The sequence below is a fragment of the Lineus longissimus genome, chromosome 14, assembly GCF_910592395.1.
Source record: "Lineus longissimus chromosome 14, tnLinLong1.2, whole genome shotgun sequence".
NCBI classification, from domain to species: domain Eukaryota; kingdom Metazoa; phylum Nemertea; class Pilidiophora; order Heteronemertea; family Lineidae; genus Lineus; species Lineus longissimus.
Genome location: NC_088321.1, coordinates 10,082,818 through 10,138,433, shown reverse-complemented (window position 1 = coordinate 10,138,433; position 55,616 = coordinate 10,082,818). Strand labels below are relative to the sequence as shown.

At 40.2% G+C, this 55,616-nt stretch overlaps 1 protein-coding gene across 1 annotated transcript; it reads left to right on the top strand.

The window, feature by feature from the left end:
* The first annotated feature begins 11,031 nt into the window (after positions 1 to 11,031).
* LOC135498942 (uncharacterized) lies at positions 11,032 to 30,751 on the top strand. The gene is made up of 3 exons (XM_064789475.1): positions 11,032 to 11,206; positions 21,407 to 21,782; positions 23,574 to 30,751. The coding sequence occupies exons 1-3, from the start codon at positions 11,033 to 11,035 to the stop codon at positions 24,254 to 24,256; spliced, it is 1,233 nt and encodes a 410-aa protein (XP_064645545.1). The 5' UTR covers position 11,032; the 3' UTR covers positions 24,257 to 30,751.
* The last annotated feature ends 24,865 nt before the right edge of the window (positions 30,752 to 55,616 follow it).

The following is a 55,616-nucleotide window of genomic DNA, read 5'->3' as shown; positions in this document are numbered from 1 at the left end:
AACTCTCTGATTTTACTCCCAAACAAAAAAAAAATCAAATGAAACAAATAATTACACCTTCTAGTAAAGGTCAACTTGCAATTCCTTTAACCTATGATGGAAAGTGCTATTCTAAAAGTAAGCTTACATTAAAACAACATATGGTTAGTAAATTTTCTAACCTATATTCTAAAATACCTTGGTACCGTAAAGTCAACTTTTAAATGGAAAATGCATAAGCCTCGTTCTGAGAGCGGAGTGTTTTGGACACGCAACCAAGATGCTCTACCAAAGTTCCCTCGGGTTGCACTAAAATGTGGAAACCATGCACACGTCACGTCAATGGAATTTCAGCTCACTTCAGAAGTTTGAGGCTCTCAAAACACTGCTTCAAACACAAATCAGTCAAGGAAGCATCAACCACCCTAAGTTTTTTAATGAGCACTACACATATTTGCCGAGAAAAACGCTCCAAATAGCCCATTTGCGCGGATTTTAGCATCACTTGAGCGAGCCGATGCGGACTTCCTAGGCGCGCTGTACAAAATGTACATGTCATTTTCTGTAACGTTGCCGTAACATAATGTAAACAACGGCGCTACCGGCGCTCCGGCCGGGCCGGCGATGGATGGAATTTGCCAAATTCGCACAAATTCTATCTTTTTAAGTTTGAGGTATTTTAGAATAGAAATTGAACCCTCAGCTTCGGACCTTGGTTGAGTTCCAAAACCCGAGGCGCTTCGCCGAGGGTTTTGGACGTAATTTGAGGTCTACCCGAGCGGTCTTGATTATACAACCAATGACCGACAGCGAGGTATTAATTATTATTCTAAAAGGTTTCAAAATTAAACAAATTAAATACGATTTGAAAGGTATATATGTTCCGTTTTCGTCAAAGAATGATCCAGCCTGGTGTCCGGAACTCTGCCATATTGCATGTATTGTTGCTTGTGAAGATGACGTCACGCAGCAAGGGAATTCCCAGTCAAGTGTCGTGATACTTCACAAATCCCAATATCGGGGAATACTTCAAAATCTCGTGTTCTTTGACATTGTTTTGTGGGGCTGAGTCGTTGCTTCTTGGTGAAAATAATTCGTCTGCTAAAATTCAGAATTTTATACCTACCCAGGCGGTCATTGGTTACGATACCAAGACCGCTCCGATCAAAACGAGGCGTAATGTATTTTGTATTAGAAACAATGATATACTGTGACTAAGGCCTTTTAGAATCCTTAATTCAAGATACCATTAGATTTTGAGATGTTATACAACCATGCTCCATTGTACAAGTTTCCAATTTCCGAGGATGTGATTATTGAGATTACATTAGCACCCAAGGAGTAAATAATAGTAACAGACATAACTGTAGCTATGAACTACAAACTACAAACATTACAGGGTCCTAATGTAATGAGGGTAGTTGAAGCAAGGGCAGTTAGTGCCCCCAACCTCAGACTTACCCATCCTAACCATTTGTCCAACTCATTAGTTACTAAGTAATCGTTTCTAAGATCATTGTAAAGTTCTTCCTCATCATCAACAGGTAAGAATAACTTTGTTAATTTAGTGTAAGCCTTAAGTACTGTCTTACCTAAAGAATCGTTAAGTCTAGCAGACATCTTTATCTTTGTCTGGTAGAGTCTATGATATTTAATGATTTCCTTCTCTAGCATAACATCTAATTCATTAGATGTTAGTTGTTTGTTAAGGAAATCCTTACTTTTCCCTGTTGCAACTAAAACCTCTCGGTCTTGTTTGGCTTTAAGGCTATTATCAGTCAAGTAGATGGAACTCAGTTGAGGGCTAATCGGCTAGTCCTGAGAGCGTAGCTTGAGTTGAGGTTTGTTGAGGTTAGTTGAGAGTTAGTTGAGGTTAGTTGAGAGTTAGTTGAGGTTAGTTGAGAGTGAGCTGAACCTAATTGGCAACTAGAATTAACTAGACCGTGACTACCAGTGTAAACTACCGAGTACCAGTGTTAACTAGCCCTTGTGTCGTTAAATTCTTGTTAGAATTTAGTTGAAAGTTAGTTGTTTTTTGTTGCCCTAGTTGAGCACTGGTTTGACCTAGTTGGTAACTAGGAGGTTGACTAAGAACACCGATCTGTTTCATCTGTTGCTCAATAACACTAGATTTCATTTATTTGTAGAGAAAATTAATGTTACTTTAATATTCTTTTAGTATTCTTTTAAATTTTTAGTATTATGTTAACAATAAAGTTCTAAGATGTTTCTGGCATTCTATGTTGCATGGATACATGGAATAGTATTAGTTCTACCTATGAATGGTAACTCTTTGTCTTTTTCTGCCATAGCAGCAAGTATGGGTTCACTAGCTAGAGTTAAGTTATCGTCATCTTCCTAATATCTGACCTGTAATTCTAGCCTCATACTCCCTGAAGACATTATCATGCCTCTCATGCAAGACCGGATCCTTATCAAGACGACGTACCAGGCTACTCAAACGCTTCCTTGCTAGACTCTCATTATCTAACAGTTTCTTCTTCGCAACCTCTGATTTTCCATGGCAACGCCACCTCATATCAACCTTCGGACCTCGCGACCTTTTCTGAAAGACTGGGTCAAATTTTGGGTTAGAAACATCAGAATCAGGGGGGAAGGGTGCGATACCAATCGACTCCAAATCCCAAAAGTTTCGAAGCGCAGAGTCTGGCACGTTCTCTAAACACAAGAGCTGAGGGGACACTGTTACTAAACTAGGTGACTGGCATGACGGCTCAGTCCAAGAACCAGACAAAATCCAACCAAAACAAGACTCCTGTGCTACTAAACTACCCACCTGACGGACACTTTGAGCTTTGATAAACTTCCAGTAGAAATCAAGCCCAATCAAAATATCAATCGAAACCTGCCTATCCTCACACACCGTGTCAGCCAAGACTACATCAGGGCCAAAACTTCTCAGAATATCCTGTGGTAGAGAGGGTCTAAGAAGGGAACAGCAGATGACTGGAACTTCAGCAGCACACAAGGACACACTCGTCTTTCCAAAGTAATCCTGTAATGACACATTATACAAGTTACTCATGTTACCAGTATTTTTGCTACCTCCAAAGGCATCATATGATATAGGCTCCGAAGAGACCCACTTTGGTTTAACCTTTTTTACTAGACTTGAGGAAATGTGTGACCTATCGGCCCCACGATCAAAAAGCACGGTTGCTTCCGTAAACCCATGTTCACCTTGTTCCCTAACTCTTGCTGTTTGCAGCATTGTACTAGTTGTATTCATCTTAGATGAAGTTACTGTATGCAAAACGCCTGACTGAGATGAAGAAACTTCTCCTTCGTTACAATAGTTACCAACTTTGGGTTTACCGCTACTTTTGCCACTTATGGCACGACCACTACCAGTACCACTACCAGGCTTGTTCTCACACAAAATCAGGTGATGGCGACCATTACACTTGGAGCACTTGGCGCCACATTGCTTAGCTACATATACACGTTTATGGCGGCCTTCCGGAGAAAGTTTCATAACCTCCCAGCATTTCCCTGAAGCATGTTCACAGTTCTTGGTATCACTAGAACTAGTCTGCAATGCTGACGCAGTAGCAACAGACTTTTCTTCAGGAAAAGTTTGCCGTAGAATGGCTCACTCCAATCCTGCCAACCATCATTTACATTGAATACCGAGAAGTCATACTGGTCCTTTAAATCAAACTCACTCAATAGCTCTCCAAGTTTCTTACGATTAATGTTGTTATTACCTTCATTGAAAATACCTTCACCTGGTGTTGGTATCTCTAGATTTTTAAGTATCTTTAACATTTGATAGTAAGCATGAAACATGTAAATTGATCTAATCAAATGATCACTGTGATTCAAATGGTCGTCTATTGAAATCCCACAACCAGAGGTAGCAAACCATACAGCTATGTTAAACTGATTCTGGTAATTCAATAGCGGTTGCTTCTGCATCCTTAAACAGTCTCCCCTGTTTTTCAATCTTAAAAGTCCTGGAACTATGTCGTTTCCTTAAGTTTAAAGAAGTTATTAGTATTTACACTTTTTTGTAAGTTAAAGAAATCATGTGAAGTTAGTGTCTTGCTTCTTAGGAACAGGATAGTACTTAATATCTTGTTTTATCACTGAAGGTGTCGGTTCTTGTGTTCTTTTATTTTCACCACCTTCGGTGCTAAGCCATTCTCCAGGACTAGATACGTAACTTAAAGTCTTATGCCTCTTCCTCCTTGTATTTCTTCAATTTGAAAACCAGTAAATTAGTTATGTCACATCATCACTCGACACTTACTAGAAAGTGTAGGGTAAAAGGATAGTGCATACTAGATTATTCGGTTTTGTATTGGAATTAAGGCAACTTTAATGGGAAAACACTTGTGTTTTCCTCCATTGATTTTGGCCCTTTTTTCTACAACAATCGTAGATAATCGTAGATCGCACTATCTTTTTACTAGGTATCACTTTATGAGTTTCCAAAGGATGAGTTAATTGTACGTCCTCCAACTAGTCGTATTGTGAATTAGTAAGGGGGTAGTTGAGGCAATAATAATGCGCTAATTAGGGTCGGCCTCACGATTAATCTCAATAAAATCAGCTTTATCCAATCAGTATCATGTTTCTATACATTTTCGTGTTTGCATGAATATCCTAAATATACTGATGCAAAATGAAGTACTTGAGTTGTGGTTTCGATGAATTATTCACTTTAAACAAATGGTAAACAAGAGCAACGCAGGCGTGGCATATGCCCCGTGAGCACATTGTGAGCACATCGTGAAAGAGTTATTGGTCTGTAATGCTCGCTGTACACGTTATCTTTTTCTACCCACATAAAAAGTTACATTGTTATTACGCAAAGCGTTCTCGTTAAAATGAGCGGAAACGAAAAGTTTACAGACGGCTAATGGATGCACAGACGCACGGACGCACGGACGGGACGAACGGACATCGGTAAAACATAATGCCTCCGCAATGCATTACGAATTGGCGGGGGGATAAAAATGAATTTGATCAGAAAAATGGTTCTCGCAATTGACGGAAACCGATTTCAAGCACGCCGCCCTGGTGGCCATATTGACAATCGGAACGAGTCTGTTTTCGAAAGGAACCTTCCTCTAGTCACCCCCAACGTACATACCAAAAATTAATTTGATCTGACGAACGGTTCTCCTCGAAATGGACGGAAACTGATTTCAAGCACGCGGCCCTGGTGGCCATATTGACAATCGGGGCGAGCCTGTTTTCGAAAGGAACCTTCCTCTAGTCACCCCCAATGTACATACCAAACATGAATTTGATTGGACAAACAGTTCTCCTTGAAATTGAAATTGACGGAAACCAATTTCAAGCATGCCGCCCTGGAGGCCATAATAGGAATCAGAACGAGCCCGTTTTCGAAAGGAACCTTCCTTCAGTAAAGGTCAACCCACAAAAAAAGTTTCGTGGTTATCGCTGAAAGCGCTCTCCTTAAAATGAGCGGAAACGAAAAGTTTACAGACGCCTGACGCCCGACGCCTGACGCCTGACGGACATCGGTAAAACATAATGCCTCCGCAATACTTTACGCATTGGCGGGGGCATAAAAATTACACATTTTTGAATTTTAAAACTTGTTGTCGGAGCGCTCATAATCAATACAGCGTATCAGTCTTGAGATCAGGCACCAGCCTACATTTAAGTGGGTCGGACCCTTAGACGCATCCTGATAGGCTTATGAAGTGAAGATGTGCCCCCCCCCCCCCTGTATTACCCTTGAGGACAACCTGGCTCTACTAGCCAATGTAGTAGAAACATAGTTCGTGCCGTAATGGCACTGGCCCAGTTCTCGTTCTGTACATTTTTTAAGTCTTCTTTTGTACCTATTGTAATTCTGTAGTTTGTATTTGGAAAAGAGGATCTTCTTTGTAAAGGAGGAAATAAACATATATGTAACATACTCTGGTGCAGTGATGGTAGTGTGGTAAGGCGCAAATCCTACTGTCACTGCTTGAATTGGCCGCCATTGCAATCTGAATGTGGTGAAATACCTCATCCACGAAACTACAAGACTTTTTATGTTCTTTTTATTTCGAAAATTCAGAAAAGGTTGTCATAATGTTTTTCAAGTCTTTGTTAGAAAAAAATTCTCCTAAAACAAATGATTTTTAGGGGGTTTATGCGCACTATTTTGGTATCGTGTGGAACGTTTGTGTGTGATCAGGTATGTCCGTGCAGACAATTATTTTAAGCGAGGTGAGTTTTGGCCCTTGAACACTTTTAATCGGCTTAAACTGGGAATACATTATTCACTTTAATCAATATTAAACAGGGTTTCATTAGAGCAGACTCGAAGATCTTTAGTAAATCGCCACATATACGACATTTCGTTCATATTAAACAGGGTTTCATTAGAGCAGACTCGAAGATCTTTAGTAAATCGCCACATATACGACATTTCGTTCGAGCATTCTTGCCGCGTACATTTGTGTACATTATACAATCATGCAATACACGTGTAACGGAAGCAAATACTGGCAGAGATAATGGGTGATATGAATAAAGACTGGCAAATGCTTTTACTCCGGTTTTGTACAGGAAGGCCTAGTGTAAATGTACATGGAGATTTAGATAAAAGCATTTGCTAGTCTTCATATCATATCACCCAATCTTCATTCATATCACCCAATATGCCTGAATATTATGTCTGTTTTGAAGAATATAAGTCGAAGTGAAGATTCGACAATAGTCACCGTCATTTTGGCCAGGATTTGAACTCAAAATAAGAAAATAGAACTCGTTCAAAACGAAGGAAATGCCATTTTTAAGGTTGGAAGTCTATTCTTTGTTTTCCAGAGGCATTCACTTCATTTTGAGGAGTTCTAATTACTTTAGGATTTCAATTTCAATTTAAGCCAAATTGATGGTACCTGTGGTCAACACTTATTTCAAAACTTTTGTTAATGGCCAAGACCGCAGGATTCAGCTCACTGAAATCAACATCTTTTTTATCCCCAAAATAATTTGAATGGTGTGGTAATTACCAGTTATTACCGGAAAATGCTTTACATTTTGATTCGCCAGTGTGGGTACCAATTTGTCTTGTCATGAACAGGGAAATATGTTGGCATTGCTCAATGAAGTACAGTCCTTCCAGAAAGTAGATGTCCATAGGTTTTTAAAAATATCACAGAGATAGAATAAGATAATTGAATGCGGTTTTCAGCAGAGAATGGTATATTGAGTTGGTCATTTATCTGTTGTATTTGGGCCTAGCTAATCCTGTCTCTTCATTATGTAACAGGCAATTTTTTAAACTTACTTTTTAATTTTATTTAATTTTCGTTCTTTTTCACAATGTATGGGTGAACTATGATGCAACAAAGATTTTTTTCACTTAAATTATAAAATTCTTCTTAAATTCTTCATTTTAAGACTACTTTAAGCTCGCCACAGGTGAATGTTTTTTTTAGACAACTGGTGACCTTTGAGAACTCCCCTCCTGGTCGACAATGCAGTCAGTCAGGGTCTTTAATGAATGAGGCCATTCAAAACAATTGATGGTTCAATTACTATTGTAAGCAGAGGTTTGTTTAAGGGCTGTCTGTTGCAAGTGATTCCCAAACAAATTAACGTAACATGCCAATGATTCAACCGTATATAAATTTTTGATTTCCACACAAAAGTAGGCAGTGTTTACTTAGAAACCCATTGAATATGGTCGATCATGTTCATAATAGGAAATCTTATATGAGTTAATTTATTGTAATTGCATGGCCCTTGGCCAACTCAACTCACACATGAAGGATTGAGGGTCTTTATCAAAGGTAATGGATGAGATTAAAATCATAACATAAAAATCCGAAGCAAAAATGTGCATTTGTCACTATTGAACACATTCTTTGGAATTGCAAGTGCCAAAAAATGATGGTCATAAACAACGTAGTCTCCTCCAAACAAACGTGGTATATGTACGATTGACATCTGGCCTTTATATCGTGGGCATTCTACGATTAATGAACAGCCAATCAGGAGTCCGTTATAGTGAAGGAGGTTAGGTTGTTGATCTTTTGTTTTAATATATGGTCACTGCCCGCTCGTCCCCGCTCCCCGGGCGCCCGCCCGCCCGCCCCCCCCCCCCTCCGATTCCACCCTACCATAGACCCCGCATTTAGGCCCTACCCCTTTTAGTGCAGGCAATGCTTTGAATTACCGAACATCTGCCTTTGACGTCCCCGTTATGCGCTCCGACCGTTCGCCCCGACCAGTACGAACTGCCGGTGTAAAAGTAGAAAATGTCCCCTGGAAAAAGTGTCCGGCCCTATTGTATTCTGCTATAATAATAATATTTTTATGGTCCTATTATCTGGTCTATCGAGACCATGACTGACAATGCAATAGCTCAGAGATTGAAGCGCATAATAGAATCCTTTGTTTCCCGGACATTCTATCCTAGGACATTTTAAACTTCTACACCGGTCCAGTGTAATCGTTATTGTAGTCCTCTGAAGATATCAGCCCGAGTCAGCTTGCAAGCACAAGGAAAATAGTGGAAGAGTACCCTCCCCTGATCCCCACCCATAAACGTGCCCGCCTATGGCTGGCGCGAGTGGACAGAATTCAGAATTATGCCACGGCATAAATAGGAATTGTGGTGCACCATAAATCGACCAATCAAAACCTCGGATTTCGTGAATTATGCCGCGGCATAAATAGGAATTGTGGACGGAAGTGTCATTTATGGAGGACGGAAGTAAATCAGAATTGTGGTGCACCATAAATCAACCAATCAAAACATCGGATCTCTAACATCCGGCGTCCATAAATAGCACTTCCGGCGTCCATATATCGCACTTCCGGCGTCCATAAATAGCACTTCCGGCGTCCATAAATCGCACTTCCGGCGTCCATAAATCGCACTTCCGTCCATAAATTCGGCTCTCTGATTGGCTGTCTGCTATTACGAATATAGTCGTGGGTCTAAAACGATTATAGTCGTGGGTTGATTCATTTATGTCGTGGTATAATTCAGATTTAATGGTCACCATAATTCATGAAATTCGGCTCTCTGATTGGCTGTCTGCTATTATGAATATAGTCGTGGTATAAATCTGATTTATCCCGACCCTTAATTCAGATATTTGTCCACTCCCGCCAGCCATACCCGCGTGGTGGTGGCGTATTTATAAGAGGAGCGCTATTGGTCCATATTATGGGTGTGTGGTGGGCGTGTCTTCCCATATTTGGGAGATCAGTACTGTACACTGGAGGCGAGGTACAACTGGGTTGTTCTAAAATATAGACTATTGAATCGGATATGAGACAGATTTCTAAATTACCATAAAATTCCGATCTGATCATGTAAGAATAAGCTCCAAATGTTGATTCGTAACCACGTTAGGTTCGAATGGCATTATTTCATGTTTTTATGCATTTTTAGGACTGATTCCAAGGTTTATCACTGGTTCCAAGGTTTCACTGATTCCAAGCTTTATCAACTACCGTATAAAACTCCAATGAGTCCAATTCGTTCACCGGACTACTTGACCCTGCCACCTCTGCTCGGCGTATCTCCATGCGCGCGAACTAGTCCATTGTTAATTGCCAAGGCCAAGCGCTGTTAACGAAAATTTCCTTCGCCGTGAGCGATTTCTTACATCTTCCAGTACGCATCGAGGGATGCAGAGATCTTTGTGACGTCACCAGTTCTAAGCGGTTTTTTTATTCACGTGTGTGTTTGTCCTATGATCTCGTGCATCTAGTACCGAGCATAATACTTTATCGTCTATGGAATACAAAACAATCATAAAAACTAATTTTTGCTTCCATTGAAGAGAAATAAAATATTTTAACGACCACAGCGCATTGCCAATTGATGACGTCATCCTCCACATTAAAAATGTTGGCTTCTGAACTAACTGGCAAATTGCTATCAATAAAGTCAGCTGGGACGAGACTATGGCAAGCCAAAGCGGAATTTATTCAAGACCGTGGAATTACTATTCAAGAAGTTAAATATATGTTCAAGACCAAAATATGTTCAATCCTGAATCAAATATTGTCAACCTTGAATCAAATATTGTCAACCTTGAATCAAATATTGTCAACCTTGAACAAAATATATTCAACCTTGAACAAAATATATTCAAGACTCACGTGACCATATTCAAGACGCACGTGACCACAAAATTGATGACGTAGTTGCTCATGTTTTGATGCTTCACAGACTTTCCCGAACCCGCGTCCGGACTTTCCCGAACCCATGGTACTTGTGTTGCGTTTCGGAGCTCGAATTGTTCGCACGAGGTTTTGACACATAGTTGTACACGTACCTAGCCGCCTACACCTGACATGTACTGTAATCCTACACATCATGACATGGATGCCGAGTGAATGTCAGAGTCGATACATGTTTCACAGACATATCAGGCAAATTATAGGTTCAAAATGCGCAATGCCTCTCACCTTTCATTCTTAAGGCCGACACCACTGTATCGGATTCTCGTTGTCTTTTGACATGTTTGAGTGTTTAGGCTATACAGGCAATCAATCATGTCGTGAAACAGAACGCATCAGAAGTACCACAGATTCTACGCTCTACGTCATCAATTTTGTGGTCACGTGCGTCTTGAATATGGTCACGTGAGTCTTGAATATGGTCACGTGAGTCTTGAATATATTTTGTTCAAGGTTGGACATATTTTATTCAAGGTTGAACATATTTTATTCAAGGTTGAACATATTTTATTTAAGGTTGAAAACATTTGATTCAAGGTTGAACATATTTTAGTCTTGAACATATATTTCCTTCTTGAACTTATATTTAACTTCTTGAATGGTTATTCTAAAGTCTTGAATAAATTCCGCTTTGGCTTGCCATACGAGACTGTCAGTTGGGAGGGTATAAATCGTGGAAGGAACGCACCCGATTTCCCGCGCTATTTGCACAGTGGATCCATGGTTTACATTGAATATTCCAAGGTTTGTCAGTGTTTCCAAGGTTTCACTAATTCCATACTTTATCAACTACCGTTTTATACAACTTTAGTACGCTCAGCTTACTACAATACATACTGTATGAACGAACGTATGAACTATGGCGGCATCCGGGTACGGCATGAAGAGGACAGCGTCCCAAAGTTTTGACCCTTGTTCCGGTGACGGTGGGTCGCCAGTGGCTCAACGGCAACGCCTAAAAGACGAAGAGCGCGACCGCGACAGCCCGCCCAAGGACCAATCCCCGAGAAAAAGACATCCCAAAGACGATTTTGTAAGCTATTGTTGTTGTATACCGTTTTTTAGTACTTAGTGTACTGTATGTTTATTATAATTATGTTACATGGGTACATGCAATGTCTGATGTATTGTTAAGATGTTTGATCATCATGATCATGGTCATTATGGATGTTATTATACCTCCAGGCTCCATGGTCTGATGAAACTCATCGACATAATAATTGAAAGAACAGCCAGCATGATGATGAATACATTACATACACGCATGCATGCCATGGCCCATGGTCTATTTTCAGACAGCAGAGATGTTTTTTCAATATGAATGACTGTAACTACATGTAATGATCACAATATTTTCTTTTAATATGTCACATAGCACTGTCTGATTTGGGATGATATTTCTGTTTTTGTTCACGTTCTTCTGATATCTTTTGTTTATGGAATGTGAATTTGTTTTACATTATTCACTGACGAATATCAGACTCTTTGCTGGTAAGAAAATATTACTGTTCATGTATATTTTAAAAGTGATTTACATGTAACTAGCTATTTTAAATATGGATAATGCGGGTAGAAATAAATCGCTAATTCTTGGTCACTGGAATATTGAAGGCCTAACATCGAAAACTCTTGGTTCAAAACTCCAAGACCCTTCTTTTCTTGAAGAAATTGAAGAAGTCGACATAATTTGTCTAACAGAAACACATGCGGTTGAGAAAAATTCAATTTTCTTGGATGGGTATCATACTTTCCAGTCCAATAGAATTAAACACCACAAAGCAAAAAAAGGTTCCGGGGGCGTTGCTATCCTTATAAGAAATTCTCTACATTACTTTCTCCCCAAGTAAATCAAATGATATAATATGGGTAATTCTTGACAAAAGATGTACTAATTATGATTTCAATGTGTCAATATGTAATGTATATGTAAGTCCTCAGAATTCTACCTACTCAATCCGAAACGAGTTACAAACATGGGATATTTTGGAAGATGAAACCGAATTTCATAATCAAAGGGGCAGGGTAATTATTTTTGGGGATATGAACACAAGAACTGGAACTCTGGATGATTTTATTCAAAATGATGATAACATTTACACCCCTGTCCCTCTCAATTATACCATAGATGACGCAAGTTTCCAATCAGAGCGTCAAAATTACGACAAAACAGTCTCACCAAAAAACTATGTTAACAAATTTCTTGATATCTGCTCATCTTCAGGCCTAAGGATTTTGAATGGTAGAACTCTAGGCGACTCTGGTGGTAAATTGACATGCCATAAATACAACGGTAGCAGTGTGGTCGACTATGCAGTGGTACAATCAGCCCTTTTACCTCACGTTCAATATTTTAAGGTTCACAATTCTTTTGAGGCCATCTCTGATCATTGTATGATCTCAATGGGCTTAGAACTTTCTGGCAATATGCCCTCTGCTCCTACACAGGAGGAAAACTCAATTCCAGTTCCAGCTGGTATAAAATGGGACGACTCCTCGGAATCCTTATTCATCAATGAATTAAAGGGCACAACTTTCCAGGAATTTATTAGAAAAATTGACGAATCAAACCTGTATGAAGCTGATATAAATCAATATATTCAAGACTTGGAAGGTATTCTCCTTAAAGCTGCTGTTAAAGCTGGTAAAGTCGTACATGTTAATAAAAGGTCACCAACGTCGAAGTCCAAAAAATCTCGTCCTAATACAAAATGGTTTGACAGAGACTTGATACTTATGAAAAGATCACTTAAGAAATTAGGAGAAGATTTGATACACTCTCCCTTTGACAATGGTATTCGGGCTAGGTTTTTCAGTTACAAAAAAATTTATAAGAAAAATGTTAAAATTAAAGAACAAATGTACCGAAACTCCCTTGTCACTAAACTGCGAGATTTGTCTGAATCGAACCCTAAGGGATATTGGAAAGTGGTGGAAGAACTTAGAAATTCCAATCCAAAATCGTCACTTCATGGTAGTTCCTCAATCGCTATGGAGGAATGGAAAAAACATTATGAATCTCTTTTGGATTCCCCTCCTGAAACCCCCCAAAAACTACTAGATGATATAAAAGTTTTAGAAGATGAACCCTTTTTCTCGAATCTCGACAGTAAAATTAGAGAAGATGAAGTTCTGAAAGCCGCTAAATCGCTCAAAAGAGGCAAGGCCGTGGGTTTGGATCGCATTTCAAACGAGATGCTGAAGTCTTCAATGCCTTTCCTGGCTAAATGTTATGCGAAAGTTTTTAATACTATTTTACAAAAGGGTTGCTACCCTGAACAATGGAGCAAAGGCTATATTGTTAATATTTTTAAAGCTGGCGATCGGTCTGACCCAGGTAACTATAGGGGAATTACTATTAATAGTTGTCTCAGTAAACTGTTTAGTACTATTCTCAACAACAGGCTAGAACTTCATGTCGAAAAGGATACCATTTTAACCCCAACTCAACTAGGCTTTAAGAAAGGAGCAAGAACCTCCGATCATATCTTCACCATCCACACTCTTGTTGATAAATATATAAAAAAGAGCAAGACCCCCCTTTTTGCTTGCTTCGTTGATTTCCGCAAGGCATATGATAGTGTATGGCATAATGGTCTTTTCCTTAAATTACTTAAGTACAATATTCGTGGTAATTTCTACAATGTTATCAAGAAGATGTATCAACAGAGCTCTGCATGCGTTCGCTCAAATAGTCGTCAAAGCTCCTTTTTTAACTGTACAAATGGGGTCAAACAAGGTGACACTTTGAGCCCCCTTCTTTTTAACCTTTTCATAAATGACCTTCCTACAAATCTGTCTCAAAATATTGATGCTGAGGAACATATTCCTTGCCTAAATGACCGTTTTATCGACCATCTTTTTTATGCAGATGATTTAATTATTCTGTCCAGAACTGCTAAGGGCCTTCACTCAATGTTAAGACAACTTGAACTTTTTTATAATACTTGGAATTTAGAGATAAATATAAAGAAGACGAAAGTGATGAAACTATGTGGAAATGGACATGTAGGTAAAGATTCTTTCTTTTTTAAGGGTGTCTTGTTGGAGAACTGCACTTCTTATAAATATTTGGGAGTCGTATTGAGTTCTTCAGGGTCTTTTACAAATGCTAAAATAAATGCTTCTTGTAAAGCTAAGAAGGCTCTATTTAGTATACGTGCTTGCCTACGTAATACTGGGATCAACCCCAAAAGTGGATTAAATTTGTTTGACAAACTCATATCTCCCATTTGTACATATGGGGCCGAAATTTGGTCGGCCGAAGATCTTCGGAAAGGCAAGTTTCATGGAGTCTGGTCCACTGAGCAGAAGTGGTATGATTCTGTCATTGAACATGTTAATATTAGCTTTTGCAAATTTCTTCTCGGTGTAAATAAAAAGGCTGGTAATATTCCCACTATGAGCGAACTTGGGAGATTCCCTATTGGGATTGATATAATATGTAAAATCTATAATTACCACACACACCTAGATAATACTGACAATCCAGTTTTAAAAGATGCTTTTACTGAATCAAAGTTATTACACTCCAAGGGCTTTTACTCCTGGTTCTCTTTTTATAAGGAATTGTCGAAGAAAATAAATTTTGATTTATGTAACCCAGACATCTCCTCTAAAACAATCAAGGAACATATGAAGGAGCGTTATAAATCGTTCTGGTTTGAAAAGTTCTATCAGAAGTACATTGATTTAAATGAGGGGAAATTTTGTACATATGTAGCTTTTAAAAATAGATTTTGCTACGAAAATTATCTCGATGATATCCAAAATAGGGAACACAGGTCCCATTTTACCAAATTAAGACTGAGTAATCATTGTCTTTTAATCGAGAAAGGCCGCTACTCTCGTCCTATTATCCCCAGGGATGAGAGATGGTGCCCTCACTGTTTATCATTGGGAATCAAAGAAACTGAAGATGAGACTCACTTTTTGGCTCACCGTAGGGGAGTCTATACAATACCGCAGTGTCCGTCGTCCGTCGTCGTCCGTCGTCGTCGTCGTCGTCGTCGTCGTCGTCGTCGTCGTCGTCGTCGTCGTCGTCGTCGTCGTCGTCCGTCGTATCCTAGTTCAAAAACAGTGGCACGTTTCTTAACCGCTAGGCCTATGAACTTAAAACTTTGTACACATGACCCCCTAGGTCAGATGACCCGTGACACTAAATTTCTGTCCGATCTGATTCTCTACTTGGCCACCAGGGGGCCAAATGTGGATATCTAAAAAGTGTGATATCTCGCTTATTAGTGACTTGTTTTCGATGAAACTTTTGTTGTAGGTACTCATTGCAAATATACATCTTATTTCATACGGGTTTTTAATTTGACCTACTTTTCAAGGTCACAGAGGTCATATGGCGTAAATTGGCCGTTAGAGTGTAAACTATGGCACGTTTCTTAACCACTAAAGCTATGAACTTGAAACTTAGTACATATAACCCCCTATATCACATAGCCTCTGGTGCTGAATTTCAGTTTGATCTGATTCTCAACTTTGCCACCAGGGGGCCAAAAGTGGAAATCTAAAAAGTGTGATATCTCGCTTATTAGTGACTTCTTTTCGATAAAATTTTTATGGTAGGTACCCTTAGGAAGAATACATCACATATCTTACGGGTTTTCAATTTGACCTACTTTTCAAGGTCACAGAGGTCATATGGCGTAAATTGGCCGTTAGAGTGTAAACTATAGCACGTTTCTTAACCAGTAAAGCTATGAACTTGAAACTTGGTGCATATAACCCCCTACATCAGATAACCTCTGATGCCAAATTTTGGCTCGATCTGATTCTTTATTCGGCCACCAGGGGGCCATAATGGAAAAAGTAAGAAGTGCAATATCTTGCTTATTTTTAGTGATTCGTTTTCAATAACATTTTTATGGTAGGTTCTCCTAGCAAGGATACATCACATATCATATGAGTTTTTGATCTGACCTGCTTTTCAAGGTCACAGAGGTCAAATGGCGTAAATTTGTCGTTTGATTGTAACTATGGCACGTTTCTTAACCACTAAAGCTTTGAACTTGAAATTTGATACACATGACTCCCTACGTCATGTAACCTTGGACACCGAATTTCGATCTGATCTGGTACTCAACTCGGCCACCAGGAGGCCAAAACTAAAATAGGTAAAAAGTGCAATATCTCGTTTATTATTGACTTGTTTTTGATGATATTCTTATGGTACTTACTCCAAGCAACGATACATCACATGTCATACCGACTTTGGATTGACCTATATACTATACATGTACAATGTTTCTTAATCTGGATGAATTACAAAGCACCAAATATCTATACGGTGAGCACAATGGCCCCTGGCCGTTTCATTGTGTTCATGCCCTTTGCTCTCTAACCTTCGTGATAAATATTTGAACAAAACTCGAATTGGGTTAACAAATGAACTTTCAAATAGAAATCTATTATTATATCTTTTAACTGCTGAAGGCAATGTAGCTCGCCTCACCGGCAAATTCTGTTATCTAGCATTTCAGGTGAGGAAAGCTCTATAATTATTAAAAATACTGCTGCAATCATTGTAATAATGCCCACCAACTCTCTTGCACTCTTAAGTAATTTCTGTATTATTTGATTACTTTTATTACTTATTGCTCTCTTTTCTTCTGACTCTCTATCTGCACTGCACTGTTTATTGTATTTTCGTCCCATGTAAAATGTAAATTTTATACGGATTCAATAAACTTTTGTAATTTGTAATTTGTAATTTGCATAAATGCTGCCAGGCAGTGCATTGGCGGGCAACTCAGTCACTTCGTGGATAAGGAAGTAGAGGTGAGAGAAGCAGGTCCAGGTCATCGGCTGCTCGCGGTTACTTCATGACCTTGAAGTGTGCATAGTTCTTAAAGGATCAGTATGGTAACTTACTAAGGGCAATATTACCAAGCCCTCGGCTGCCTAGTCACCTCCTATTCTGCACAAACAGTTTCCATCATCAAATTGCACAAAAATGGAAAAATTCAAAAACTGACGAAACTGTCACTATTCTCCGATTTCATTTCCGAGGGCAGCCTCCCTGCAGAGATAATTTTCATACAGATCAACACACTGTGACGGGCTGCGCGGGGTTTGAAAACTACAATCTGATGTCAAAACAAACTTCTGGAGTAAAAAGGTTTTGTTTTGTATTTTGTAACAACAAACATGTATCAGATAGAACGTTCAGAATTCCTGTCCTGGCTGAAAGACTGTTTGTGAATTGTTTAAAATTAAAAAAATGCATAAAAGCTTCTTTATTCCAAAATCCAAGCATTTTCCAATCACAGGCCCTTGGCCTTGAGTGTTTGTGGTAGAGGGGTAGAAGGCGTAAAATAGGGGTATAACCCCTTTCAGGACTGAATATCTTTAGAAATCTCGACCTTTTTCTACCCGATTTGGCCTAGGTTTGCCTGAAAGGGTATAGTGTCCCGAAATCTGGGGTGAAATGCACAAAATTTGCGTAACTCGAAGCTAACAAAGTATGCCACGAGATGCTTATGTTTTTTTAACTCTGTGGCATCCCTTAACGCCCTTGGAGAGGGTCTAAGCGTGTTTGTGAATAAGACGACTTTTTGTAGTGAAAGTTCGAACTTCCAATGCAGTTTATACTTCCAAGCCAAAGACCATCACGAGGGGTGTAGTCTGATACCTCAGAAATCACACTCGAGTGGTTTTGTTTTATCCTATGCCGCAAAATGCAATTTAAACGAAGAAATTTCCCCGATTCAGCATCATCGCCAACGTTTTTGTGTATCCTGGAGCGGTCCACAACAGAGCAAAGACGGAGCGCACCTGCGTCATTGCATCGCTTTGCACGAAAAATGTAGCGCCGCCCAATGTCGTTATAACAATGCGGCGATAACGTCTCGAGTAACGTAAAGTGAGAAAAAGGTTGCGTCACCTTATACCGTTGCGTCGGATATAGGTTTTGTGCATGTAAATTTCTTTCGATCATTTTTTAGTGAAAATGAAGGCAAGAAGTCTGATTTCAGCTCCAACACTGGCTCAACAATGCGAGTCTGGATTCGCACGTGTGGTATCTGGCATTTTTATCTCATGGCCGGACTGACCGCCATTTCAGTCGGATTTCCCCTGTCGTTTTTTGTCTTTGAATATGCAATTACTGGCGTTGTGGCTATCATAAACCATCAGTTGTGCTTCGAAAACAGTTGTGGGATACATCTGCGCCAAATTCGGCTGGTTTTGTGGAATAATTATGTTTAGATAACACAAAACATGACTTTGTGCACTGGATTTCACTGATATCGGGCATGGGATAAATTGGAAAACTACGCCATGCACGGGCCTCAAAATGCCACTTTGTCGAACAGACACTTTCTCAGGAAGACACTCGTGGTAGTAGAATATTCGTCAGATGTATACTTCTCGAGGAATTGGCGTTTATGTACGGGTGATACGATTGGCCTTTTTTGCGAAGCCAAAATCAGGTGTGGTTACGACGCTATAATGACGTCATATGGCAAAAGTGTCAACTCCGGCAAAACTGTTCAGTGAGATGTCTTTTTTGCTCGTCTGGCGCTCAGGAATCAGCCAACTGTTCGACGATACAGCGATGTTCACATTTTTAGCTCACCTCTCAGGAGAGGTGAGCTTATCCTATACCGTGGCGTCCGTCGTCGTCCGTCGTCGTCGTCCGTCGTCGTCCGTTGTCGTCCGTTAGCAGGGCACGTTTCGTAACTGTTAGAGCTATTGAGTTGAAACTTGGTACACATGTACCCTTATGTAGTGGCACCTTGGGGATCAAGTTTCGGTCCGATTCGATTCATGGTTTGGCCACCAGGGGGCCAAACGTTAAAAGTGAAAATATGCAATATCTCCCTTAATAGTGGTCGGAAAATTTTGAAAAAAATATGGTAGGTACTTCTAGCAAAGGTACATCATATATTCTGCAGGTTTTTGATTTGACCTACTTTTCAAGGTCACAGAGGTCAAAATTCATTAAATCACTGTAAGGTGGCACGTTTCGTTTCTATTTGAGCTATAAGCTTCTAAACTTGTGCGGACATGTGTCTAGAGCCCCTCTAATCTACCCCTAAAATTTGGTGTGTTTGGACATCAAATATGGCCGCCAGGTGGCCATCTTGAAAATTGAATAAAGTCATATTACTCTGAAACCGATGATTGGATTTCAACCAAATTTCAACTGTTTATGTATCTATGTACCCTTTACATTATCCCAAATTTTCAGTCAAATCTGTTACCTAATATGGCTGCCAGGCGGCCATTTTGAAAATCATTCAAAGTCCTATTACTCTGAAACTGATAATTGGATTGCAACCAAATTTCATGAGATTATGAATCTATGTACTCTTTATGTTATCCCAAATAATCAATGTAATCTGATGCAAATATGGCCGCTAGGCTGCCATCTTGAAAATTCAACGAAACCCTGTTACTCCCTAAACTGTTGATTTCAACCAATTTCCATTCGACATGTACATCGACTGCAAATGACATGCACTAACATTAACTGAGGTGAGCACATGGTCCCTGGACCATTCATTCATTTATAAACCTGTCGTCTTCTCGACAGGTGAACGAATCGGCTATTTCTCAGCAACGTTTTCGATATTGCTTCACTAAAACTAAGCTGGTGTCGCCAATTCTTATCCAAACTTGTCGATGTACCACTCATGGTAATTTGGACAACATTCTCCACACGTTCAAAGCTGTTTTAGAATTTTAAAGCGCTTTCTTCACATTCTACAGGGCGTTTCAATGTCAATGTTTCACCTGTTTTGGGGGGTGTCCATCGACTTTGGTAACTTTGAGGCCGTATATATCTCGGCGTCCTACGGCCTTAAAAATAGGTCGATTAAGGAATTACTTTTTTCTCCTCTTTCCAATGGCGTTTGCCATTTGTTTCTAGACGTCGCCGTTGCTGAGATATCACCGTTTTCTTGTTAGATACGAATTTCGGGGTTTTCACCGATTTCTACCGACACAAAATCGCAATTTTACACGAGATATCTATTCTATAAAAAAACATGCGTTCTTTCAATGGGGCGGGGGGAGGGGGTCCTAGCGATAATAACAGTGAAGCAATTGACAGAATTGATGCATTGGTTACAATTCTATGGCCATTTATAGGGGATGGGGTGACTGACCAATGTCTGTCTCGCAAAATTGCGAGACTCGTCCCGAAAGGGTTAAGGGCCTAAAAGAACGGATAAGCCAAGGAACTACACTGACAAAGAGTAAAAAAGTAAAGGTATGAAAGCGCGAGGCAATCTACATGTATGGTCGTCCGCCATCCCCAATCTCGCATCTCAATTCTCATAACAGACACGTTGTACTGCACATAGAGAACCCCATGAACTGTTGCCATGGGGACTAGACTGGGGATGGTGGAGGGCTGTTGTGTCGATCATCAGACTGAAAATTCGCACACAAACGATGCTGCGTAGGCCTTTGATATTCAAAGTAGGATTATAAATACTAGTATGCATTCTGGTAATAAGCAAGAAATTGTATTTTCCCTGGCTCTTATGGGCCGTATTTTGTGCGCCAAGTGGAGGTGTCTACCGCTTCGAAACTTGGCCTCGCTTTCATACCTTTACTTTTTTTTTACTCTTTGTCGGTGTAGTTCCTTGGCTTATCCATTCTTTTAGGCCCTTATACCCCTATTTTACGCCTTCTAATCCTATAACAAACACTCAAGGGCCTGTGTTCCAATAAAACGGACCAACATAACCAATAAATATATTGCTCGGTATAGGATACATGACTGTTGGACTTATATTTCAAATGATTTACGTTCTAGAATAGAAGGCTGGAGATTCTATGGGAATTCCTTGGTGAGGTTGGCATGGCTGATGACCAATGTTCTCCAAGGTATTCATAAACTTTCCCGGGAATATGGCCAGGACCTGTTTCTCTAGTATAGTATCTCCCATGATTGATGACTTGTGTTAGACTTGGGGATGACTCAAGTGTTTTGGCGGGATATTTGTTAGTACATTTTGAGATCCAGTCTTTGATCTTAAAAAGATGGCATAATCAACATTGGTCACGGTGGTTGTTGTTGTATTGTATTGTACAGTGGTTCTTTGAATTTAGTGTGAATCCTTTGGAAACACACTTTACTATTAATTATTGTTCTCCAGCTTGAATCAAGTGTGAGTCCTTGGTCAAGGCATGCAATGTGACTCCAACTTTGGGCAAGGCACTTGGTCAAAGTTTACAAATGGTTTTTAACCACTGTATTTCTCTTCACTTGCAGTTTTGGGTCATATCTTATCAAGAGAGAGCATTTTTAACAAAACTCCTGGTCGAATCAAAGCAGCTTAAGCCAACCAGTGCCCCAGCCTTTGATGCAAGTGCCACACCAAAGCAAGTGAAGTTCTTAACTCGTCTCCCAGATCAAGATCAAGCACAATTGCCACCCCCAGTCTGCACAACTTTCGATTTTAGAGTCAAACTTTTTGATATTAAACTAACTGCTTTCGAGCTTCAAGTGAAAAGGGCATGTGGAGATGCATTTAACTTCGAGCTGACAGTTGATGATAAAGATTGGGACAACATTTTCAGCATAATCAAAGAAACAGATTACACCCTTTCGTCAAATGGATGGCGCTCAACAAATCCTGGAATTTTACGTAAGTATGCAACATTGCAAGCCAAATACATAAATACTAGACTCAGTCACTGTGAGACTATTTTCATTGGCTACCCAGAGTTCTGCATGCGACATTCAGATCACGTGACATGTTCTAAGCTGGCCGAGCGCAACGCAAAAACAACAAAAAACGTACATGTTGCCAGACCCTCGTAACGTAGTACATAAGACTAAGAAGATGGTCTGGTGTGCGTGACTAGCCAAATACCTGTTTCCATTTGGCCAAAATCATTCAGTTGACATCATAATCATAGAATATGTCACATCAACCAGCCAAGGCACTTTCCCACTTAGTTGAATTTCTAGCTCAGCTTCAGCTGAGCTATTCATATGAGTAAATGGTAGAATGAATGTCCCTCTGTCTGTCTGTCTGTCTGTCCGTTAAAACAGGCACGTTTCAAAACTATGGCGGATAGGCGATAGATTTTCCCTATAAGCCATTTAGACCCTTCAGGACTCCTGAACAGACCAAGTGTGGGTCCGGCAGGATTAACAGTTTGGCCACCAGGTGGCAAAAAGCCTAAATCACGAAACAAATTTTTGGCGCTTTATTCAAGCAGATAGAAGCTTGAAATAAAGTTGAAAAGGACCGCATGCATGTAGGTCTTGAAACTACTAAGAGTAGTTCTGATTGATACTACCAGTTTGCGTTACTGAGCCAAAATCTGTGTTGACCTAGTTTAAGCTCGATTTGAATTTTCCGCTCTCGTATGACTCCGAAGGTTGTGGGTTCCAATCCCACTTCGGGTCAAATTTTTAATTTTTTTTAATTTTTACTTTTTTCACTTGTAAATACATTTTCTTTACTTTTTTTAATAATTTGGCGGGCGGCCATCTTGTTTTTGTTTTTTTTTCCATTTTAAAGCCTTCGCTGTATCCAGAGTGACATGAATTGTATGGTTGGTGTACAATAAGTCTCCTTTACTTAATATCACAAGGGCTTTCGATTTGACCTACTTTTCAAGGCCAGCCTGGCTCAGGCACTTAGATTTGACTAATAAATGGCATATCTGTCACCATTTCAAAGTCTTTTTACTTTGGTATGTTTGCCTGATATATTGACAAAACTGAGGTTGAAAGAGATCTATCGGGTACTTTCCATGTTCATATATTTCAGCTGAGCGCCAGGCCCTTGGGCCTCTTGTTTAGTAGCATTCAGCACATCAGACATGTCGGAGGTGGGGGAAGAGGGGTACCTGTCCCGATGTCTCTCCTTATACATGTAAAAAGACATGAAAGAGGCCCCATCCCGATTCTGGACAAGAAATTTCGGCAAATCCTGACGCAATTTTCTGTCCCTCTTGACTTCACCAGAATTCTGCTATAAAAATTTGTTTCCATTCCTGAATCCCGACAGATATTTTTGACCTATCCCAGCATCCCAAAAAGACTAATGCCCCCCTCCCACACTGCTCCGGTGGCCATCTTTGATTTTAGCGTTAATTTTTTTTGATTGTTATTTTTTATGGTTGATTTATATTTCTATATCATATCATAATATGGCTAGGCCACAATCACATGAATCAGTTCAAAAAAATTCATCAATCTCAGATATACCATTTAAGCTCTTCTGGCAGCCATTTTGGATTTTTGGCCGCCATCTTGGATTTGAGGCAAAAAGATTTAGATTTGACCTATTTTCCAAGGTCACAGCATGGTCAAAATTCATACCGTCAGGTGACATGTTCCATTCCAACAGGCCGCTATCTTGAAACTTCTGCTATGTTCTTTTTCTCCTACTTTTATTGAACTTCCTTTTTTTTACCTGCAGCTTCTAGGTACAAGGATACACCGAAACACCTATACTCAATGGCTCACAGTCTGGATCGTGCATTATTTGTCAACATGGGTAATGGAGAGGCTAAGAAGTTCATTGACCATTTACTGAAAAGCATACAAATCCTTGCAAATGTTCCTGATAGTGACATTGTGTATCATGAGAGTCCAGTGAATAATTCATACACGAATGGTAAAGTCCAGTTAGTAGACGTGAATGACGACCTCACATGGGATGATGATGATCCAAACTCTCTGGAGTTAAGGCGCTCGAGGTCGCGTGCAGCATCTACCTTAAGTGATTCTGCAGATTCGGTGATATGTGATTCACAGGTTCATCGAAAAGTTCCGGATCATATTTGGTACTTGCACGAATATCCAGGTTACTTTGTTCTTAACGTAGAGTGCAAGCCCTTTCATAGTTACAGTGCAAGGGTACAGTGCATTCATCAAATGTTAACACAAATGCATTTTCAGAATTCTGCATTTGGCCTTCTGATCTCTAAACAAGCTTGGACTCTAATTTTCATTAGAAAAAGTGGTGAGGCACTGGTAATGAATGAGATAACCGAGGACTTCGAAGATAGCGATCAGAAGTTTATTGTTGAAAACCTGAAGTTGTTGTGCTCTTGGCTGTACAGGATCCTAGATTACAGAATGAAATGTCAAGCTGGCTAGGTACATTTTAACGGTACTGTTAACCCCCACAATCTTTGCTATGTGCGATTATTTGCTGACAAAAATGTTTGCTCTATTGCAACTTCTGTAAAATCTTTTTTCATAGGCTCACCTTGTCAGCCTATGCGATGACGTCGTCAGTCGTCGTCGTCCATTAGCATGTCACATTGCATAAGTCAAGTGCTAAAGGCAACTACAAAACTCGAACTTAGGGTTTTTGATTTTGACCAACCTTGCAAGGTCACAGAGGTTAAAGTTCGCTAAGTCACCAAACGGGCAGCACGTTTAGTTTTTGAGCTAGAAGGTTCTAAACCAATGTGGACATGTATCTAGCGACCCTGTAATCTACCCCTAAAATTTGGTGTGTGGACATCAAATATGGCTGCAGGGCGGCCATCTTGAAAATTGAACTACATGTAAGTCAACTCTTATTACTGGTGAAATTTTCTGAAATTCTTGTGGTAGAGGTTTACATGTATTCATCGCTCGCATATCCGCTGGTCTCTAACTATATAGACTGCCCCTCAAATGTGGTGGACCCATCAGTATATTATGCATGTACATAAGTGTTAGTCATGGATATTGTATTCATTTGAACAATCAATTCCCGTCCAGAGGTGAAATAGAATGAATTAAGAATGAACTGTTGATGTACTACAAGAAAGTAAGATTGAACTGATGATTTAATTTATTCTGAACTAAGAATGAACTGAAGATTTAAAATGAACTAAGAATGATGTCAAGATTTGCATGAACAATTTAAGAATGTACTGATGATGTACAATAAACTATTAGAATGAACTGATTATTTACAATGAGCTGAGAATAAACTGATGATTCAGAATAAACTATCAAGAATGAACTGATGATGTACATTGAACTAGGAATGAACTGATGCTTTGCAATTAACTAAGAATGGACTGATGACCTCGCGAGAGTCAAAATCCTGAACTCCTGAAATCCTGAATACCAAATGACTCGGAGTCTGGACTTGGCACAAATTGCCCAGAGTTCAGGATTTTGCAATGAACTATTTCAGAATGAACTGATGATGTACAATAAACTATTAGAATGAACCGATTATTTACAATGAGCTGAGAATAAACTGATGATTCAATTGTAATAGCGGTTATTGCTTCCACGATAAAAATGTTTATGGTAGGGACCCCTAGAAAGGATGCATCACTTGTCTTGAAGATATTGGATTTGACCTCCTTTTAGGCCGGAGCCATCATCACTGAAGACTAAGCTATGGGGAACAGCCGAAGACCTGCAACAAACAGCCGATTTTGTCGCGGCGCACAACTTGAGGTTGTGATGGTTATTAAAAATCTGAACGCAGAAGAAGAAGACCTCCTTTTCAAGGTCACAGAGGTCAAATGGCTAGAGTTGGCTGTTAAAGGCCCGTCTCCATTAGAGTGTTTTTACTCGTCTTTCGACATTGCGTTAAAAACATTTCAACGCGGCAGCGACTTATAACGTGTCGTAACATAAATTGTCTGCACCATTTCACTGACAAACTATGAAATCCAAAATATGCCTTTCATGATTGAAGTGAATGCTTGTTATTTGTTAATAAGGAATAGTTTTCAGCGGCGATAAGAATATTTTCTTCGTTTTATGTCGCTGTTTGAACTGCAGAACTGGTGTGGTGGAGTCTTGCATGCATTCACATTCATACATTAGTCTAGATAAAGTGTGTCATGGAGGTGTGTCTGCCAGACTACCGCGTGATTGGTTGGCCTAGTTGATATCTGTGTCAATTCGTTGTTTTTGCGACGGCCAGTATAGATGAAATATCCGCATAAGTTATGACTTGGCATAGTGGGTATAAGCGACGGAACTTTTGAAGTATGGTGCGACAGGTTTTGTACATTGCTGCTGCTTTGCCATGTTTGCAGCACACTTTTTGGCTCACGTGTGAGCCTATGGGATAGTGCGTCATCGTTGTCGTAGTAAAAACATTGGCGTTGTTAAACATTGGTTTTGTTACCGCTAAAACTACTGAACTCAAACTTGGTACAAATGTGCCCCTGGGTGACAGCTATTTCGAGACTGAATCGTGGCCTCGTATGATTCTTGGTTTTGCAACTAGGGGGCCAAATGTCCAAAGTTAAAATGCTTGATTGCTCGTTTAATAGTGGTCCGATTTTCATAAGGTTTTAATGGTGGGTACTTCCATTCAGGGTTTTTGATTTGACCTACTTTTATTTAGTTTTAAATGTCACAGAGGTCAAAGTTTTCTGGTGGCAACGCCATTTTACAATGACGGCACGTTTTGTAACTGCTTTAGCTACAGATCCCTAACTTAGCACAAATGTACCCCTTGGTGACCCCTACTCATGGACTGAACTGCGGTCTTTTATAGTTCACAGTCACAGTTTGGTCACCAGGGGGCCAAACATCCAAAGTTAAAATGTTTGATTACTCGCTCATTACTGGTGTGATTTTCACGAGATTTTTATGGTAGGTACTTCCAGCAAGGGTTTACGCATAACCAGCGAGTTTTGTGGCCAACTTTTCAAGGTCACAGAGGTCAGAATCACCAAACGGTAGCCTGTTTCATTTCTATTTGAGTTTTAAACTGGGAGTGAGTTCTAAGTTACCGTATTTATGTGCATTTTAGCGCATGCGTTTATAAACGAAAATCGCTTGTTTTAGGGTATATTTTCAGCCTTCAGTTTTCCCTATTTACGGCATGCTTTGTTCACTCAAAGCGCACATACCACGGGAGCATCGGGAGGTGTTGTTGATCCTGGCGATAATTTATGAACATTGTACTTAATTAACAAACAAAATTAAAGAAAAAACGGTTGTAAAACAGATACATCTTTGCTTAATAGAAATCTTTGAACTGCGAATACGATTCTTACTTTAGGCGATTTTTTAAGGTGATTCTAAGGTGTCATTTTTGTTCAATTATAAGCGCACTGCGCTTATAACCGAATTTAAGCGCACCCTGAATATAAGCGCAGTGCGCTTAAATGCGCATAAATACGGTAATCTAAACCAGTGTGAACATGTATCTAGGGACCTTCTCAACCCCTAAATTCTGCCCTATTGCTCTTAGTCTGACCGAAAAAAGATACACAAAGTGCTTTACCAATGTCCTTAACAGTGCCGTAAGCAAAACCTTTTTGAACCGACACATGAGCACATGGTCCATGTACCATTTCATTGATGAAAGTAAAATGAGAAGGTTGGGCTGTGTGAAGGGAGTGGATATAAACCTTACTTAGTCAGAGTATATCCGCTGTTTCTTCGCTTCTGAAATGAAATGAGTCCTTTGCTTCTGGCATGTCTGGTACACACGAAGGAATTAAAACGAATGACATATTTTCTACCTATAGATCTGTATATGAGTTTATTAAATTGATAATTGACATTGATTGTTATGCCGGTACTTGTTGTCCTCAATAAACATTGTGAATCAGTTGAATTCTCAGGAGGTTCAATCAATTCTCTGGTTGAGTACACATGTTAGTTGGTAAAATGACGTGCAAGGCCAAGGGGATTTTTTCAGACTACAGTGGCAGGTCACGGCAGCCAATATGAAGTCATTTATTCATCTTGGTGTCATTTTTGCGAAAGGGGTGTTTTTGATAATTGGCTGAATTTTGTCTTCCATATGGGTGAGAATGAATGGGGATAATTTTCATTTCCATATGGGGTGAAAATACCTAGACTTGGTCTCCATATGGGTTACTTTTTAAAATTGACCGACGAGCATGTGTACCCAGGTCACCATATGAGTGAACCCCCTGAGGCTTAATTTTTCAGGCTTCCCCTCTTCAGGGCTCTCAATTACACAGAACACAGGATGTTTAATGTTGTCAGCGGTCGGCGCCCAAATTAAGGGTAGGTAAAAAAATGAAAAATGTGTTTTTTAATAATTTTTTTGAGGGGTTTATCAGTCATGTAATTGCATCTGGAGGTAAAAAACTTGTCAAATTTTCGTCGCGATTCACGCTAATTTTGCCCAAGACACAACGCAAAAAAAAGGGTAAATACTAGTAGGCCCGAATTTTAAAAAACAGGGTGTGTCCCAAATTATGTAATTGAGAGGCCTGCTCTGTCAATATAACCCGATATGGTCGCCTGAGTTTCATAGATGGGACTTGGGAATGCACCACTTAAATGTCTTACTTAAGAAAGTTTCACCTGAAAAATAGACCACTTCTTATTAACAGACCTTGTTTTTTTAATTGAAAATACATTACTTACAAGTTCAGCGTTTGCCACCTGAAACAAATACTGCAGCAGGAAAAGTTATTGCATCTCAAGATTCCTAAAGAATATGACAAGATATATCAAATTGAAGAAAAAAATTGCAACTTTCGTGCAACAGCTCTTAGTTGCACACAAAAGTTTAGCACATTCTCCTTGCAGTTGCACTCTATTTTATTTGTAAGTGTTGCCACCAGGTGCAACAGAAAATGCAATATTCAACATTTTCTATTGAATTCTGATGTCAGAAGTTTACTGACTATATACTGTATGTAGCTTATAGGTATGAAATAAAATGCTTTCAGGTCGTTCATACTCCAGTCCTGTTTCGTTGAAAAGCTTTATGACATTCATATACTAAATGTCTGACTGAATATTTTTTTGCAGTGCTCTCTTCCATGCAAACCATTTCAACTACATTAGTCTGGGAGTTGAGCAACTTTTATTTATCATGGAACCAACAAGTGATTCGAATGTGTGGTGTAATGTCTGGTTACTGTAGTGAGTGTGTTAAATAAAAGTCACTTTGCTCCCACACTTAATGTTTGCTTGATTTACTAAATATAAGCAAATTAGCATCTGAAAGCTTTGCACCCAAAACAGTCAGAAGGAGTTGTGCGCAGAAATTGATTTTACAATTGCATGTACATGCATGTCAACATTCATTTTTTTGCAAACAAAAAAATTACAAGTTCTTTATTTGCAAACATTTCAGTAAAAAAAATACACAGTGACAAATCAAGTCCTTCTGACTTTATTACATGTTGGCCTAATTTTAAAATAGGCTAATATAATGTACATATTTCTACAAACAAAAAAGTTACCTTGGCATTTTTTGTAAAAATGGCTTACTTCGGTGAAAACACACTCTCAGTTGATCAACAGGTGAAACATCAATTAATCAAGTCTTTATGACTGTCTTACATGTACGGTACCTAATACAGTACATATGCATGTCTAATCTACTATTTTACCAATAATTGATTCTAATCCATTATTTTACATTTTACCAATCTCGAACCCAGGGGTTTACTATTGATACCCTGCAGACACCTCTGTTGGCATCTTGCCATATGTTGCTAAGTGCCATTTCGGTTAAGAGACGAACAATTCTCATATAATTTAGTGTCCGACTGATTTTATCGCACCTACTCAATTCTTGGTGCGACTGGCTATGTTATATTTGATGAGGTTGAAAATGTAAGCAAAATTACATAAGCACATGCTCTTCTGATTGCCAAAATATCTTTTTGTGTGGTTTTAGCGTCAGAATTCAAATAGTGTTATAATAAGTTCACCATAGTCATTTGAAATTATACCGGAAAAGAGAGGATTGTTTATTTTTTTAAAAACCACTATGTTGTTCCAGTGGTGCTGTGGGAACGTACATGTATATGCCAGTGGTTTAGTGAAAAAATACGCACTCTATCAATTGTTCAAACCACAAATGAATCCAGTTTTTTGAGTATATAATATTTTATGTACAGTCCAGCCAAAAAATACACATTTCTTGTTGGAATAGTGGCTGGCATATTTCAGTGAAAAAATAAGCACTTGATCAGTTGGTCAACCACGAATGAATCCAGTCTTTCTCAGTTTCTGATTAAACAGGTATCTCAAAAAAGGTAATCCTGACTGAATGGGTTAATACGGGCAGCTGATTCCATACTGACCACTCAATTTTGTTAATATCGGACCTTAGACCAACCAAGATATCACTGGAAAGCATGTTGCTTCTACATTATGGTGCTTCATGCCTGTTGGTAAGAAGCAACCATCCTGCCCGTATTAACCTCTTCTATCAGGATTACCTTTTTTGATACACCCTGTATACATTACGGGCCTCTCAATATCCTGCCCGTATTAACCCCTTCTATCAGAATTGCCTTTTTTTGATACACCCTGTATACATTACGGGCCTCTCAATATGTCAATCTCAAATCAAGGCAAACGCCATTCCTTATAAGTTTGATATTGGACAATTTCCAATTTCGAAAATACGCACTGAATTAAAACTTCAGCATTACCGTTGTGTAGACTGATTTACAAACACCGTAACTACCAAGTTTCAGCAAAATCCAACGCTTAATAACTGCATTACGGCATTGTGTACAGGTGGATTTCTATTTAATTCGACCACGATTAAATCGAATGGTCTACCCCTTTGAAGGTCTCGAGCGCCCAAATTTGAACAATGACCCAAAATTGTGAAGTGTATACTATTGTAAAACAAAGCCATGAAATATTTAGATAATAAACCTTGCTTTTGTTAAATTTCACCTCTTTTTTTCACTGTTTTTGTTGCATGATGTGCCATGTTTATAAGCAGTAGTCATGCTGTTAGTCTTGCGCCGCGATATTGTTTCGACATGACATACTGGATAGAATGAAGGCCAATTTTGTGGTGTGATTGAGACTGACGGTTCCAGGAAACCACCTCGTTCCCGGGTGTACTGCGAACTGCAACACAGACTTCGTTTGTTTGTTTTTTGGGAGTAATGGATATCTGGTTGTGTGTAGTTTAGTGATACTAGTCAAACAAAAGGACATACATGTGTATGTGCCAATTGTTTGATTAATTATTATTTGATTTCAAGTACGTATGTATTTTAGGAAGGAAGGTTTTCCCTGATCTACCAGGTCATGCCTGTTGTCTGGTAGTCACATAATAGTTGTCCACTCTGGTTAAGAGTGAATTTTTATAAAAACAGCACAATCTGGAAACTCATCCCTTCAGAAATGGATGAAAATTTGAATACATGTTGGTTTGAGGTGAAAAACATATTTTCTGCGAAGTTTGTAAAAATTAACCCCGTCCCTGCTGAACTGGCCACGCCCAAAGTTTATGACAACAACATTTGGAGGCAACTTTGCCTCATTTGATCTCCTTTCTTCTGAGATATTCCGTAGTTATGATGGTTTTATATTACAGACCTGTAGGTGCTCAACAACATAGGCCCTTGAAATCAATGGAGACCCAAGGAAGATTTTTACTAGCACCCCCTGGATTTGTTACCAATTTTGATATTTAAGTACCCTGTAGCACAAAACCTCTTAGACTTTCCGGAGATTTGATGAGTGATTATCATACTTTTATAGGTATGTAACAAGATGAATGGTCCAGGGACCATGTGCTCACCTCAGTTAATGTTAGTGCATGTCATTTGCAGTGGATGCACATGTCACATGGAAACTGGAGTAACTGGTCGTTGAATTTTCAAGATGGCAGCCAAGTGGCCATATTTGTCATCAGATTACATTGAAAATTTGGGATAACGTAAAGAGTACATAGATACACAATCACATGAAATTTGGTTGCAATCCAATTATCAGTTTCAGAGTAATGGGACTTTGAATGATTTTCAAGATGGCCGCCTGGCAGCCATATTAGGAGACAGATTTGACTGAACATTTGGGATAATGTAAAGGGTACATAGATACATAAACACATGAAATTTGGTTGAAATCCAATCATTGGTTTCAGAGTAATATGACTTTGTTCAATTTTCAAGATGGCCGCCTGGTGGCCATATTTGATGTCCAAGCACGCCAAATTTTAGGGGAAGATTAGAGGGTCACTAGATACATGTCCACACAAGTTTAGAAGCTTATAGCTCAAATGAAAACGAAACGTGCCACCTTACGGTGATTAAATGAATTTTGACCTCTGTGACCTTGAAAAGTAGGTCAAATCAAAAACCCGGAGGATATATGATGTACCTTTGCTAGAAGTACCTACCATATTTTTTTCAAAATTTTCCGACCAGTATTAAGGGAGATATTGCATATTTTTACTTTTAACGTTTGGCCCCCTGGTGGCCAAACCATGAAACAAACCGGACCGAAACTTGGTCTCCCAAGTGTCATTACATAAGGGTACATATATACCAAGTTTCAACTCAATAGCTCTTACAGTTACGAAACGTGCCCTGCTAACGGACGACGACGACGGACGACGACGACGGACGACGACGACGGACGACGGACGACGACGACGGACGACGGACGCCACGGTATAGGATAAGCTCACCTCTTTTGAGAGGTGAGCTAGAAAATCAGTCGAAAAAATTGGGGATGATTTGAGAGAAAGGGCCCCAAGGGGGCATGATTTGCCAACTACAGGCAATGCCCACACGAATCTCCCCGGGCATAGGGATGAACTTTCATTTTTGATAGATTCCTCCTATACATGAGGACTAAAGGTGCCAGCAAAAAATTTCACGGAGAAATGCATGGGTCCCGAGTTTGGCGGTCATGTACATTTTGTATTACAAATGTATGCAATAGTCTCACACAATACAATCTTCATTGTGTGAGACTATTGTATACATTTGCAATACAAAATGTACATGACCGCCAAACTCGGGACTCTATGCATTTCTCTGTGAAATTTTTTGCTGGAATCTTTAATAGACCTCTCATGCGTAGGAAACTATCGAAAGTAAAAGATCATCCCTAAGCTCGGGAAGATTTGTGTGGGCGTCGCCTGTAGTTGGCAAATCATGCCCCTTGAGGCCCTTTTTCTCAAATCTTCCTCAATTCTCCCCGATTTTTTCAACTGATTTTTGTTGCACACCTATAAGAGAACGATAATCAGTGATTAAATCTTCAGAATGTCTAAGAAGATTTGAACTACAGGGTGGCTAAATATCAAAATTGGTAACAAATCCAGGGGTGCTAGTGAAAATCTTCCTTAAGTCTCCATTGATTTCAAGGGCCTATGTTGTAGAGCACCTATAGGTCTGTCATATGAAACCATCATAACCATTGAATCTCCAGAAGAAAGGAGATAAAATGAGGCAAAGGTGCCTCCAAATGTTGTTGTCATAATCTTTGGGCGTGGCCAGTTCAGGAGAGAAGGAGTTATTTTTTACAAACCTTGCAGAAAAACTTTACATGACCTCTACCCAGCATGTATATAACTTTTTATCCATTTCTGAAGAGTGAGTTTCCACCTTTGTGCTGATCTTATAAAAATTCACTCTTAATGATTGTCTCGGGGCTCACAGGGTGGAATCCTGGGTGAAGTGAGTTGCCAAGAAGAATTCAATTCAAAACACTTGTAGTATTGAAGATCCAACTGAAAGGAATTGCTATGGAATAAGGCCCTAAACATCAAGCCACGCTCGAAAATGCCCAAATTGAGGCGTGTTTCACAACAGAAAAGCCCAAAGGTAACTGGAATCAGCCCACATAATGTAATTGAAAGGTGTGTTGCACGCCAGCCAAAAAAATCTAATTTTTGGGGTTCGACTTGAGTATATCATGGAACATTATAGTCCTATACAAACATCTAAAGAGAAAATTAGGTGCTTTAATACCATGATTGCCTTGACAAGATTTTCACCTTAATAACATGCGCAGCACAGTGTAGGCAGTCAAATGTGTCCTACCTTGATTTTATTGAAATAGATCTACAATATGTAAAATCGCTGGCTCAGGGTGAACTCATCCTGAGGAAATCGGGGTTGGGTTCCAGCCCCAATTTGTTTATAGTTACTTCAAAAATGTTACAGTGACTGACATCCAAATGGTGCCAGTTGTCTAGAGGAGGAAAACATTGTCTTCTTTGAGGCCTGCACTGCATCCTCAATTGTAAGATTTCTAAGTGCCATTTCAATTTGTAAAAAAAAGTATCAGATATAACGTACTGAAACCAAGGTTTATATAGAACTCCAGTGCTGATTTAAACCTGTGATGGGATGATATACACCTGCACTTCACCAAATGTGGCCGAATGTCTCGGGGATTGTGTGCAGGGCTGGAGAAGTGAACTTGAACGTCTGATATCGTCAGGATGGGTTAACTCGTTGTATCTGCATTTTGGTCAAAATTGATTTTATCATCATCTTAATGCATGTTCAATACCGATTGATGTGTATTTATGCAATACAAAAATACAAAAACACTCATCGATTGTTTTTTCAGAACTTTGATAATTTTAGATACAGCTAGTTAACCCTGAGCTGACAAATTGTTAATGTCCTAAATTTCAATTTAGATTTCGTGTTCAGGCCACACCAACTTTTTTTCTTGGATAGCTTGGACTCCGACAATGAACAGCATGGGAAATGACCCGTTGGAAGAAAAAAACAAACGCTATGTTTTCTTTTGCATTATAAACAGCCTATATCATCTGAAAGAGTGTAAACAAAATTGGCTCTGAACATGCAAATTTAGGGTATTTATGGGCTCCTGATCTCCAGGGCTATTTTTGATGTGTAGGGTCTATGTTCCTTGATTCACTTGTGAAATAAATGTACACATATGCCTTGCAAAAAGGAGTGACTTTTGCTTGAAGTGTTCCCCATATGATGACCAGGAAAGTGTTTCCTGATCCATGCTATCCAAGGAATTGAATCGTTGTGGCCTTATAAAGAATGTATAATTTGCATTTTCCCATTTCAAATGTGTACCTTTTTTACCTGTTTACCTCTCTTCTCATTCTCAGCTTTCAATCGAAGTGATTTGCACATCTGTCCAATTGATTCCCTGCATTTCCCCCATATTATGTGGTTGAACCATTCGTTTGACTTTCCAGCATCCTGAAATATGCCTCTGACGGTCTCTGCAAATAAAGTTGTTTTTGTTTTTACTCAGTGCACTTGGGAAAGAGATAGCAGGGCACATTTGTAAAACACCATGGGCTACTGCTCAGAAACTGCATCTCCAGATCATTTTAACTTCCATGCCAAACTATGGTATGTCCTTAGCCCGGGTCCTTAGGCTACTGTTGAAGTCTAATCTGGTCTCAAATACAGCTTTTTATACACCCACTCCTTGCGGGACGTAGTATAGAATTGCACTCTGGTGTCCGTCTGTCTGTCAATGTGTCCGTCTGTCTTTTCATTGTCCGGGTGGTAACTCAAATTCTAATCTAGATACATACAGTTAGTTCACAGTTTATCGGTGGTGAAGGAAAATATTTCTAAGTCAAGTAGTAGGCCCACAAAGGGAGGCCTAGAATGGCAACATCCATTACATAGGCTTTAATAATAGGCCTATAACTTGGCACCCATTCTGGGCCTCTTTATTTTTGGTTTTATTGGGACTTAGAAATTTTTCACCACCACCAGTAAACTGTGAACTTACTGTATATGTTAAAGCAGTATGGTGCATAACGTTGTCCGGGTAAACTCCCATATCGTATACAACAAACAGTACTCACCCTTTATCTGTTCAAGTCGTTGTCCATCAAGGGCATTTCGACCAGTTTTGCCGCTGAGAGTGCTTTGACTCAGAACTTCCAGTCCAAATACCACTCTGACAAGACTTCTCGCTAACCACGGCGCACCTTTCTCAGGGGTGAGACCACTCCAAGCTTGTGTTGTTTTCTGTAGCATATCATTTATTACTTGCTTGTCTGAAATTACACAGAAAGTGGGAGATTTTCAGTGGAATGTGGGCATGTCTTAAAACTTTCAGAGCTGTTGAGTTAAAATTTTTTGAACACATGTACCCTTATGCGATGACACCTTGGAGACAAAGTTTCAGTCCGGTCAAACGTTAAGTGGAAGCATGCAGTATCTTCCCTATTATTGAAAAAAAAATTATTACTTCTAGCAAGGGTACATCATAAAGCCTGTGGGTTCTGATTTGACCTATTTTTCAAGGTCACAGAGGTCAAAATTCACTAAATCACCAGTCCAATAGATAGCACATTGCATTTTTGTGTGACCTAGAAGACTCTAAACTTGTGTGGACATGATTCTCATTACCCTCTATTCTTCCCATAAAATTTGGCCCGCTCAGACTTCAAATATGGCCACCAGGTCCTATTGCTCTAAAGCTATGATCTAATGATCGGATTGCAACCAAATATGTTGATACTAGTATATACTTCTGTCCTCTCTACAACATCCTTTGTGTTTCAGTCAAAGGTGATAACCAATATGGCTGCCAGGGGGCCATCTTGAAAAAAAATTCTAATACTGTACTCCAAAACTAATGATGGGATTGCAACCAGATTTGACGTGATTGTGTATATAAGTACTTGTAGTTTGTAATGATATTCCCAGTTTTCAATGTAATTCTTTGAAAAGTATCCCAATTTTCTCAACTGATATGTAGGTGTTGTGCAAGGACCATCAGGGAGTGGTTATAATAGGACCTAAATGTGCATGCTTATGAGAACCTAGATTTGGCCTGATGTTGTGTAAAGTATTTATTATTTATTATTTTATTATTGTTGTGTAAAGTGACTAATTTAGGGGGGGGGGGCATTTTATAGTAGCACCCACGTCCCATGTTATGTCAGATATAGCACCTATAACAGAAACAGTAGATAAATAGGGTTGAAATTGCATTGTCCGCTCAGCAGATGAAACTAGAGGCCTGACGGCCTGGATAGCTACGCTGGTAGGAATACATAAATTAGGGATATTGTCACACTTTTAAATGGAAGGGACATCAGCTATCAATATCTTAAATGGTTGTGATGTGTCTCCTTGCGCCAATCAATGAAAGAAAATTCCTAATAAATTCCTTCAATGTTCATTGTGACTCCCGTCTTCATGTGTACTAGTTGAATGCAAGTCTATCAAAATCCATTCAAGGTTGATTATGACATGGTCTTCATTCATATAAGGCATGGCTTGATTGCTATTTCTAATTTTGAAGGATGTGACAGTGCCTGGTTCCTTTTGTTGTACATGCAATGTTGGAGTAACAAAGACATTTTTAGGGTTGTGACTGTTCATGTTTACAGTTCTGATGGTTCCTTGGGACTCACAGCCCAGTAGATGGTCACAACCCTGTAGACTAACCATGGAATACTATAAAAGTAAATGTCCAGGGGTGTCTAGTGACAGCACGTATTTCCTGATTTGCAGTCCGTCCAAGACATTTACATTAATTCCTTTGAAATGCAGGTTGTGACAAACTAGAGATATAAGTTAAACTAGGAAACTCAAACTAAACAGTTGCAATGAACTTTTTTTCATGCCATGCTGTTTTCTTTATTCAAGTTTTTAAGTTATACAGTTAAAAGTAAAATAACTGGTAAAGTAAGTGGTACTTCTGTCATGGCTAAGTCATTGGTGCGGAGTAGCCATGGGACGGTGCAAGTCACATGGCTACTCCGCACCAATGACATCAGCAAGTTCTATGATGATGGTATTATCCTCATGGACCAGTCACAACGTCTGTGTATGTCCGTGTCGATTTAATCCCTGTAAATACATAAAAGAGAAAATATTGAAATAAATTCCCAGCCAAGTTATATCATCACATAAGGTTACATGTCAAAAGCCCCAACAGTTAAAAAATCAAAAAGCAAAAACAAGAACGCAGCATGTAATTCTCACTCGCCTGTGCGCTAAACTCTCATGGCCTGGTCATCGTGAATCGGAAAGCTTCGTCTCGTTTGATTAGGTCAGAAATTGTCAGATTAAAAGGACTGTATTCATAAATAGGCAGCTGCTATATACATAGGCGAGATCAACAGAGTAGGTCTAGGCCTACATGATGTTGCCAATAATACATAGCCGTAGAAAAAATACACGGCTTACAAAGAATGTACTTAGCACTAAAAAAACAAACACGACCCAGTGCCCTTACTGTGCGATCAGTGACCTGAAGATGGCCAATTTGAACCCCCTGTTCCCTTCCAGTAGTCCCCCTTTAACATGACTCCAAGATATCACCCTGTGTACATTTTACACATAGGCTACATACATGTGTATGTAGGCTGACAACAGGCAAAAATCGGATGTCAATATGGTGGGATACAGCATTTTGTGGTATTCGACTCGATGACTCGACGACGCGATGACTCGATGACGCGATCATGTTGGAATTTTTTTAAAGAATATCACTGCTTGGACTGTAATTTATACATAGAATCATAAGTGGAGGAAAATAAAAAAGAACCGATCATTACCAACCCCTTTCCAGCTGTTTTCACCGTATCTAATCCGACCATTTTTCGTTTCCTACAAGTTCGCATTTTTGATAAAACCATGCGCCATGTTGCTATGCAAGCCACTGGTATCTCACCGTCAATACAGCTAAATACACCTAAATATAGCTGGTTCAGATCAACCTCCTACCCAGGTTCTTTACGAGCAGAAATTCCAATGTTAAAATGACACGCGAGTTCCTGGAGACAAGGTTGGCTCTGGATATCCGTTCAGCACGGCAATATTAAATGTCCTATACACCTTTCCAGAAATGGGGCGCTGAGTGTCCGAAATAGTGATGTCATAAGGGGAAACTAGGCCTATGGTGGAGGGACAAAGGAGATAGTCATGGTTGACCAACACACTTGAATGCCTTTAATGACGGACAAGGGGGAAAAGTTAGTTCCAATGCAAGCCACCAATTTCGGGAAGCATGTATAGGGGCTGATGTATTGGGGGGGGGGGGGGGGGGGGGGGGGGCAGATGTCAAGGGACGGAAGAGGGACTGAGTGACTGAGTCTAAAAAACTGCACATATGCGAAATTCCGATTGTTGACAGACTACCACATGACATCTGACATTGGCCACTAGAAGCTTGTTTGTCAATTAAATCTCCGGTCATTTTTGCATGCTATGAAACTTCCGCGAGTCCTTTAAATATCAAAATCAATCGCGGGGACCAATCTTCAGTGGCCATGGCTGGGAGGGGGGGGGGGGGGCACATCCTTCCACATACCGTAGCTGGGTATGGGAAGGCCGAGCTAAAACCTCTGCTGTTGCAGCGGTAGCCCGGAGACCAGGATCATGGGATTCCGTATTTTAGCAAAATCCATAGCAACGATCGCGTCATCGAGCCATCGCGTCGTCGAGTCATCGAGTCGAATACCACAAGCCTTTCAAGACAAGGTTTCAGCACTCATTTTGTATAGTGCATAGGGATTTGAGGGGTAATACTATGGGGTGTTTTTAGCTCACCTCTCAGAAGAGGTGAGTTTATCCTATACCGTGGCGTCCGTCGTCCGTCGTCGTCGTCGTCCGTCGTCGTCCGTCGTCGTCCGTTAGCAGGGCACGTTTCGTAACTGTTGGAACTATTGAGTTGAAACTTGGTACACATGTACCCTTATGTAGTGGCACTTTGGAGACCAAGTTTCGATCCGGTTCGATGCATAGTTTGGCCACCAGGGGGCCAAACGTTAAAAGTGAAAATATGCAATATTTCCCTTAATACTGGTCGGAAAATTTTGAAAAAAATATGGTAGGTACTTATAGCAAAGGTACATCATATATCCTCCGGGTTTTTGATTTGACCTACTTTTCAAGGTCACAGAGGTCAAACTTCATTAAATCCCCGTAAGGAGGCACGTTTCCTTTCTATTTAAGCTATAAGCTTCTTACTTTGTGTGGACATGTATCTAGTGACCCTTTATTCTCCCCCTAAAATTTGGTGTGTTTGGACATCAAATATGGCCGCCAGGCGGCCATCTTGAAATTGAAACAAAGTCATATAACTGTGAAACCAATGATTGGATTTCAACTAAATTTCTTGTGCTGATATATCTAGGTATCCTTTACATTATCCCAAATTTTCAGTCAAATCTGTCCCCTAATATGGCTGCCAGGCGGCCATCTTGAAAATCATTCAAAGTCCTATTACTCTTAAACTGATAATTGGATTGCAACCAAATTTCATGTGATTATGTATCTATGGACTCTTTATGTTATCCGACATTTTTAATGTAATCTGATGACAAGTATGGCCGCTAGGCTGCCATCTTGAAAATTCAACGAAACCTTGTTACTCCCTAAACTGTTGATTAGATGTCAACCAATTTCCAAGTGACATGTACTTCGACTGCAAATGACATGCACTAACATTAACTGAGGTGAGCACATGGTCCCTGGACCATTCATTTTTAATTACTCTCTCTAATTAGCACTGTTTGCCTCAAATCCCTATGGTAAAGTGGTATATCCTTAGAGTAGTGTCAGGGTGATTTTAAGTCATTGAGAGGTGATTGAGCACATAAGGATGCAATACATTGGCAAAACATCTTCCTACCTGCCTCCACACAGAATGAACACAATAGGCCCATGTCAACATTACTCCTATTACTCAGCGCAATAATACAACCTAATTCAGCTGAACAGGTCAAGTGCTATATTCTTAATATAGATTCATACTAATTACGGAAAATAACTGCCAACATGACCAATATGAATTGATACTTACACTGAGAATGGGAAAAAGGACAATTGTTACCTATTCTAAGAGCTCTTGATGACAAATCCTATAGCCAACTATTGGAACTTTGTTTTGATACGTAGGTACACATGAATACTTACAGGGAGTAAAATTTCACTAGTTTTAAGCAGACGATAACTTTCAGCTTAAAATCGGCTAATTAGTGCTGATTGCGACACTTTGAATGTTTCTGCTCTACAAAGCCATAAGCATATCAAAACAAGACTTCAAAATATTTGCCATTTGGCACATTTGCTGGAAGATTTTTCTGAAAAATTTATGAAAGTGCAGCACTTTTGCTAGGACTACTTTCGGTCAGCCCCAGTCCAAAGCATAAGCTACGCTGATGCTGCAAAGCCAGCGTAGCTAAAAATAAAGACTAATCTGTGGTAACTTACCCTTTGCAATCATCAATGTCTGATCTTCATCTTCATGATTACTGGAAGCCAGTGTTTGTCTCGATGCAGCCTGAAAGAGTACAAACAATTTTTTAAGTTTTTATAGCTCGCCGCTCACCTTTTAGCAAGATGCGTTTTCTGTCGTCGTCCTCATATGTCATCACAGCAAATTTCGTAACCACAAGGGCTGTGGATCTGAAAATATGTACATATTGCAACCCTTGGTCCAGGCAGCCACACAATGCATGAATGAATTTCATTCTGATCCGCTTCTTGGTTTGGTCCCCGGAAGGCAGAAAGAAAAACACAAAAAGTGCTGTTACAAGTAACTCCTTAACCAGTGACCGGATCCTTTGTTTAAATCTTTGATCTTGTGTCACGTTAACAGTAAAATCTTGAATTTTGACCATTACCAACTCTTATAGATATCAAGGTGAACTTACTGTTTTGTTGTAAATGCTGTCCAGCCTCTTTGGAGTAAGCCTTTTTCTTTTGCATGGTGATTGTCTTGTTGCTGGAGTAGTGGGTCTTGAAGTAGGTGGCTGTCGCATGGGGCTGTTGGTGAAAGTATAGGGATCGATATTTCTCGACTCTCTTGGGGAACATCTCAATCCTTTTTTTCTGGGATCCGGAACGGTTGCAGATGACGCTGATATTGGCTCATTAAACTGGTTGTTTGAGGAGTGGCTACTGGATTGTGTTGTCCACCTTGTGTTGCTAATTTCTGAGGTAGCATGGTTGATCAGCAATGTCGGTCTGAGTCTAGGTGAGTGCCGTCTAGGGCTGGTGAGAGTTGTCAGTGTGTATTGGGACTTGTGTGCTAAGGATTGGCTGCTGGATTGTGATGACAAGTTGGTATTTTTCCGTTGTTGAATGCTAGATTCTGAGTTTAAATTTGATGATTTCTGCCGACGCCTTGGTGGAGTTGGTGATTTCGGGCTTGTGGGGTACGACATTAGTGAAAGCTCATCAAAGGTGTTTTCACTATCTTCTTCATTGTACGAGAAGGACTGGCTGCTGGACTGTGTTGACGCCTTGGTAGTTTGCCAATGTGGATTGCTGGTTTTGGTGTTAAAAACTGATGAGTGGCTGCGCCTAGGAGAGTGCCATTTGTATTTTGCTGTTGATGACATTGGTGAAGGCTCATCAAAGGGGGTTTCCTCTTCCTTGTACGAGAAGGATCGGCTGCTGGACTGTGTTGAAACCTTGGTAGATTTCGATTGTGGAGTTCTGGTTTTGGTGTTAAAAGCTGATGGTTGGCTGCGCCTAGGAGAGTGCCATCTGGGTTTTGCTGTTGATGACATTGGTGAAAGCTCTTCAAAGGGGTTTTCTTCCTCATTGTATGAGAAGGATTGGCTGCTGGACTGTGTTGAGACCTTGGTAGATTTCATTGGTGGAGTGCTTGTTTTGGTGTTAAAAACTGATGGTTGGCTGCGCCTAGGAGAGTGCCATCTTGGTTTTGCTGTTGGTGACATTGGTGAAAGCTCATCAAAGGAGTTTTCTTCTTCTTTGTACGAGAAGGATTGGCTGCTGGACTTTGTTGAGACCTTGGTAGATTTCAATGGTGGAGTGCTTGTTTTGGTGTTAAAAACTGATGGTTGGCTGCGCCTAGGAGAGTGCCATCTGGGTTTTGCTGTTGATGACATTGGTGAAAGCTCTTCAAAGGGGTTTTCTTCTTCTTTGTACGAGAAGGATTGGCGGCTGGACTTCTTCCAATGTGGGGTGCTGGTTTCAGTTGTTCTTGTCGCTGTTGATGACATTGGTGAAAGCTCGTCAAAGGGGTTTTCTTCTTTCTTGCACGGGATGGATTGGTTGCTGGACTGTGTTGACGCCTTGGTAGTTTGCCAATGTGGAGTGCTGGTTTCAGTTGTTCTTGTTGCTGTTGGTGACATTTGAGATGGCTCATCAAAGGGGTTTTCTTCTTCCTTGTACGAGAAGGATTTGTTGCTGGACTGTGTTGACGCCTTAGTAGTTTGCCTAGGAGAGTGCCATCTTGGTTTTGCTGTTGGTGACATTGGTGAAAGCTCATCAAAGGAGTTTTCTTCTTCTTTGTACGAGAAGGATTGGCTGCTGGACTTTGTTGAGACCTTGGTAGATTTCAATTGTGGAGTGCTTGTTTTGGTGTTAAAAACTGATATTTGGCTGCGCCTAGGAGAGTGCCATCTGGGTTTTGCTGTTGATGACATTGGTGAAAGCTCTTCAAGGGGGTTTTCTTCTTCTTTGTACGAGAAGGATTGGCAGCTGGACTTCGTCCAATGTGGGGTGCTGGTTTCGGTTGTTCTTGTTGCTGTTGATGACATTGATGAAAGCTCGTCAAAGGGGTTTTCTTTCTTGTACGAGAAGGATTTGTTGCTGGACTGTGTTGACGCCTTGGTAGTTTGCCAATGTGGAGTGCTGGTTTTGATGTTAAAAACTGATGGTTGGCTGCGAATAGGAGAGTGCCATCTCGGTTTTGCTGTTGATGACATTGGGATGGATTGGTTGCTGGGCTGTGTTGACGCCTTGGTAGTTTGCCAATGTGGGGTGCTGGTTTCAGTTGTTCTTGTTGCTGTTGATGACATTTTAGAAAGCTCTTCAAAGGGGCTTTCTTCTTCCATGTACGAGAAGGATTGGCTGCTGGACTTTGTTGACGCCTTTGTAGTTTGCCAATGTGGAGTGCTTGTTTTGGTGTTAAAAACTGATGTGTGGCTGCGCTGAGGAGAGTGCCATTTGGATGACGCTGTTGAAGATATTGGTGAAAGCTCATCAAAGGGGTTTTCTTCCTCATTGTACGAGAGGGAATGGCGGCTGGACTTTGTTGATGCCTTGGTAGTGTTCCAATTTTGAGTGCTGGTTTCAGTTGCTCTTGTTGCTGTTGATGACATTGGTGAAAGCTCTTCATATGGGTTTTCTTCTTCCTCGTACGAGAAGGGTTGGCTGCTGGACTTTGTTGACGCCTTTGTAGTTTTCAGTTGTGGACTGCTGGTTTTGATGTTAAGAACTGGTGTCTGACTGCGCCTAGGAGAGCGCCATTTGGATGACGCTGTTGATGACATTGGTGAAAGCTCATATAAGGGGTTTTCTTCTTCATTGTACGAGAAGGATTGGCTGCAGGACTGTGTTGACGCCTTCGTAGTTTTCAGTTGTGGAGTGCTGGTTTTGATGTTAAAAACTGGTGTCTGGCTGCGCCTAGGAGAGTGCCATTTGGATGACGCTGTTAATGACATTGGTGAAAGCTCATCTAAGGGGGTTTCCTTTTCCTTGTACAAGAAGGATTGGCTGCTTGACGATGTCGAGGCCTTTGCAGTTCTCCATTGCTGAGGGCTGCTCTTGGTTTTCATCAACGATGTCTGCTGGCTGGTTGGAGAGTGTCGTCTGGTTTCTGTTATGGCTGACAGCAATGGGAGTCCTTCAAGCAGGGGGTTTTCACCATCTTCTAACTTGTATGAGAAGGATTGTGTTGCTTGCCTTCGCAGAGTACTGGGTTCTGATGGGGTCTGGGGGTTTGGTGACGTCTTTCTTGTTTGATTGAAAGATGAGGAAAGCTTATGTGAACTCCCAACAGGTGAAGGTGATTGGTCGGAATTGAAAGATGAGGAAAGCTTGTGGGAACTGCCAACAGGTGAAGGTGATTGGTCGGAATTGATGTCCAGGTTCTTTTGTAGTGAAATATATCCCTGTTGTCTAAAATCATGTAGGCATCTTTTTTTGAAAGGACGCTCTGAATCACGTTGAAGTACCCCTCGTTCTTGCAGTGTGGGTTGTTTCAAAGGGCCCCCAACCTGGTAACCAGAACTATATGTACTACTTGTTGGTAGAATGTTTTCTCTGAAAGTGGTTTCTTCGACTGTTGCCTCGACTGCTGAACGTCCCAGTGAGATTATCTGCAAGTAAAAAGGTTTTCACCACCCTAAAGAAGAAGTCTATTATGTAAATTATCGTTGGAGGTGGAGTTCTGCCATCTTGGAAAGGGGCTCTCTGTGGAGAAAAAAAGAAATGCCATTATCTTACCACCTGCATCTACATGAGAAATTAGTTTCTGTACAGTATTTAGTTCAGCTGTTAGTGTTATTATTAGGAAAATGTATGCAAAAGCAATGCTTTCTCCGATGCGGGCCTCTCTGTTGCAAGGTGGACCCCCCCCCCCCCCCTTCAACATTAGTGAGAAAAGGGGGCGTCCTAAATTTAAAAAGACAAACATTGATAAAGTTACGGAAGCGAGGCACATTTATCGAACCAAATGCATGAGCACAACTAGAACTAGATAATGAAATTCATATCATCTATTTACAACACAAATATCTCGTTGGAATTTGGATATTTCTATCCTGCATACATGTCATGTATGGCTCTAAAATGTTGTTTCAGCGATCCCGTGCAAGATTAATGGTTTCAAGTTAAAAGTGTATGTATATCATGAAAATATCACAATTTCAAAATATCAAGAAAAAAATCTGATTTTTAAATCTTGAAATGCCTATGCTTCCAAATATAAAACACTCATTATATAAACCGATCAAGACTTTCTGTGAACAAAATATCAAAGTATCATCAGTTTCTTAGATTTGTGAGTTTTTGAAATTTGGCGAATTAACTTTTTGATTGAGGCATCATGCATTGCCAGTCTTCCTGTGCTTGCTACTTGCCTACATGCATAAACATAAACATTCCAATCTCCCAGACACGAGACAGTCGTAGATAAAGTGTCATGCTTGACCTCAAATGAAAAACTGTTCTGTGTTTGGCACGTGCTTCTTCGAAACCAAGCCCCGGACAGACTTTTTTAGGGATTGTTTGCCTCGACTCAAAATGTTTCTGACATGTTAAGTATCCTAAAAAACGTTATCTCTTTCAGTTAATCGCATTAAAATTTTTACGTTAAGACTTTACGACTTCGTCAAAGCTAATGTTGTTTTGAACGACACAGTCCAAGGTTTGTAAAAAACGAAGACCCGAAGATCCGTCAAAAGGGTAAAAAACAAAATACAAAAGAGACCCTGTTAAAAGTCAATAAAGGTATCATCAGGAAATTCCACTCTTATTTCAGCTTCACGTTCTTCCCATACAATCATAAACTATAGGCTACTGAAAAAGAAATCGTCTGCTACTGAAATCCCAAGATTATAGCAGAGAGGGCGAAAACAAGAACACCAATAGGCAAATGTACGAGGGGTGACAATTATTGCTGCCTAGGCAAAACCGGAAATGGCATCGTGCTGAAATTTTAGCACATTGTTCATATTACCTCTATGGTAGCTTTAACATAAATTTCGGGATTTTATCATTACATGTATCCCTTATATTAACTCTTGAGCGGAAACTGAACTATGACATAAAACAGGTTGTGTAAGCATTTGGCTTTTTGCCAACATATTTGTTATACAAGTTTCTCGAATTCGGAAGTTATTTTCCTTTTATGCCTGTTATAACAACATACTAGAGCACACTTCCTATCATAATTTGGATTGCTGACTGTCGTTCAAACAATGATATGAGGTTTAGAAAAGCCTTCCATTTGTTACCGAAGACTTCGTAGCGGAATTTCATTAGATTTACCACTAACATGAAACATGAGACACTGAAATATCTAGAATTCAATAGCCAGGGCTTTGATTTATAGGTTTATTTCGTTAATTTTTAATGACATAACATGCATTCAACCCGACTGAGGTTCAAATGTAAGGACAGACGATTGCCGTTGAATTCGGCCAGAATTCATGCCATTGCAGACGTGTCGTCACTCTTATAATTGTATAACAATAACAATGGTACATTTGTTTAGTCCACGGGATAGTTTTAACAACTCATAGATGATTGCTTCGACTCAATTATGTAACTTTGGGGTTTTGAAATTTAATGGACTCGACATGTTTTTATGTGGCTTTGTTTCAAACTGGATATCATGTTATCTGTATCATGATAAAAACAGCAGATTCAGAGGCTGTTCCTACCTAAGTTTAACAGGCTGCAGTTCCCGTAATTGTAGAAGTACGAGGATAATTTTACACAGATGTGCTCATGAAAGTTGCATCTTTAGAGTAAATGTTTTCGAAAGTCTGATGACCCCTTTAGAAATAAATGCCCCGTTGCCAAAAATTATTGATCACCCCTCGGACGCAAACCTCTTCTATTCTGTTTGCAGGAAACTTGTTAACCTTGCTATCTGGGGGGGGGGGGGGGGAGGGATGTTGTTTGTTCCGGCATCAAGTAAACATGCTTTTTTCTCTCATTTCTTCCAATATATAGGCCTATATCATCCCAGGATACTTTTTCAGAGGTGTAGTCCAAATCACATGCTTCGCATCACGGGTTTCATCGGCAAGACCATCTCGGGGCGCAGTGATGCTGGCCAATGTCAAGAATGGGACAGTATGGCGAAATTTTGACAGTTTATATACAGTAGTTATCAAAATTAGACTACATTTGTAAACATCCACAAGCAGTATAATGTGTAAACATTTGCAAGGAGCTCAATCAATATTAACGAAGCATATATATAAATGAAGCACAGTTCACACTAATGCGAAAATGTTGTCCGAAGGCAATTAATTGGATACAATCACCGCACTTCAAAAACCCATAATATAAGTGAAAAAAAGGTTCCGCACTAACAGTCATCATACTGAACTGCCTCCGTCCATGCTGCTATGATAAACATGTTGCCTAATCTTTCTGTACTTCAGTTAGAAATGCTCTGATACTCTGGAAAAAAGCTCAGGGTGATAATGGGTATCACTCCCCAATGTGCCAAAACCATTTGCGAACCACGCTGAATAACTTCAGACATGAGGACTTGTAGAATCAAGTTTGAATGAAGTTTACGTCTTGTATACATTTTTAGGAGTCTAGAATATGGGGCATCGTACACACACTCACCTCCGAAACGCTTGTGATTAGCCCTACAGATTTGATAGCGCTAGGCCCCGCCCCAAAGCAAAACCTTGATCACCGATTATGACTTCAACTTGGAACCACAATTTGGAAAAAGACGCAAGTTTACTATTAATACTAACCTGTCTACCATTCACACTACAATTCATTTTATGACTTTAATAGAAGTGTACATGTTGTTAATCTACCCTGAAAATCAGACTCCCTGTTCTTACGGAGGAGTGTCAAGTACATGTACATGTATATTAAGCTGTACCGTGATGGAGTAGACGGCAATTACCAAGTACAAAAAGTGTTCGTTTAAACTGCCTACTTTCCCTTCGTATTCCTGCTCGCATTGTTTTCGCAAACGTAAATATTTCAATGGCACGTCATCTTCGTTGCCAATGAAAATGGCGTTCCATCTTTTTTTGTACCATTTTACTTTAACATTCTCGCCAATTTTAGGGAACTGGCCCTTTTTTGTCACCACCCTTGTTTTTGCGATCCAGTTTATCCGACCATCGTAAACTTGGCTATTGTTCCCAGTCCACTTAACGCACACGTAGGTAGTTTTGCTTTTCTTCTTGCGTTTATCCATTTTCGTTCAGGAACGACGTGACGAACTGTTGAACTGTTCCGACGAAAGTCTCGGGGCCGAATATATGTGGCCGCATCGGTGGGCGTGGGCGGTGACGTCATGTCGACAACCTCGCAACAACCTCTCTCTCATGAGAGTGTGATAGGCCTACATGTTTGTAGCTTTCCTGAGCACGAGGTTGGAAACTTGGGAACATGAACGCAGTCGCGTTTGAGATTATTATTTTTTTAATCATCAGCATAAAAACTTCTATTAAGTCAATCAGAGTAAAAAAGAGCGACAGCGTATTTGGGAGTTTCACAACGCCGACACTGTTATCACTCTGCCGAAAGAACACCGTCATGACGGACACGCTTTTTAGCTCACCTCTTAGCAGAGGTGAGCTTATCCCATACCGTGGCGTCCGTCGTCCGTCGTCGTCGTCGTCGTCGTCGTCGTCGTCGTCGTCGTCGTCGTCGTCCGTCGTCCGTTAGCAGGGCACGTTTCGTAACTGTTAGAGCTATTGAGTTGAAACTTGGTACACATGTACCCTTATGTAATGACACCTTGGAGACCAAGTTTCGGTCCAATTCGTTTCATGGTTTGGCCACCAGGGGGCCAAACGTTAAAAGTGAAAATATGCAATATCTCCCTTAATAGTAGTCGGGAAATTTTGAAAAAAATATGGTAGGTACTTCTAGCAAAGGTGCATCATTTATCCTCCGGGTTTTTGATTTGACCTCCTTTTTAAGGTCACAGAGGTCAAATGGTGTAAATTGGCCGTTGGGATGTAACGATGGCACGTTTCTAAACTGCAATGACTATTGATACCAAATTTGGTACACATTTACCCCTTAGTCAGGTGATTTCAGGGACCGAAGTTTGGTCCAATATGATTCACCACTTGACCACCAGGGGGCAAAATCCAAAAACCTTAAAAATGTGATTATTCCTTAACTTCTTGCCCAATTGCCACCAATTTGATATCATGGGTACATCTAACCACCATACAGTATATGTCACACAGGTTTTTAATTTGACCTTCTTGTCAAGGTCACAGAGGTCAAATGGCGTAAATTCGCCGTCAGGCCGTAACTATGGCACGTTTCTTAACTGCAATGACTATTGATCACAAATTAAGTACACATGTACCCCTTGGTCAGGTGATCTTAGGTACTGAAGTTTGGTGCGATCTGATTTGCCGTTTGGCCTCCAGGGAGGGGGCCAAATCCTAAATTCTTCAAAATGCCATTATTCCTAGTAATGACTTGCCCGATTGGCACCAATTTTATATCATAGGTACATCTAATTCTAACAACCATTCAATGTGTCACCCGGGTCTTCTTTGATTTGACCTACTTTTCAAGGTCACAGAGGTCGAATGTACTGTAAATTGGCCATTTTGGGGAAATTGTAATTGCTTGGACCTACATCAAACCTAACACTACATGACACAATACCATGCTCTTTATCCATCTTTCCTCCACATGAGGTGAGCACAATGGCCCTGGCCATTTCATTTTTACTTTGGGTTGAACTCTAATTACGCCCTACATCCAGTTATACCTAAATAGTCGAGAATCTCCGGAGCATGGCGATCCGAAGTATGACCACTTCGGGCTTATTAATACGAGTTAAACGTAAATTAATTTGGGTATAACTGCACACAGCTAAACTTCCCGCCAAAAGTCAGTTATATGTAATGTTCGGGTTTCTCCGGATATCGTCACTATTCCAATCAATCCTAACGGTAGCCTGGGTACGGAGATTTCCGAGTACCGGTATTAGTATTTAGGTATAACTGTATGTAGGCCGTATTTTTAGCTAAACGCAAATTAATTAGAGATAAACTTATATTATTCTATTATGACCGCTTCGGGCCGCCATAGTTGCCTTTATAAATTTTGATGTTTTTCCTCATGTTTGTTCACGAGGTCCTCGTGACTGAGCTCAGTGAGGTTTCCCTTAGAAATAATACTTATTTATTAGGCCAGTAATGAGTTAAATTAATTTAGATGTAACTGCTCACGGCTCAACCTTCCGCAAAAAAACCTATGACTGGATGTAGGCCGCATTTTAGTTTAATATTACACGGAGACCGCTTCGGATCGCCATGATAGTTTGGTGTTGTGCCTGACTTGTACACATGATTTGTCGTGACGGATTAAATATTCCAACCCCATTACATGTAGGCACTAAACCTGTAAATACATGTGCGTGTACCATAAGTTATATCTCCAATGACCTCAGCGACGGACATGCAGGGAAAGAAGACAACGAACTTACGTTTTAGTATCCTGAGGCAGCTCCTTCATACTCGATGACCTTGGGCAGAACCTTTGTTAGGTGTTGGATGTATCGGTTGCACTTCTCTGTAGTTACTGTGCTCCAGAAGTCCTGTATCCCTGCGACTAGTTCATCCTTGTTCCAAGGTTTTACTTTAGTCCTCAGGTGATGTTTTAATTCGGCCCAAAGGTTTTCTATTGGGTTCAAATCAGGGGATTCTGAAAAATTATAACCTTTCGTCACCAGTCAGCCTGTAAAGCTTTTTAGCTTTTTGAAATCTCTCCAGGGTTTTCGGCGGGCATTCACACTTACCCGCTTAAATCATGTGGAACCTTAGTTAGAGCTCAATAGCCCCCCCCCCCCCCCAACACATGTAAATATTAGTTTTCATGGCTGAGAACAGGCACGATTGTTCCAACAAAGGTGTGGGGAATGTGTTACTCCCCTGCGTACAACGCTGGAGCCTGAAGAATAGAGTAACCACACTGAAATTCAAACTCTCATTGTGTACCTCCCGTGCAAAGGCATGAAGAACCTAAACTCACTTTTTTATGAAATCTAGTTTTTGCAGGAAATGGATGGAGCTCTTCATCCTGAATCATTTGGTACAGGCCCCAGTTGGCAGCTGGCTGCCATGTCTGATCGCCGAGCAATCTAAATCCATCCGGTGGAAACTTAATGCTTTTCCTCTTTTTTGGAAACCTTTAAAGGGCCTTTTCTAAAAAAGTTTCAAATATGAGTTACTACATGTAGGTTCTGCTTTTGCACGGGAATTTTTGTACACGCAGTAAAGCCTAAAACCGACTGCCCAATGTGTATGGGCTTTGGACTATTGGAAAGAAAGAGAAGAATAAAGATGCGGTCCCTACCTGGCGGAGTTTCGATCCAGTTAATCCCATTCTCGACATAAAACTCCCGTGCCTTCTTGCAAACATGCTTCGGATCGTTGTCTTCAATGAAGCGGTGATGATCAGGGAAATGCTCACGGATAAACGGAACAGCGGTTTCTTTTAATATATCCAGGAACATGGAGGCGTTCATCTTTCCTTCAAAGATGCAGATCTGGCTTGCACCTCTGCGGCTAATGGCGGCCCATACGTGTACCTTTACTGGGTGCTTCCCTCTTGGTTTCAAAGCTGATTTTCCGAACTTGCTGTAGGCCTTCTTTCGATGACGCTCTAACCACACTGATGATTCGTCCGAAAAGATCATGTCTTCGAACGTCTCTTGTTCGGCCAGGCATTTCATTGCGTACTCCATTCGCTTAATTTTGTTTTGAGGTTTTACGATCTGACAATATTTGGCACCGCAGATTTTCCAACCGGCTTTTCGCCTCGCCCTAGAAATCGTGCTTTTTGATATTGCAATGTTGTACTCCTCCTCATAGATTGCCGCTAATTCAGCCGTGGTGTACTCATCGTTGGTTTTCAATTGACGGTCAATGAAATCCCGCAAGAGCGTTTTTGAGAACTTGTGACGACGGATTTGACCGGTCTGTTCATTTGGTTCCCCGCGTAGAACCCAACGCCGGACAGTTCTCCAATTCACAAAGAAAGGTTGCGAATCATCGGCTAAAAGAGCAGCCAGGGAACGATAACTTGCGTCAGGGTAATGCCGGTGGAGTGCGATTATCCTGGATCTCTGATATGCGGAAAGAGTCATATGCTTTCAGTTATTTTGTATAAAATGAACAATCGCGGCACCAAGGCGTCAACAAAGTCCAGCTGACAAGCATCGGCAAACTGTCACCTCTATAAACCCCAGGACTTGCATATTCTTGACAAACGCGAATCAAAAACGAGCCGGTGATCATGTGATCCACCAGTGGAACCAAATGGCCAATTATTCGCTTGGCAGCATTAGCATTGTTTCATAGTGTTTCATAGTGCGGACGTCCAAGCCAAACAGTAGCAAACTAAAAGTGAAACTGGCACTGGCAGCTTTCTTACCATCAGGTACCGGTCGGTATGAATATTGTTACATTGCCACCCACAGTCTGAGAAAATGACAATGCTACATTTTATTTTTCTTCTGCGTTCGCTCTTGCTTGGTGGAATTATTCGAGCGGAGGCCATCGCAAGCTATCCAAGTTTCTCACTTTCTCCTGGATGGCATATGGGGTCTTCTGCTTGCCCTCCCAAATGCACTACATGTAGGATGAAATTGAAATGAAGTGATTTGCTAATAAAAGATCACAGTCGTTTATGACGGGAATCGAACCCTTAACTACATGTATGAGACAACCCTGCCCTTCTAGGTTGCGGCACTAAAATACCTCTTCACAGTGTCCATGTTACGAGGGTTTCAGGCAAGTCTGGCGCGTAATCAGTAGCCTACTAAAAAGTATATTCAGGAGAATTACAACAGTGTGTCATGTACGGTGTTTTTTTCTCTTTCGTACCCAGGGCTTATGTGACTCCTAATTTCCCACCCATCGTGGAAAGCTGGGGAGGTCAGAAGTGCAACACTGGAACTATTCAAAACGCCCTTGGTATCAATCATGCGTCTGCAAATCATTATGATATGCCATTATGACAGATAAAAACTTCGCTAATGTTAGGTAAAAAACATCCTCTGACCTTTTTCTTTCGCAGCCGTAAAATATTACAGACCAAATTCATGACACACTCGCAATAATTCCTCGTTTTTACCATATAAAAATGCGCCCAGTAACCAACATCTTGAATCATTTGTAAATAATCATAAGTCATGATTTACAAACAAGGCAAACCGAGGTCACAAAACTCTCACGATGAGGACTGATTTGGTCCGGGTTTTTTTGCCAAATTCATTTGCCTCCTGCAAAATAATGTGTACCTTTATAGAACCCAACAAAAGAACCGCTTTCATGATGATTCCCCTATCTTCACCCCCACATGAACAACTTCAACATATCACCTATCATCCCTGAAAGTTGCAGTTCATTGCATGCTGTCAGCCGAGCGGTTACGGAGGAAGTGTCCGGAAACGGTGTTTTAATAATTACTTGTATTGTTGTAATGTCATCAAGAACGAAAGTACAAAAGAGATCCACCTTCTATGAAAAATACATAACGATAGCAATAAGCGATCTACGTGCTATCGAGGTAAAAAAAACAATGGAGCACATTATTTTGAAACTTGGTCAAATAACTGAGAAAATCAAACCCATGCGCATATATCACATATCGTTTCAGTGCTCTCAGCCAAGCTGTTTCGGAAGATTTGTCCGTACACGTTTTTTTTAATACGATCATTATATACTTAGAACAAAATAGCTCATCATCTCATGAAGGAAGCAAAACAAAATGTTGCTGAGAAAAAAGTTGGTTACAAATCATTTGATCCACCTTACCTGAAGAAGAAAAAAACAATTTCCAGAAAAAGATTTTAGGGATTTCTTTTTTAACAAACACACGCCAGTACTGTTTGACCAATTTAAACGTGGATTGGGCGAGTTTAAAGTAGGTGTTGGTGTTAGTGTTGGAGATTAGTGTTAGTGTTAGTGTTAATTTCAACCTCTCAGAACTCGGTGTCATGTCAACACCGGTGTTGGTCTTAGTGTTACACTGAGTGTTACACCGGTGTCAGTGTTAGTGTCAAGATCGGCCATCTTGGAAAATCTCTAGTTTTTGAGAAGTTTTTAAAATCATGTATCTTTGTTATCGGGGAAATTACAGACTGGTCTGGTCAATTCTAGGTCCCCTTGTTACATTTGCAGTAGTATCTGCTTGTTTTATTGACTGGACAGAGAGCATAGACCTACCAAATCAACTGCATAGGCCAGGCCTTGAAGTAGCTTCAAAAACAGCTAATGATGTAAAATATTTAGCCTTTTCCTTGTTCCTATGTTCATGTATTCCCATGCCAATTTCCTGTCCCAAAATATAACTGCAACAACCTGGCGCTAAAATTCTCACTATTTCCAGTTGCATGCATACCAAGATGGCTGCTAACACCAGTAAAGAGCTGTAAACTCGGGTCGGGTGTTATCCCTAGGGATTTAGTGTTAGTGCAATGGAAAATGCCTTGAAATTCTGGCCAAGATAACACCGAGTAGAAATTAAGTCTGGTGTTAGTGTAACACTAACACTTTCTGGAACACCAAACACCGACTTTAAACTGAGATTAGCTGACACTCGGTGTTAACACCGAGCAGTTTATTTCTGGTGTAATCTTAGGGGTTAGTGTTAGTGTTAGTGTTAACACCCGGTGATAACACCTACTTTAAACTCACCCATTGTCGTTTTAAGTCTTTTTGCTGATTGACTTTTCAACTAAACAGAAAGTGACTACTGGCGTGGGCCCGGCTGTTTTATTCACCCCGGGGGTCATATCACGCGAGTTTCAAATAAAAAATTAATTCCTTTGAAAACTTGTCTTAATGTCTCTGCATAGTGATCCCAACAATGTCGTTATTTAGCATGCTACAGTCCATACCTGTACTCTTGGACGCGGGAAAATTTCCTTTCAAATAACTTCATCATTTGGGCATTCATCCGACTATTTGTGGCATTGTAGGTAAAAAACATTTCAACTTAGGGACTGACGTGTGTTTCAGAAAGGTTTCACATAATCAGGAATTCTGAAACCAAGACTTCTGTTGTTGTCTCCGTCGTGACTAGAACTCTACCAAAATGCCATTAGTATCAGATAACTTGACCTGCAAACTACTCTGATGAGAAATTGCGAACTACTCTGAAAAGTTAAGACGCGGGTGAAATTGAAAATGCCACCCAAAGCATTTTTTTTACGTCTTGGGTTTTTCGTCTTCAAGGCTATAGACCCTGATCGATTGGAAGCATGCAGAAGGGTGTGCATTCGCAAAAAAGCAGAGTGCCCACACTCACTAGTCATTGCGTCATCAATTGAGCTTGTCGCGAAATCGACGATTACAATC

Bases quoted from the DNA above. Each gene is read 5' to 3' on its own strand.
- LOC135498942 (XM_064789475.1), top strand. From the start codon at position 11,033: ATGGCGGCATCCGGGTACGGCATGAAGAGGACAGCGTCCCAAAGTTTT. The intron at 11,207-21,406 runs GTAAGCTATTGT...CTTCACTTGCAG, and splicing joins GACATCCCAAAGACGATTTT to TTTTGGGTCATATCTTATCA. The intron at 21,783-23,573 runs GTAAGTATGCAA...TTTTACCTGCAG, and splicing joins AACAAATCCTGGAATTTTAC to CTTCTAGGTACAAGGATACA.